This window comes from Myotis myotis, unplaced genomic scaffold (assembly GCF_014108235.1).
Source record: "Myotis myotis isolate mMyoMyo1 unplaced genomic scaffold, mMyoMyo1.p scaffold_m19_p_7, whole genome shotgun sequence".
Taxonomy (NCBI): Eukaryota; Metazoa; Chordata; class Mammalia; order Chiroptera; family Vespertilionidae; genus Myotis; species Myotis myotis.
This window is the reverse complement of record NW_023416379.1, coordinates 68,772,252-68,844,340: the sequence shown is the minus strand read 5'-3', so window position 1 is coordinate 68,844,340 and position 72,089 is coordinate 68,772,252. Positions and strand designations below refer to the sequence as shown.

Genomic DNA, 72,089 nt, shown 5'->3' with positions numbered 1-72,089 from the left:
CACTTATTTTGACATGACATAATTTGGCAGTGCTTTTGTGAAATTGCAACACTTATTAATTCTCTTAACTTGTGCATCAATCCCACTTGAATGACATAATGACAAGGGAAAATGCTCTGAGGGCATGTGAATAATAACAGAGAAATATCTCTGAAAGAGACAAAATGCCTCACTTTGGCACCTGTAACTTTAGGGTAATCCACAAGATTTCTGCTTCTTGGTGTACAGACCTGTATAATCCTCACCCCTTGAATGTTAGTGGGTCATGTGAATACCAGGGGATATTTCTAAGGTCAGGTTATGCTATACGGTGAAGTTTAAGTGATTTTTTGCGGATCTAATTTTATTTCCTAAGCAGTTGACTTTAAGTGGCATGAAACGGCAGGTTAAGCCTCAGTCATACAGATGCAAGAAACTAAGCTCTGGCAACCAGTGAGGTTAAAGAGGCCCCTGAGTCTCCAAATAGGTCAATAGACCCATCCAACACCTTGATTTTAGCCTAAGGAGTCTCTGACCAGAGGACCCCCCAATCTGTAGAATTATAGAGTTTTATTGTGTTGCTATAGTTTTCTCTTATTTTTACTGTTGTCAGTCATGGGAGAAAGTGCTGGTAAAGAGGTCTAAGATTTGCTTGTTTCCACAAAGCATCTCTATTAAAATCCTCTGGGATGCATTGCTTCCAAATTTATGTCATAACTATTAAAGAACCTGGTTAGAATGTGAATTCAAATTGCCTTGTAAATCTACAGCCAGCATATCAAATTCGGGGTCTAATTTTTAAATGTATTAACTTGAAACTAAAAGAGAACATACTTTTGTTGTTGTTTCATGTTTATATAAATTTTTTAAAAATTTATCTTTATTATTGAACAGACCGTCTTACTTTGAAAATAATATAACTCATTTTCAAAGCATACCTCTTGGCATAGTTAGAAAAATTCATAACACCTCCTATGTAGAAATATGATCATATTATAGTTACTCTCAACTTTCAAAACATTGTAGCTATTAGCTCTGAAGAATATGTGAAATATCTTTTCAATTGGGAATCACCTGTTTTTCTCTTTAAGTTAAGGCAATCTTTTCAAATTAAAATATCTGATAAAGAATATTAGATTAGATTCATTATTTTAATTATTTTGCTTAGAGTTCGGTGAAGGTATACATTAGTACTTATTTAAAATATGTTAAAATTTCTATATCTACTTGTCCCACATTTTATCAATATCAAATATTTTATTATTTTATTTTATTTTTATTTTATTTTTTTAAAATATATTTTATTGATTTTTTTTACAGAGAGAAAGGGAGAGAGATAGAGAGTTAGAAACATCGATGAGAGAGAGACATCGATCAGCTGCCTCCTGCACACCTTCTGCTGGGGATGTGCCCGCAACCCAGGTACATGCCCTTGACCGGAATCGAACCTGGGACCTTTCAGTCCGCAGGCCGACGCTCTATCCACTGAGCCAAACCGGTTTTGGCAAATATTTTAAACATATAGTGATTGAGCTGATATTCCCAAATAACTCAAAAATAACCCTCTTAACACACACTCCACAACCAGTATTCCCCTGCGTATCTGGAAAAAGTAGATGCAATAGAGATGGTCCCCCAAAATCTGGAGTATTTTCCTTGGGAAATGAAATGTTAACATTGTATCAAAGTCACTTTTATATAACTGAACCAAATAATTTCTATGGACATGCGAATCTTTTTTTGTTGTTGTTATTGTTAATCCTCACCTGAGGATATTTTCCCACTGATTTTTAGAGAGAATGGAAGCAAGGGGGAGAGACAGAAAGAGAGAAATATTGACGTGAGAGACACACATCTATTGGTTGCCTCTTTCATGTACCCTGACCTGAGCCAGGGAGCAAGCCTGCAACCCAGGTACGTGCACATGACTGGAATCTAACTCGAGACCCTTCAGTACAAGGGCCGATGTTCTAACCACTGAGAAAACCAGCAAGGGCATGAAAATTTTTACCACTTATGTTCAATGGCCTATTAGTCATTAAATTGTTCATTCATGCAACAATAATATCAAATACCTACAGGGAAAACATATTCAAGAAATGTAGGCATTGATAATAACTAAAAGCATAATTTTTCATTTATATTTTAATAAAATTTATATCTTCAAATTGATCAGACAATTAACCTCAGGAAAACAATGCCTGATGTTCTAAAGAATCTGAGAATGCTGAGTGTTTTTCCTTCATGCGTGTTTCACCACTGGATATGAAAGAGGATGAGCTGCTTGGTTAGATGTCAAAGGGGTGCTTATATTAGAATGTACTTTCACTTTCAGATAGAACCAACACATGTGTCATTATATAAAAAGAAGCACAAATATTGAGTGCAAAACAGTTATTTTTCAGTGAACTGAGAATTTAAAACTCTAGAAGAAATGTGTTGCAAAATAATAACAAAAACTTAATAACTTGAAATACAACATAGTCTAGTATCATAACTGTATTAAGACATATACTAAAGTTAATTTATTGGCTGCATAAAAGAGCTACTAATAATAAAAATGGTAAGATCTGAATAAATCAGTGAAGGTATTGCATACAAATTTTAATCTGGTTTTCTATTTCTCATATTGTATTGCATATGCATCCCCCACTAGGAAACTGAAACAATAAGAGTGTCAATATGGTATGAAAATGTAGAAGACAGTATTAAATGTAGAAGACAGTAATAACCCATTAATGTAAGTGGTGGGATGTAGAAACTGTACTGGGCATCAAGAGCATTTTGGGAATAATGCTCCATGGAGAAGCATTTATTTTATTTTCTTTATTTTTATTGCTGGCACTATTCAAAATGTCCTCCTTTTCTCCAACCCAATTGGGGGTGGGTCTGGCCGGACAACCTCCCATGGCCCCACCCCACCCTCCTTCCCTCTGGCCATCACCACACTGTTGTCTGTGTCTATGGGTTATGCAAATATGTTCTTTATTTTAAAAGTTAATATGTGAGTTGAAACATACAAATATGTAATATTTATATACTCTGAGACTGGGTATGTTTTTGTTAGTAGTTGACTTATGGGAAAATATTGGATTATTCATGAAATTCTAAAACATTTGATATGGAAAGCATGTTATGGAGTTAGGTGAAGAAGGTGACATTTCCACAATGTTTTGAGGTAACTTTAATTGATTTTATGAGCATATTCTCTGATACCTTGAGTTTTTAAAATATTGACAAAAAAATTTTTAAATCATTGTATGAGCTTAGAACATAATGCCGATTCACATGTGGGTTTATAATTTATAAAGTGCACATAAATATTTCTGTTATTAGTATTTGACATTTCTTTCACGTATTTTCTGACTGTAAAATATCTAGAATGTGACACTTGCTTTTAAGATTTGGGATCTGGTACTGGCTGCATTTTCCTAATAAATATAAATTTTCCCCCAAACTTAGACATTTGACATTTAATTAAATAAAATCTAAATGTCAAAAATGATGTAAACTTTTATTGCCATAGCTGCTATTAAATTTAGAACAAAAAGCAAGTTTACCTAGCCTGGACGGTGTTGCTCAGTGGTTGAGTATCAACCTATGTACCAGGAGGTCACGGTTCAACTCCTGGTCAGCGCACATGCCTGGGTTGCGAGCTCCGCTCCCTACACAGCAGCCAATCAATGATTATCTCTTATCATTGATGTTTCTCCCTTCCTCTCTGAAATCAATAAAAAGAAATATACATTTTAAAAGTTTACCTAATATTCTAAATAAGTATTTGCCTATATTATCTTAGAATTTAATTCTATCTCCTAATAAAATATTGCAATCTTATACATAAAAAAATAAAAGGCCAACAGCAGACAAAAAAAAAAAAAGGCCTGATGGTATGCTTGTCTCTGTGTGTGTTCATGTTTTCCAATTATACTACATGATAATACTATAACATGAGATAATATCATAGCGTAGCACAAATAGCCCAAAGCAGAAATTCAATATATTGCACTTTGTATTTATAAACTATTATTAATTCATCTTTCAAATATACCTTTTATATTTCATTCAAAATTGTATATTTCACATTGAGATGCTCACAAATAATTTTATACTTTACCTTTGATCTTTATTTTACTGATTGCCCCTTTTTACTAAAGCCTAATATCTAATCTAATAAAAGACAAACATGGTAATTAACCATGCCTCCGACACGCTTCCCATTGGCTAATCAGACGATATGGCAAATTAACTGCCAACCCAGAAGGCGGCCAGCAGCCACGCAGCTGAAGCGAACAGGAGGCTTGGTTGCCTCGGCGATGGAGGAAGCCAAGATTCCCCGCCTACTGCCCCGGGCTCTGAGCTGCACTCTAAGCAACTATGTTGCAATTATAGAAGCTAAACAAACTCCAGATACCTGCTTTCAGCCAGCTGGGCCTCAGAGCTGGAGCTGCAACAGTGTTTCAATTATAGAAGCTAAACAAACCTCAGATACCTGCTTTCAGCAGCTGAGGCCTCAAGCTAGAGCTGGCTCTCAGCTCCAGTGACAGCCATAGAAGGTAAATAAATCCCAGAATTAAAAAATAATAAAAAAAGGAGAGGTTGGGAGCTTCAGTCACCCACCAGCCTGAAAACGGCCCTCAGCCCCTCACCCAGACTGGCCAGGCATCCCAGTGGGAACCCCGCCCTGAAGGGGGTGCAATCAGCTGCAAACAGCCATCATCCCCTCATCCAGGCTGGACAGGCACCCAAACAGGACCCCCACCCTGATCCAGGACACCCTTCAGGGCAAACCAGCTGGCCCCCACCTGTACACCAGGCCTCTATCCTATATAGTAAAAGGGTAATATGCAAACTGACCCTAACAGCAGAAAGACTGGGAATGACTGGTCACTATGACACACACTGACCACCAGGGGGCAGACTCTCAATGCAGGAGCTGCCCTCTGGTGGTCAGGGCGCTCTCACATGGGGAGCTCTGCTCAGCCACAAGCCAGGCTGATGGCTGCCAGTACAGCGGTGGTGGTGGGAGCCTCTCCTGCCTCCTCAGCAGCACTAAGGATGTCTGACTGCAGTTTAGGCCTGCTCCCCACTGGCAAGTGGACATCTCCTAAGGGCTGCCGGGCTGCCAGAGGGATGTCTGATTGCCATCTTAGGCCCAATCCCCCGGCGAGCGGGCCTCAGCCAGCAAGTGGTCATCCCCTGAGGCGTCCCAGACTGCGAGAGGGCACAGGCTGGGCTGAGGGACTCCCCCAGCCGCCTGAGAGCACAAATTTTTGTGCACTGGGTCTCTAGTTATTAGATAAAGTTCAAGCACTGGTAAATTAGATACTTCTAGAAAAAGTAGAAAAATTTTAATAGTTTATGTTCACTTCAAAATACCAATATTAAAAAATAAGACCAAAGCCCTAGTTGGGTAGCTCAGCTGGTAGGAGTGTCATCCCAATATACCAAATTTACAGTTCTGTCCCAGACAGAGCATATACAGGAAGCAACCAATGAACACAGAAATGGTGGAACAACAAATCAAAGTTTCTCTCTCTCTCTTTCCTTTTCTACCTCTCTACAATCAATAAATTTAAAAAAATAAAAGTAAATATAAATAAGACCAAGGATCATGTGATACTTATAATTCTCTTATATTGTGAGCCCTATTTATGGCACTATTTTTGATTAATGTCTTTATTCATTTGGAAAGAGATCAATATAGTTGCCTAAAATGGTTTCCAACACTTGAAACTTGTATTATAATTTTACTCTTTGAGATAACAAGTCAATTAGCTTTCTACCAGACTTCTAAATCTATGTCTTACTGAGTTCTATTCATTCCTTGATTCCAAGCTTAAATATTACTTTTCCAAGCCCTAGCCAGTTTGACTCAGTGGATAGAGTGTCGGCCTGAGGACTGAAGAGTCCCAAGTTCTAGTCCAGTCTCGGTTGCAGGTTCCTCTCCAGCCCAGGCCCTGGTCAGGGCGCCTGCAGGAGGCAACCAATCATGTGTTTCTCTCACATAAATATTTCTCTGTCTTTCCCTCTCTCTTCCACTCTCTCTAAAAATCAATAGAAACATATCCTCAAGTGAGGATTAAAAAAAAAAGTCTCTAAAGTGGCCTTTCTTGAGTTCCAAATTGTATTGATTCTAAATTCATGTATAAACACTAGTACATACCTAAGTGTATTTATATATGTGTTGCATATTTTGTTTAATATGCCTGTCTCTTTCTCTATGTGTGTACATATATATGTGTGTGTCCACAGGACTCTAAGATTTTGTCTTTTTTTCTATAATTTCAAGCCCAACACTTAACATAGATTTTTTGAGTTATAGTAGGCCCTCAATCAATAATTGTTTAGCATACAAAGTTATAATTAAATAAATGAGGATTTCTTGAATACAAATGTGATAAGATATCTCAATTTAATATTGTTTAATAATCTTTATTAAAATCACTAGAAATCCTACAATTATTTTAGTGATTCTCGTTAAATCTTTACTCTAAGGGTAACTTTATGATTAACAAAATAGATCTTTTACTACATTGTCTTATGTTCAGAAAGTGATATAATTTTGTTGATATAATAAAATTGAATTCAAAGAAAGGAAAAAAAAAAGGACCAATCTGATGGTTGCCAGATGAGAGGGGCATTGATAGGGAGGGTGAAAGGATGAAGGGATTGAGGACTACAAATTGGTACTTAAAAATAGTCATGGGAATGTAAAGTAAAGCAAAGGAAATATAGTCAATAATATTCTAACAACTATGTACAGTGTCATATGGGTACTAGACTTATCAAGGGGATCACTTTGTAAATTATGTTAATGTTAACCACTATGCTGTACACTGGAACTAATATAATATTGAATGTCTACCGAAAAATAAAAAATAAAGAAGGGAAGAAAACAGATAAAATAAGACTTAAAACATAAAAAATAAAACGCATAGCAAATGAGATGACTGTATAGAAACCATGGAAATATATATATTATATTTTATCTCTGCTATTACTAAACTTTATCTCTCAGCTAGGAAAATCAGTTGAACCAACAGTACTTGAGGTCCTAATTTGACTATTTTCATATTAAATAAGCCAATTAGATAAGTCTGTATGTATGCTTTAAAATGTTGAGGAATTGAACTGGTAAGGATTTCAACCCTGTGCCAATGGTAGGAGGACAGGTGGATGGAGCACTACAATACCTTAGCCCTACTTAGTGAGTGGGTCTATGGCACACATAGTTACTTAGAAAGATAACCCTTTGGAAGAAATTCACATTGTTGTGTCATTGAGAAAATAAGCCCCAAACACCACCAAATGGTGAACCAGCAGCAGAAAATGTGCTAACCAAAAAGAATTGACAATTAAGATACATTTATTGGAAAAATATTACATGGAAACATAGCATATTCATATCTTAATTTAGAAAAAAGAAGACCTTGCATCTTCAAGACAATAAAGTACAATGAATTAGCTATATTGCTCAAAATAAAATTTAATTAAACTTCTCAGAGTTATCATCCTTTATTTTATTATTTTCTTGTTCAATGAGAAATACTACTTCCCTTTACTGCTCATCTATATATATATAAAAAGCCAGCAACCAGAATGCCATAATGACCTGAACAACTGGTCACTGTGATGCCCAGTGCAGCCAGCTAACTGGTCCAATAGGGGGGTGGGGCCAGCTGGCCAACCTCCCATGGCCCATCCCCCTAGCTGACCCTGCCCTTGATCAGACTCTCCCACACCAATCGAGGGCAGGGCGGCTGGCCCTGCCCCTGATCACCCCCCTTACCCCAATATGGGGCAGGGCCGGCTGGCCAACCTCCTGCAGCCCCTCTCCCACCATCCTAATCGGCCCACAGCCCCTCCCTCAAGTCAGCTCCACCCCTGATTGTCCCCCCCTCACAAATCAGATGTGGGGCTGACCGGCCAACCTCCCATGGCCCCTCCCCCAGTCGCTGACCTCCAATCAGCCCTCCCACCCCATTAGGGGGCAGGGTCTGCTGGTCAATCACCTGCAGCCCCTCTCCCCAGCTGGCCCAGCATCCAACCATGACCTCTTGATTCATAGGTTGATGCTCAACCACTGAACTAAACTGCCAGGAACACTAGCATAAGTTTTGATTTTATGCTCTGCTCAAAACTTACATTACTCTTGAAAACTTGTCTTCTCTTCAATTAATAAACAATGATATTGAAAATGTATGTCTATTAATTTTTTCCTCCTTTTTACCTAAGAACAAATGCAGAGTACAAATATGATCTGATAAACACATATAGGGAAGACAGAGATTTAAAATTTTAAACACTGGTTTAAAAAGTAATGTGCATTTTAAATTGTATTCTAAAATATTTTTTCTTAAAACAATTGACAAATTTGAAACATTTACTCTGCTAATCTGTCATTAATCATAATGGATTATTATAAAAGGCTCTTGGCAAAATATCACAAAATTTAAGTACATTGCATTTAAAATTTCAGGGAAAGTCCAAATCAATTTGAAACAATTATTTTGTACTGACATTTCTAATAGTTAGTGGTTAATCTGAAGCTCATGACATATTAGATGAAACTAAAATTGCACATGAATAGCCCTTTCAAATTGTGCTAACTCATTAAAACCTGTACTTGTGCAGCAAAAAAAATATTGTGCTAAGAGCGTGTAGACGGGATAAAGTGTACGGTCTTTAAAAGAAGCAAGTGAATTTTAATTAGAATAAATGCAAAAATTACTCATCAAATATTTTCTATCATTTTGCTATACAGAAACTGCTGAGGTGATAAAAAAATGAAGATTCGGTTAATCAAATCAAGGCCCTAACATATTTTGGGACTGTTAGCAAGGATAAAGAAAAAAGTAATATGAAATGACCTGTTTTATTAGTAAAAAGGCCCTTGTAGTAAAATGTGTACAGGTAAGTGATACTTACCTATTCTAAAAGTAAATTGTTCTAAAGGTACAGTATTCAGATCACAAGATTTTAAAAATCTCTATTTTAAACTTAGTGAGGTGTTCTAGAGTTACCTCTAATTACTTTAATTCTTATTATTCTTCATACAACTTAAGGGTTTCTGCCTATTGAAACAATGAGGAAAACATTAAATATAAAACTACAAGTGCCTATTTCATTTGAAAAATTATGGATATGTGTCAGTTAGGTTTTATATTTGTGTGCATTTATTTCTCAATAATTTAGCAATTAAAACTTTAGTTTAATAACTACTCAAGTATTATGTATAATTTGTCTTAACTCTTGTCCACTTTTTTATTTTACTACTAATTTTGTTTTATTCCAAAATATTATACGTGTGTTCATTATAAAATATTAGTAAATGTAAATGAGTGAAAATAAAAATGGCAGTTTTAGGATAAAATAAAATAATTTAAATAATTCTAATATCTAAACATAAGTACCATTAATATTTGGTATGTAATCTCCATATATTAATTTTGTAATACATATATTTCTAAATATAAATGTAAATATAAGTTGACACAGTTAATTAATTATAATGTATAGATATATGTATAGAAAATTATTTATAAACAATTATATTTTATGAAATAATTTAAGGCATACTTTTTTTTCAGTGATAGATGATACAAATCCTTGTCAATACATTTTTTTAATCATAAAGAATTATGTACTTGTATTGGTTCTGCCCTTAGCTATGTAAAATAGGATATATTTATTAGCTGTATAAAGTAGGATATATTTATGTTCTGTGAAATGAGAATAATAATAATAACATTTTCTCATATGAATGTTGTAAGAATCAACCACAACTTACCCTTTGATAGCTTGTAACCTAAAGATTAAATTGTAAAGTGAGCTGCCCAAGCCGGTTTGGCTCAGTAGATAGAGCATTGGCCTGTGGACTGAAGGGTCCTGAGTTTGATTCTGGTCAAGGGCACATGCCTGGGTTGCGGGCTCAATCCCCAATAGGGGGCATGCAGGAAGCAGCCAGTCAATGATTCTGTCTCATCACTGGTGTTTTTATCTCTCTCTCCCTCTCCCTTCCTCTCTGAAAGAAATAAAAATATAAATTAAAAAAAATAAAATTAAAATACATATTTAAAATATTGTAAAGTTAACTACCACCATCACAAATTTTTTTAAATAATAGAAAATGAGCAAGAAGAAAACATGTATTATTGGTATTAAACATCTATTTGTAATAAAAAATTAAACAGAGGGTAATAGAATTATAGCTATTACAATTCTCATCTTATTTCATTACCCACTCAAGATCACTTTATTATGAATTAATATCTCAGCATATTTGTCACCTAGAAATGATGATTCACCTGTTGATCTAAGCATTCATTTCTGAAGGTTCAGAGTTTTTATTAATCTTGCCAAAATTGTGTTGTATTTGTTTTCCATTCACTTTTACCACAGGTCATATTAAGAATAACCCTCCCCACACACAGCATTAATTAGTTTCTTAATATGTACCTCCCTACTATTTAGCATCAACCCAACTTAACAATTGATAATAGAATTACTTTGTTGTATTAATGGGAGAGGATCCAAATTTAGGCAGTAGAAGTCATCACTTCTAGTTTAATAGAAACATGGGTGTCTGCTTTGGAGAAAGCATTCTTCTTTTTAGAATTAAGGCTTCCATAGTGCAAGCTTTTAGTAATAGAAAGATATATATATATATATATATATATATATATATATATATATATATATATATATATATATATATATAAAATTTCTTAAAAATAATAGATGAGCCACTTCCTATTTAATCTCTGGTTTCCTTGATTCATGTGTGCTGGCTAATGGAGAAATTGCATAATAGATCAATTGTATTAGAGTATATTTCACAACTTGCTAAATAGCACACAAAATTCCCCCTAGCCAGGGCTACAACTGAATCTTAGTCCACTTCACCAATCAATCTGGCCAATTCCTTCTTGATGGCAATATATATAGATGAATCAGTGAATCTCATGGTTGTACGTTTTTCTTTCCACATTTTGTTGTAAAATTTGTTATGTGGGCACAAATAATGCTGTTTGAGATATATGGAAGGTAAATATGGCATTTAGTAATTCAATAGATGGTTGTGCAGGCAGAATAATTCCTGGCAGAAAAGCAAATCACATGTAAATTAACTGTATTTTCCAGGGAGGACAAAGCATTAACTATGCCTCTCTAATGTAGTCACTCTGCTTCTAAATGGCTGGTTAGTCCCTCTGGGAATGGTTTCTCATTGGGTCCTTCACTCTGATCTCTGCTATTGGCAGCTAGCATGCTTATCAATGGTATAAGTTTTGATGAGGTGAAGCCCATATGTTCAAGCTCAGGCATAAACTTCATCTTTCTGGAGCTCATTGAACGATCACTAGGATTGCTGAGAAAAGTCTGGCAGACATTGTTAACCAAAAAGTTTATCTTGTCCATCTGGTTAATAAAAATCTCTTCTGCTACTTGGGTGAGCATTGTCAAGGAACCCAAGTAGGTGCATACTCACCGGCGCATTCATGAAAGTCTATTCACATAATTATTGTCCACTCATTCTTATTAGTAATCTTTCCATCTGTCCTTTCCAACTGCTTCATCATGAAGCCAAACCACTAGCAACTGGTTATGAATAAATTATCCTACTATCTCCCTTTCTAGGCAAATTTGACAGGCTAAAATTTCTCTTTATGGGGGCATTGTAGTTCCTTGCTGTTCTCAGGACCATCGTGATGTGAGAATCAGTGTTGCCACCAGTGGTTCACAACCTTCCTAATGCCGCGACCCTTTAATACAGTTCCTCATGTTGTGGTGACCCCCAACCATAAAATTATTTTTGTTGCTACTTCATAACTGTAATTTTGCTACTGTTATGAATCGTAATGTAAATATCTGATATGCTATATGTGTTTTCCAATGATCGCGACCCACAGGTTGAGAACCGCTGGCAGCCACATTCAAGTTTTCCCATGTGTCAAAGAGTGGAAAGAATCATTTATAAGTCAAACCAGCCTCTTTTCTTTTATTTTCCATGTCTTGTCACTTCTTCATAGGAACATTCTACATGTGTGCACACATGCTTGCAAATGTACATACTAGTACATGAGTAATGTGTTTTTTCTCTGAGGTTTTAGATTTTAGGACTTTGGTCTAGAGTAAAACAGATTAGGTTGTTTTTTAAAGCATAAAAACAGTGCCCAAAACTTTACCTGTGGTTACAAGTGGTGGGCAGAAAGACAGATACAAATTCCCCTTCCAGAGGATTAGGGAAAAGGATAATATCTGTCAGATGTTGGAAACATACATCTTGTTCCCCTTCTTTACCTCATTATCAAAAAAACAAAAGAAAGAAAAGCAATTGCTTTCTTCTATTTAATCCCATTTATATTTGTCAGAATAAAACCTGTAAAATTAAAGAAGTCCAATTTAGCAGTTTCAATGACCTCACAGTTGACAGTAGTAGATTGTGGAATGTAAAATTCCTATATAAGTAATATTGTGGTAAGTTATTTCTTTCCAAGTGAAGATGATTGAGCTAGTTAATTAAAAACTGTTGACAACTATATATATCAGCAGTTCTCAACCTGTGGGTCGCCAACCTGTGGGTCGCAATCCCTCTGGGGGTCGAACGGCCCTTTCACAGGGGCCTCTTAAGACCATTGGAAAACACATATATAATTACATATTGTTTTTGTGATTAATCACTATGCTTTAATTATGTTCAAATTGTAACAATGAAAATACATCCTGCATATCAGATATTTACATTACGATTCATAACAGTAGCAAAATTACAGTTATGAAGTAGCAACAAAAATAATTTTATGGTTGGGGGTCACCACAACATGAGGAACTGTATTAAAGGGTCGCAGCATTAGGAAGGTTGAGAACCACTGGGATAGAGTGTCGGCCTGTGGACTGAAAAGTCCAGGGTTAGATTCCGGCCAATGGCACAGCCTGGGTTGTGGGCTCGATCCCCAGTAGGGAGCATGCAGAGAATCAATGATTCTCTGTCATCATTGATGTTTCTATCTCTCTCCCTCTCCCTTCCTCTCTGAAATCACTAAAGAAATATATTTTTTAAAGTTGTTTTGATTATTAAAGAATTTAATATATATATTCAGAAATTAAAACGTTCTGGTATATATCAAAACAATAAATATTAAGTCAATATTATTATGAAAACTTTTGTTAGATTGAATGTAATTGTTAATATATATAAAGTCCTAGTTAAAAATAATAAATGCATTAAGATGCCATTTTTTTGTCCACTATCATGTCAGTCAAAATAAATTATATATCATTCAAATTGAGATATAAAGAAACACATACACCTTTTTTAGAACTGCACTTATATGCAAAATCTGTGCCCTTAGTGATTTTTGTGCAGCAGTTCAAGACAAGTAGGGTTTAAACTAGAAAAATGACATTTCACAAAATCACAAAATGTGCCTTTAAACAGCATAATGGCTTTAATGCATTTTAATTAGCTATCTGGCAAATCAACAGATGTACATGACCAAGCTTGCATAATTTATCTACTAACAATAGTGTTGGTGTTTTTAAGAGCTTGTAACAGTGCCTGCATTAAAGGTCTTAATAGACAATTGATTTCTAGCCTAGCAATTTGCAAGAGTTTTTCAAACAGTACCTTTTTGAAAATGTCAATAAGATATATGTTTTCCTTTCCTAAATTAATGTAATGTATAGTATGGTTGGTACAAGTACTTTCTCACCACTGATGCTAGGGGTATATCAACTCTATATTACAGGTTGAAGTTTTCATAAACATGAGTTATAATACATACCAGAGTCTAAATGTCCCAATTTATTTGATCTTTTCTCAAGGAAGTACTTCTATTCATGAGTTCGGGCAGCATATTGGTTTAAGGGTCACACTCTGGAGGCAGATAACAAACAATCAATTCCAGGCTGTGTGACTTGTCTACCTTAAGCTCATTAAGGCTCTGTTTTTCCCCTGCATTGTTAGTTAAATAAAAATATTTTTGTTTGATTGTTGTAATAAAAAGAGTATATAGGCATGTGGGAGTTCTTTCTTTATTTTATTGTTTGTTAATCCTCACCTGAGGATATTTTTCCATTGATTTTTTTTTTTAAATGAGTAGAAGAGAGGGGAGAGAGAGAGAGAGAAAGAGAGAGAGAGAGAGAGAGAGAGAGAGTGAGAGAGAGAGAAACATCAATTGATTGCCTCCCAGACTTGCCGCAACCCAGGCTGGTTATCAAACCTGCAACCCAAGTATGTGCCCGTTACAGGGAATCAAACCTGAGACCCTTCACTGAACAGGCTGATGCTCTAACAGTGAGCCATATTGGCCAGGGCATGTGTGAGTTCTTTAGTTAATACTTTACTTGCTTTCAAATTTGTTTATTCAATGAATTGTGAAATCAGGCACTTTAATCTTAATTTTTGCAAATATAAAAAAAAGAGCATTCAAGGAGTAGGTTAATTAGTTTCTGGAGATATATATGTATATATATACTAGAGACCCGGTGCACAAAAATTTGTGCACTCGGGAGGAGGGGGGGAGCACTCAGCCCAGCCTGTGCCCTCTCGCAGTCTGGGACCCCTCGGGAGATAACGACCTGCTGGCTTAGGCCTGCTCCCGGGTGGCAGAGGGCAGGCCCAATCCCTAGGTGCAGCCCCTGGTCGGGCTCAGAGCAGGACTGATTGGGGAATTGGGGCGCCGCCCCCTGTCATGCACAGAGCAGGGTGGATAGGGAGGTTGCGATGCCACCCTCAGTCACGCTCAGGGTAGGGCCGGTAGGGGTGTTGGGACACCGCCCCCTGTCACACACAGAGCAGAGTGGATCAGGGGGTTGGGGAGCTCCCCCTGTCACTCACAGAGCAGGGCCCATCGGGGGGGTTGGAGCTCCGTACCCTTTCACACACAGAGCAGGGTCAATCAGGGGGTTGAGGAGCTCCCCGCTGTCACTCACAGAGTAGAGCTGATAGGGGAGTTGGGGCACTGCCCATGTCACACACAGAGCAGGGCGGATCAGGGGGTTGGGGCGCCACCACTGTCACACTCAGGGCAGGGCCAATGGGGAGGTTATGGCTCTACCCCGTCACACACAGAGCAGGGCCCGTGGAGGGTGGGGGTTGGGGCGCTGCACCCTGTCACACACAGAGCTTCAGGGCGATCAGGGGGTTTGGGTGCTGCCCCCTGTCACGCTGACCCCAGTGCCGGGAGGCCTCATGGCTCTGCTGATCCTGGTGCTGGGAGGCATACTACCCTTTTACTATATAGGATAGGGGCCTGGTGCACAGGTTGGGGCCGGCTGGTTTGCCCTGAAGAGTGTCCTGGATCAGGGTGGGGGACCCCACTGGGGTGCCTGGCCAGCCTGGATGAGGGAATGATGGCTGTTTGCAGCTGGTCACACACCCTTCAGGGTGGGGGTCCCCACTGGGGTGCCTGGCCAGTCTGGGTGAGGGGCTGAGGGCTGTTTTCAGGCTGGCGGGTGACTGATGCTCCCAATTGCTCCTTTTTTTCTTTTATTTTTATTCTGGGCCAGCTTTAGCTCTGGCTCCAGCTCTGAGGCCTCTGCTTCTGAAAGCAGGTATCTGGTTTGTTTGGGTTCTATAATTGAAACACTGTTTCAACTCCAGCTCTGAGATCCCGGCTGGCTGAAAGCAGGTTTCTGGGTTTTTGTTTAGCTTCTATATTTGTAACAGTGTTTCAAACTGCAAGCTCAGAGGCCGGCAAGGCAGGCGGGGAACGTTGGTTTCCTTCGTCACTGAAGCAAGCAAGCCTCTTTTTAGCTTCAAGCTGCCTGGCTGCCGGCCGCCATCTTGGCTGGCAGTTAATTTGCATATTGCCCTGATTAGCCAATGGGAAGGGTAGCTGATGTATGGCTAATTACCATGTTTCTCTTTTATTAGATAGGATATGAATAGATATAGATATAGATATAGATATAGATATAGATATAGATATAGATATAGATATAGATATAGATACAGATATAGATATAGATATGGATGATAGATAGATATAGATAATAGATATAGATATAGATATAGATATAGATATAGATATAGATATAGATATAGATAATAGATAGATGATAGACATAGATATAGATATAGATATAGATATAGATATAGATATAGAGGGAGAGAGAGATAGAGATAATAGAGATAGAGATAGAGATAGAGATAGAGATAGAGATAGAGATATAGAGATAAATTTTTTTTTCTTCCTAAAATGTTCTAAAGTAGCAAAGTGACGAATAAACCCTTATGGGATATAAATGACCTCACTGAGCACAATTTATAGGACCTGTCTCCCTTGCTGGCCTTGTCACCCCACTCAGCCTGCTGTTCTGTCGTTACTGTTACTGTGATGGCGTCCCAGACAATTTGCATATTCCTCTATTATTAGTATAGATGAGAAATATGCAAATTATATTGTGTTTATTTTATTTATTTATTTTTAATAGTTCTTTAGTTTATTTTAATTTTTGGTAATAATTTAAATAATTTAAAGTATTACATATAGTATTACTTATGTCTCCTTTTCCCCCATTGACCTCTCCCCAGCCACCCCCACCCCCCATCATATGCCCTCACCCACCCTAGTGTCTGTGTCCATTGGTTATGCTTATATGCATGCATACAAGTCCTTTGGTTGATCTCTTACTCCCCACCTCCACTCTCCCCTGCCTTCCCTCTGAAGTTGACAGTCTAATCCAGCCGTGGGCAAAACTACGGCCCACGGGCCGGACCCTGCCCATTTGAAATGAATAAAACTAAAAAAAAAAAAAAAAGACCGTACCCTTTTATGTAATGATGTTTACTTTGAATTTATATTAGTTCACACAAACACTCCATCCATGCTTTTGTTCCGGCCTACCGGTCCAGTTTAAGAACCCATTGTGGCCCTCAAGTCAAAAAGTTTGCCCACCCCGGTCTAATCAATGCTTCTCTGTCTCTGGATCTATTTTTGTTCATCAGTTTATGTTGTTCATTAAACTCCACAAATGAGTGAGATCATGTGATATTTATCTTTCTCCGATTGGCTTATTTCACTTAGACAGCGGTTCTCCACCTGTGGGCCATGACCCTTTGGCAGTCGAATGACCCTTTCACAGGGGTCGCCTAAGACCATCCTGCATATCAGATATTTACATATGATTCATAACAGTAGCAACATTACAGTTATGAAGTAGCAACGAAAATAATTTTATGGTTGGGTCACAACATGAGGAACTGTATTTAAAGGGCCAGAAGGTTGAGAACCACTGGCTTAGCATAATGCTCTCCAGGTCCATCCATGCTGTTGCAAACAGTAAGAGTCTCTTTCTTCTTCTTTCTTCCTTCTTCTTTCTTCCTTTCTTCCTTTCTCCTTTCTCCTTTCTCCTTCTCCTTTCTCTTTCTTCTTTCTTCTTCTTCTTTCTCTTTCTTTCTTCTTTCTTTCTTTCTTTCTTTCTTTCTTTCTTTCTTTCTTTCTTTCTTCTTTCTCTTTCTTCTTACAGCAGTGTAGTATTCCATTGTGTAGATGTACCACTGTTTTTTAATCCACTCACCTGCTGATGGGCACTTAGGCTGTTTCCAAATCTTAGCTATTGTAAATTGTGCTGATATGAACATAGAGGTGCATATGTCCTTTCTGATTGGTGTTTAATAAAATAAAATACCACATGTGGGTGCGCACGTACAGTGTGATTGAAACTTCGTGGCCCATGCGCAGAAGTTGGTATTTTGTGGAAGAGCCACACTCAAGAGGCCAAAGAGCCGCATGTGGCTCATGAGCCGCAGTTTGCTGACCACTGCTGGAGCTGTATCAGTAAAGATATTGCTACAACATGTGTCTGATAATTTGCTACCTATGGATTCTTCCAAGATTTTTATGGCTATTTATCTACTAGAGGCCTGTTGCACAAAGAGATTCATGCAATAGGCCTTCCCTTCTCCTGGCTGCTGGCACAGGTTTCCTCTGGCACTCAGGACCCAGGCCTTCGCTCTGGCCGGAGCCGCCTTCAGTCTTAACCTCTGCTGCTTGGAGCCTATGTATGCAAATTAACCACCATCTTTGTTGATGCTTAATTTGCATATCATGCTGATTAGCCAATGGGGGGCATAGCGAAGGTAAGGTCAATTACCATGTTTGCCTATTATTAGATAGGATGTTTAAGTACTTTATCCATTTTGAGTTTGTTTTTGTGTATTGTGTAAGTTGGTGGTCTAGTTTCTATATTGTGCTTTATACATATGTGAAAATTATAGTGTGTTTCACATCAACATGTGTTTTTCATTGCTATAATTCATACTTCCCCATGAGATCCACTGTTTTAGGATAAGATTGTGCTGTTACAATTTTTGAAAATAACAGTGTCATATTATTGATATTTGTGCTTCAAACATCAAGATCCTGGTATACTTAGTAATACCTTTAAGAAAACTTGTATAAAAGTTTATAGTGCTCCTGATTCAAATTCCCTAGGCCATGGAAGAAATACTATCAGAGGGTATGAAAATGGAGCGCCACTCAGAAGGGGTATATACCTTGCTTTTCTAAAAGTGAGATCCAAGAAGTCTGATGAACTCCAGAGACTTGGGTTTCCAACAGGTGAGGAATATGCTATGCCCTATTTCACATCCAGAGTTCTGGGACAAAACATAATATGAGGACACTAATGTGATTGTGAACTTAATCATAGGGATAGCAGAGCACAATAACTAGCCAAAGAAGCCCATAATATCTGTCGAACATCTTAAAGGAATGTTTATTTTATTTAATTGAATTAATTAATATGATCACATCATTAACTTTAATGAGAATCATTTTTTTACCCTTCTATAGTAATCAAGTAGAAAGTTTTACTATTATATCAAGGCATGCTGAGAAAAGAGGAAATATAAGTTAAAACATGTGATATGGGAAATAGTAAAAGCCTAACAACACTTGAAAGAGCTGGTAAAGGAGCTTTTTTAGGGGATTGGATTCAGGTGAAGTCATTACAAATCATGGAGTAGGGTCACCGTGAGAGAAATTGTTTGCGAGAGCGTACCACGAAACATATGGCAGTCCATCTCCCTGTAAAGTCTACTGTGGTGTGAGGATAATGGTGCAGCATTGGTGAAAGGCTATGTCTAGATAAATGTCTAGATAAATGAAATTGGAATATAGGCTGGCATAGGACATATGGCAGGTCCCGACATTTCTACATGCCTGCATTTGAAACAGAAATGCCAAGATGGACCCGGGCTTGTCTAGAATGTTCAGCTGATCACATGCAACCATTCTGCCTTCAGCTGATCCTATATGACTATATATGATCCTACCTAATCGATACATTGATACATGATTACAACTTGGAATAAATAAATGATATGGGCATTTCAGTGCAAGTCAGAGAATACGTCAAAAACATTGATTGGACTAGATGATACACCGAAAAAGTCATTTTCTTACTATGGGAACCCAGAAGATACTTTAATTATAATTTTTCCAGAAATGATAATGTTCAGATTTTCCTTTAATTTTGTGAATTTCTCAGTAAACTTTTAATATATACTTATCATTACTATTATCATAATTTTATATACAACTTGTTTATATTGCTTGCAAGTGAAACAGACACTAATTTAAAAGAAATGATCATGGAATATAGGCAGCAGGAAATAAAAAACAAAGTAAGATACTTGAAATTGGTTATTGTACTAAGATGTAATAAAAGCCATTCACACTCTGGAGTAAAAAATAAAATAAAATAAAATAAAATAAATAAAATAAAATAAAATAAAATAAACACATGGTTTCTAGAGAGAGAGAGAGAAAAATAAAACTAAACAACATCCTCTAATCCAGTGGTTGGCAAACTCATTAGTCAACAGAGCCAAATATCAACAGTACAACGATTGAAATTTCTTTTGAGAGCCAAATTTTTTAAACTTAAACTATATAGGTAGGTACATTGTTATTAACTTAATTAGGGTACTCCTAAGGCTTAGGAAGAACCACACTCAAGGGGCCAAAGAGCCGCATGTGGCTCTCGAGCCACAGTTTGCTGACCACGGCTCTAAGAATCTGAGGTCTTGTACTTACTGACATTAATGCTCTGGTGAATATATCTGCCACCATGCACCAATTAATAAAGTAGTTGATGATTCGACGTTAAGCAAATGGAATTCTGAATTACATCTGCACACACCTTCAGACCCAAAGCACCCCTTTCCTCATGACACAAAGTGTAGATTGGCAGAGAAATGTCAGAACCTTAAAAAAATAAAATTATCTTTGCATAGCTTTCTTTTCAAGTTGAGAAATATAGGAGAGAAGGCTTCTTTTCATGGAGTTTGATATCAGCAGAAACAGAAAGAGGCTGAGACAATTGAGTCCACTTGCTTTATTTAACTAATGCAAATGTGCATAATGTTTACTTAAGTGGGATAAACGTGCTAATCAGAATTCAGCAAGTGATATACATTCTGTGAACTTTGAATATGGCAATTAATCATGGAGCTCATAGGAAATAAATCAGCAGGCATCCCATTCACAGAGCTATCACAAAACTTAGATAAACTGAGAAAAATACAATTTTCATGCCTTAGGAAAAAAATAGAATTTAACTACCACCATAAATAGCTGTGGCTGCCTGGCCGGTGTGGCTCAGTGGTTGAACATCAACCTATCAACCAGGAGGTCATGGTTCGATTCGCAGTCAGGGCACATGCCCGGGTTGTGGACTCCATCCCCAGTGTGGGGCAAGCAGCAGGCAGCTGATCAATGATTCTCTTTCATCATTGATATTTCTCTCTCTCTCTCCTCTCCCTTCCTCTTTGAAATAAAAAATAAAATAAAATTAAAAAAAGATGACAGGACTCCACCCTGAGAGATTAGAAGTCATCAATATGTCCAGAAATCTGCATTGTATCAAGCATATGAGGAGAATGTATTGGAGATTATCTGACTTCAAATTGATAAAAATGCTCAACAGTATTTTTACTGCTAGTCTCTTTCAAAAGATGCAGAATGAAGCCAATTATCTTCTATCATTTAATTTTAATAAAAGACTATATAGATACTGAAGAAGAAAAAACATTATCAAGCTTAATTAGTCTTGTACACATTAACTCAAAGCATATTTTTCCAATATGTGAAGAAAAGATAAATTGAACTCAAAAGTCACCTGGAGTCTTCTCTGTCCTTGAAATTAAGATAATGTTGTTGCCCTATAGATGTCCAATTCCCATTCAAAAGCTCTAAATTCCAATTAGTCACCTTTGAATTATGGCTACAGCTGCTCTGTGTTTAGTCACTGTCCTACTTGACACTTTAATGTGTAGAATATTGCCATTCTTAGGATTTACCTCAAAATTTATCATCTCTTAATTTATTAAACTTGATTGAACATTTTATGGGAAGAAAGTATATTTCAGTACTGGAAGTAATTTTGAATAGGTCAGCTTCTCTATCCTTAAAATTGATACTTAAAATTATTTTGAATAATTATTAAATTCACTCAGAGAAGATTCCACCTTGATAAAATTAGTTAAAATATGTCCAAAATACCAGTCTCTCAGATGTGGTAAAATATAATTCAAAGTGTTTGAAATAGGCTACCTTTATCTTTATTGAACTGTGAATCTAGTCTTCAGATATTTGGCACAATTGGATCTTTTCAGAAGTAACATCTCTTCATGACATCTATAACTGCTTTTTCAGATATTTCCAAAGGTGAAAAATAATTACAATGATAACATAAATTCTCACTTGTCTTCTTGCTCCCACTATGTTGGCTCAATAATAGTTGAAACAGAAAATTAAGTTAAAAGGCCTCCAGGACGTTTTGCTTTCTGTGTGGTGAAGAGAATGTCTAAGTTATTTGGAGTTAATTTTCAGGAGTAAAATTAGATAAGGGCATAATTGTAAGCCCCCTTAAAAAATATAAGCTGAGAATGCAAAGGTTGATAGAAGAAAATAAAATATTTGTTGGAGAAATGTAAAATAAACACTCTTCTTAAGTCATATCATGCTAGGAAAAGAGTTGAAGTGATTTGTCAATCGGAAAGCTTCCTAATAATACCCCAAGATCTGAACTCTTTGCAGACAGGATAGCATAATGAGGCAAAACCCAGACTTGGGATCCAGATTCTTCTATTTAAGTTCCAGTTTGAACATTTAATGGCTGTGTTCTTTGAGCAGTTACTTAGTTTCTTCCAGCCTCAGTTTCCTAGTCTATAGAAATCTACACTAATAAAAGACAAACATGCAAATTGACCATACCTTTGCTATGCCTTAAGCCATGCCCACCAGCCAATCAGAGCAACTATATGCAAATTAACCCAACCAAGATGACAGCCGGCAGCCACGAAGCTGGAGCAAGCAGGAGGTTTGGTTGCCCCAATGATGGAGAAAGCCAAGCTTCCTGCCTGCTGCAGCGGCTCTGAGCTCCACTTAAAGCAACAAAGTTTCAATTATAGAAGGTAAATAAACCCCAGATACCTGCTTTCAGCCAGCCGTGGCCATGGAGCTGAAGCGAGCAGGAGGCTTCCCTCCCGCCTGCCCTGGCTGGCTCCAAGCTCCTCTCAAGGCTACAAAGTTTCAATTATAGAAGGTAAATAAATCCCAGAATAAAAAAAAAAAAGAAAAAAAGGAGAGGGTGGGAGCTTCCATCTCCGGGGACCACTGAAAATGGCCCTCAGCCTCTCACCCAGACTGACCCGGCACCCCAGTGGGGACCCCCCCACCCTAAAAGGGGTGTGGCCAGTCTGAAAACAGTCATCAGCCCCTCACCCAGGCTGGCCAGGCACCCCAGCAGGACCCCTACCCTGATCCGGGACACCCTTCAGGGCAAACCAACTGGCCCCCACTTGTGCACCAGGCCTCTATCCTATATAATAAAAGGGTAATATGCAAACTGACCCTAATAGCAGAAAGACTGGGAATGACTGGTTACTATGACACACAGTTGACCACCAGGGGGCAGACGCTCAATGCAGGAGCTGGCCCCTGGTGGTCAGTGTGCTCCCACAGGGGGAGCTCTGCTCAGCCACAAGCCAGGCTGATGGCTGCCAGTACAGCGGTGGTGGTGGGAGCCTCTCCCGCCTCCTCAGCAGCACTAAGGATGTCTGACTGTAGCTTAGGTCTGCTCCCTGCTGGCAAGTGGACATCCCCCGAAGGCTGCCAGGCTCCTAGAGGGATGTCTGGCTGCCAGCTTGGACCCAATCCCCCAGGGAGCAGGCCTAAGCCAGCAGGGGGACATCCTCCGAGGGGTCCCAGGCTGCAAGAGGGCATAGGCCGGGCTGAGGAACCTCCCCGAGTGCACAAATTTTTGTGCACTAGGCCTCTAGTGAGATTATAATAGACTATCTCACAGTGGTTGTTTACAGATCATGTGCCAGTGTATGTAAGACACATAAAGCAGAATCTAGTGTGTGATAACACTCAGTAAATGTTAATGATAGACTTGTCATGTAATACAAATTCAGTTCTCATTTTAGACTATTCAAAAATATATTATAGAGTCAAGTGCTTGCATATTTTGATAAATGTTGACTCTAGATCATCATTTATATCAGTTCTACTTGATCCTCTTTGAAATAAATATGCTTTAATCTTGTTATGATATCTTTTTTTTCATTAAAGAAACACAACAGTCATTAATTAATAATCATAAAGAATGTGTCAATAAAGTTGCTTTAAAAAGATATGGAATATTTTAATGCAGTAATTTTAGACTAAACTAGCTTATGGGTATTCTCCAGTCTTATATTATGTTTGCTAAATGTATTTACTGATTTTTTTCTTCAAATCAATACAATACAATGGAATTTTAAAATATTATAATTTAGCTTTTATTTATATGGAATATGACCTATGATGGTTTAAATACTTCTATTTCTTAATTCAAAATTCGCATTGATTTCTTGTATAAAAAATATTTTCAAAGAGAAAATTTATAAGCATGCAAACATTTACATTCATTAAATATTAAAGCTTAAAATATCAAATTGTCAGTAATAAATTAGAACCCATGCTGATAAAAGGCTTTCATGCATTGATATCTTTTAAAAACATTGTTTTGTGTCTCATTAAGTACCATATTTTTCCAAGATAGATTAATTTCCACTCAAGTACAAAATTTTTCACCTTTTAAATAGAGAAAATGAGTGCTTTTAAATTGTACTGATTGCTCTTCTAGCACTCCTCACATCAATGAAACCTATTTTTTTGAAAAATGATGTTACAAAAAAGGTTGCTATATTGGGTTACAGAGAGCAATATAATTTGCACACTGACTTTGCCCCCTTAAACTGGATACAGAACTTCTTCAAACAGATTACATAAATCATAAATATGTTTCAGTAATATAACAGATACACATTGCTTTTTGAAGGTATATCATCAATACTTAGAATTCTAGAAATAGCTGTAAGATAATTTTTTTAAATTTATCTTTATTGTTTGAAGTATTACGGATGTTCCCTTCCTCCTCCCCCTCATTGACCCTATCTACTCTGCTCCTATTGAAAAAAGAGATAGAAAAAGATATAAACAAGTGGAAAAACATACTGTATTCATGGATTGGTAGAATTAAAATCATTAAAATGTCCATACTGGCCAAAACAATCTATAGATTCAATGCATTCCCTGTTAAACTACCAACAACGTATTTCACAGATCTAGAACAAATAGTCCAACATTTATATGGAAGAAAAATACCCTGAAGAGCTACAGAAATCTTGAGAAAAAAGAACAAAGTTGGAGGGATCACAATGCTGGATATCAATCAAGCTATACTACAAAGCCACTGTAATCAAAACAGCCTGGTACTGGCACAAAAACAGGCATATAGAACAATGGAACAGAACAGAGAACCCAGAAACCAACCCATTTCATTACAGTCAATTAATATTTTACAAAGGAGGCAAGAACATACAATGGAGTAAAGATAATCTCTTCAACAAATGGTGTTGGGAAAACTGGACAGACACATACAAAAAAAAAGTGAAGCTAGACCACCAACTTACACCATACACAAGAATAACTCAAAAATAGATATAAAGACTTTAATGTAAGTTGTGAAACCATAAAAATCTCAGAAGAAACCACAGGCAGCAAAATATCAGATATCTCACAGAGCAGAATTTTCACTGATACATTACCTAGAGCAAGAAAAAAAATTGAAAAGAAAAAACAAATGGGATTACATAAAAATTAAAAGGTTCTGCACAGAAAAAGAAACTGCATTGCCCTAGCCAGTTTTGCTCAGTGGATAGAGCATTGGCCTGCAAACAAAAGGGTCCTGGGTTCGACTATTGTCAAGGCATGTACCTTGGTTGCAGGCTCCTCCTGCCCCGGGCCCTGGTCAGGGCTCATGCAGGAGGCAACCAATCGATGTTGATGTTGCTCTCTGTCTTTCCCTCTCTCTTCCACTCTCCCTAAAAATTAATGGAAAAATATCCTTGGGTGAAAATTAACAACAACAACAAAAAGAAACCAGCATCAAATTGAAAAGGGAACCCACTGTGTGGGAGAACATATTTGCCAATGATATTCCAATAAAGGGTTAATTTCCAAAATATACAAAGTCCACATACAACTCAACAAAAGGAGGACAAACAATCCAATTTTTTTAAAAAATGGGCTAAAGACCTGAAGCAACGACTTTTTAATGGAACTATCCATTGTGTTATTCATTGTAATAGTTTTGCCGTTGTAATAGTTTCCCTCAATTTAATGACAGGCTGAAATGAAATGCCTATATAAATTACATGTTGCTATAATTAGAATCTTTTGTCTTCTCAAAATTCATAAGATAAAATCTTAAAAAATAAAATATTAACTCTTTTTAATTTATTTTTTTTTGCAGAACATTATCAGTAACAATCTTTGTTCTACTGATGTGATGCTATTAAGAGATGGAATCTATGGGAAGTACTTATGTCATGAGGATGGAGCCCTCATGGACGGGATTAGATTTCGTAGAAGAGGCCTCATAGAGATCCCTTGCTCCTTCCACCATGTGTGGCAACAGCAAGAAGCACTGGCTATGAACCAGGAAGAGAGTCCTCACAGGAGTATGGCCCCACCTAGCCGGTTTAGCTCAGTGGATAGAGTGTAGGCCATGGACTGAAAGATCCCGGGTTTGATACCAGTCAAGGGCACATACTCAGTTACAGACTCCATCTGATCCCTGCCCTGGTCACAGCTCATGTGGGAGGCAACCAATCGACGTGTCGCTCTCACATCGGTGCTTCTCTCTTTCTGTATCTCCTCCTCCCTTCCAATCGGTCTACATAGCCATGGAAAATTATCCTTGGTTGAGGGTAACAAAGAGTATGCCTTTGGAACTACACAGAGACTGTTTTTTTATAGAAAATGTAACTGCTTTTGGACTGCTGTTACCTGTTAAAATATTGAGAATATTTCCGAAATTGCCATATACTTGCAGTGAATACATGTAGGATTCTGTTAAATTTTAAGAAAAATTTTCCATGAGTAATCCCAGTCCCAAACCTGATTTATCATTCAGCTATTACTTTGTATTCTACATAATAATAATGAAATTGATATATTCAGAGAGCCACAGGTATGTTAGGACCTAATTAAAGGGCAAAGATATTTATTTTCCCTTTGAGGCACAAAGAGAACAAAGGTTACGTCCTGCCATGAACTTGAATTGGGATAATCAAGCCTCTCATGCTTGAACAAGCATGCTTTGATAAGAATATAAATATGGTCAATATAGGAATTATAAATATTATTAATTTAGGAAACAAAATAGATAATTTTATTCCTAAACATGATAGAGATTCCCTACATGGAAAACTCTCAGAAGAGTGGGACGCCTAACTATGTTCACTAGTATAGTCCTAATTCTAAATATTCATAATAAAAGTTATATTAAGGAAACATTATTTTAAAACATTAGCTCTTTTTGCCCAGCTGATGTGGCTCAGCTGATGAACCAGGAGGTCAAGGTTCAATTCCTAGTCAGGACACATGCCTGAGTTGCTGGTTTGATCCCCAGTAGGGGGCATGCAGGAGGTAGCTGATCGATGATTCTCTCTCATCATTGATGTTTCTATCTCTCTCTACCTTTCCCTTCCTCTTTAAAATCAGTAAAAATATATTTTAGAACATAAAATATTAACTGTTTTAAATTTATTTTTTATGCAGAACATTATCAGTAACAATGTTTGTTCTACAGCACACTATAGAAAAGAGAAATTATAAATTAACTATTCTTAAGGCTAGAATCATCATTCAATAAACCTTGGACCTAGGCTTAACAGCCCTGTGGCTTTAAATGTATCTATCAAAAGGCTTCTGTGAGAGCATTTTTCACTGCCATGATCAGAACATAACATTAGGATCACACCAAGGTGATTTCATATGTAATTTTTTTTGAATCTGTAGTTTTGGATCTATCTTCTAAGACTGTAAACACAAGATTGAAAACATAGATGAATTAATTCACTCTATATACATGAGTACAATCATCATAACTGCTAACTTATTGATATTACAGTTTAAGAGAAAATTATTTTGTGAATTTGAGTATGATAATTACTAGAATTGCAGTTGACAACCAAAAGAAACTTCAGAAAATTACAGGATTAGAACCAGTGCCCTTCAGGAAAAGCATGATTTAGATTTAAGTATCTAGACAAGAGTTAAGTATGTGCAAAGCAAAAGAGGGTTACTATATTAAAGATATTCCATGTGAACTTGAAGGCTGAAAATCTCTGTAGACATATATATTATTTTATTTTATTTACTTGCTAAGGCCTTTTTTTAAAGTGACCATCTATACAGCTTGGAGACTAAGCTTTTGCTATGATAAACAAATAACACATTTGGAGCAAGAGCCACAAAACCAAAATATAGAGAAAGATGTGTGAAAATTCATTTTAGACATGGAATAAAGTGATTTTGAATAATAGCTAGCATTAAGGTCTTGCATGCAAAGAATCAATGGAATGAAGTAACTGTCAAAATTGTAAACCATAGAAGCCTTCATCACTGGTCCTGTAGTAGAATGTCTAATTACATCTGAAAGCATGATCAACATGATAGGCATTCTTGGCATTTGTATTTCGAATTCATTACTCTAAGTTAAAAGGTAAAAGAGGATTATGCTGCCTCTGAGTTGAAGCTTCAGCTGTTTTACAGAGTCATAGTGCTAACACGGGCTTTAGATTCAAGAACAACTGAAGCAGATGCTCTGGTGATCAAATCATGATCAAGACTGGTGGAGAGAGTTCAGGTTTCAGAATAATTGGTGGTGAAAAAGTACCTAAATTCTCACTTATTTACATTTAAAAAATATTTTATTACATTTATTGGGGTTAAGTTGGTTAATTAAATAGGTTGCAAGTGTATAATTCTATAATACATCATGTATAGATTGTATTGTGTGTTCGCCACCCATAGTCTAGTCTCCATCTATCACCATTTATCCCTCCTTTACCTTCTTCTACCTCTCCCCATCTCTATTCCCTCTGATAATCACCATGCTGATGTCTGGGTGTATGAGGTTTTCTGTTTGTTTTTGCTTAGTCCCTATTTAGATATTAATTCAGTACAATAAATTGGAGGAGATCATTGCTTCCCTCTGGGGGAAAAACATTAGATATTTGAGTACAGATTCAAGTTGAAAGTACTACATACTTGAAGAATCAGAGAAAATGTATATATGACTCAGAATCCTGAATCCAATTTCCCAGCAAATATATCCTAAATTGTGGAGATAACTAGGTTTTCCTCAGAGCAGCCATTTGTTTTAGGCCAATAATCCTCTTTTCATTGGTAAATCCAGATGTTTTTCTGTTTTCATGTCAGTTGTGTTTGACATCATTGACCTCTCTGTCCTCTACTTTTTTTAAAAATTTACCCTTTTTCTTATTGCAGACTCATTCCCCTTTATTTGTTCACCCATACTGAAGGTTCTCAAGACAAGATTTTGAGGATGATGTCTAAAATATAATAATAATAATAAAGAAGAAGAAAATAATTTCCCTGTAGGTAATCCCATTTATATCATGACTTTCCTTATTACCAATTTGTAGATATTTTTTAAACTGCCTATTTAAAGAATCAGATTTGTGTACCCAACAGTTTCTTAATAATATATTCTCTATATTGCCTCAAAATATAAACCACTGCATTTATTTTTCCAGATATGTATCTCTTTTATAACCCACTTTTAAATTAATGAAGCTATAGTCTAATTTCAAATGCAGTGATCTGGGAATCACTCTTGACATCTCCTGCATTCTTCAAACACATGCTTACATTTTTAAAACAATATCAAATCTTATCTTAACTTTCCTCAACCTCTATCAATATGTTCATCAGAACTGCTTTTGTTTTGTAACTGGACAATCATGAGAGTTTCCCAAACTGGACTTTTTTCAGAGCTATGTTATGTCTATATTCTCCAACCTTCTACAAAAAGAGACATGATCTGCTGTGCATAAGAAACACTAATAATATAGACATTTGTAATGTCATGTAAAAATCTGATTAGTTGTCTTAAGCTAATTATGAATTATACTTGTCGTTTATTAATACCTATCATTTCTATCCCAATCTCTTGCATTGACAATCTGCTTCTGGTCTCACCCTCAGATATGAACTACTACTGAAATAAGAAATTTTAGGGGTGAAATAGGCAGGTTTAGGGAATTTTTAAAATTAAGAGGGTCCATGGAAAAAGCACAGGCTGCAAAGAGGCAAGTTACATTTCCATAAGACAAGGGAGTTGGGAGAGGCAGTCGTTACATTTCCATAAGATAAGGGAACTGGGAGTAGCAAAAGGTCTATATTTACAAAATAAAGAAGGAGGAAGAAAGCCCAGAGGGAATAGGAGAACAATGAGGGAGGAGAGCCTCACACATCCCATGTAGCCTTTATAAACCTTAAGTAAAAGGGACTCAGTGTGGGACTCATTCTCCCTTCCCACCTGGGAGTCTGTGCTGTGAAATTCTTTCCCCCTCCCCAAGTGGGAGTCTCTATTTGTTCTTCAATAAATGTCCACCTTCGCTATACCATCTTCTGTCTGTGGTTTCATTCTTCCACTCTGATGGACAAAGAGTCCAGGAGACCATCCTGCTCAGGGGAACACCATGTGTTTCAAGTCCAAAAAATTCCCCCTGTCACTACATTACAACATAAACAGAATTAAGGGAAGGTCACATGACTTGTCTGAACCTGGTGATCTTGTTTTCTAAGTAAGATGCTGCTGTGATGCCATTCATAGATGTGCAACATATTTTGGAGAACACTATTTAGCATGTAAGAACTCTATGGATAATTCTGCTTTCTTTGCCTCTTACAAGTAGATCTACATTTCAGTTATAAGTGTTTGGGGCAAAAATAGAATATTTGGGACTAGCTATGGTTATGGGAAATATTAATCATGCTCTGTTAACCATGATTGCCTTGTGTTGGTTAAAGAAAGGACATTCTAACCTGGCTGAGAGTTGTATGTGCCCAGGACCTGGGAGTCAACCTTGGAATTTGGTCTATTCTCATTCAATAACTATCTATTCTCATGGAAAGATTAACAACCTTGTTGCCCAAATAATGCAGTCCCACCCCCCTAGTTCCAGCCCCTAGCTCCCCATGCCTGTAAACCCTACTTCCCCATGTAATCTTCTTCCTACCCGATATAAGCAGCTAGTTTATGGAGGGTGAGAGAGCAGATTTTTGTGGATGACCTGCTGCTCTCCCATACTGCCATACTGCTGGCAGTATTGAAATAAATGGTCGTATATGATTCAACCCTGTATCTGCTTAATTGGCTCAAGTAGTGGCAGGCAGCATGGACCCTTAATTATCCAGTTACATAAGGAGTTATTAAATAAATTTGGGGTCTATAAAATTATCCCAAAATTCCCTACAAACTTAAAACGAATATAAGGTAATTATAATAAAATGTAAGTATTATATATAAAAGTTTCTCTGTGGCAAATGAGAGAAGATATCTCCTTTTTGAAAGTTTTAGATTGACCCAGGATGTTTTTTGGGTTTTTTTTTTAATTCAAAAACAGAAAACCTAGCTATAATTTGACAGATGGAAATCATAAAAGGACTTTCTAAACCAGTGGTTCTCAACCTTGGCTGCACATTAGAATCACTTGGGAATCTTTTTAAAATCCTGATTTCTGGGCCTCATCCTCCAGAAATTCTGTTTCTTTGTTACTAATGCTGTGGCCCCACCCCATAACAAAGAAACAGAATTTCCGGAGGATGAGGTCCAGAAATCAGGATTTTAAAAAGACTCCCAGGTGATTCTAATGTGCAGCCAAGGTTGAGAACCACTGTTCTAAACAAAGGAAAGGAGAAGTATAAAAACACAAATATATGAGGCTATAATGTATGCTTGGAGATAAATAACCTACATATATTAAAAGGCCTTTAGGCTATTTCAGGTCCACTCTTTCTTCGGGAGCTTCCCGGGCATAATTTGAATTGACCCTGTACTCACATGGAGCCATGGGAGACCAAAGAAAGGGAAACCACTCCAGATTGGTAGGTGGCAATTATAATGAGCAATAGGAGTTATTTATGAGATGTGTCTTGGGCAACCATAAGACATGTAGTTTTTCTTATCCAACCACTGGAAGTTTATATAAAGGCCCTGTCTGTGTGGCTCAGTTGGTTGGATCATATTCCCGTACAACAACAAGATCAGGGTTCAATTCCAGGTCAGGGCATATACCTAGGCTGCAGGTTCGATCTTAGAGAAGGTAATGAAATAGGAATTTTAGGGGTGAAATAGGACAGGTTTAGGAAATATTAGAAATTTTGGAAATTAGGGGGACCATGAAGGAAGCACAGGGCTGTAGAGCAGCAGAAGGTATACTTTCATAGAATGGGGGAGCTGGAAAGCTGCAAGAGGTACATTTCCATAGAATGAGGAAGGTGGGAGCAGCAAAAGGTCTATATTTACAGAATAAAGAGAAGTAAGTCCTTCATTCAGAAGGAGAGGAAGAAAGCCCAAAGGGAGTAGGAAAACAATAAGGAAGGAAGGAGGGGGGTTGGGGGGGGAGAACCTCACATGTCCCAAATGAGTTTCAACCTTTGATGCTAGGAGTTACTACAGTAACCAGTCAAAGGGAATAGTGACCAATCAGAGGGGATGTTAAGGCACCAGGATTTGCAGTCTTTATAAGCCATAGGGAAAAGGAACTCAGTGGGATCCTTTCCCCCTCCCTACTTGGGAGTCCATTCTGTGAGACTCTTTCCCTCTCCCCATGGAAGTCTATACTTATCCTTCAATAAATCTCCACCTTTGCTATACCACTTTCTGCCCGTGGATTCATTTTTCGATTCTGGCAGACAAAGAATCCGGGTTCCAGTCCAAAAATTCCGTATCAGTAATATACACAAAAACATAGGACAGTACTAAAATACTGTTTTCATTTCCTTTATAAAGTGGGTCCATTTCCACATCATATATTTTAGTCTTCTAGATTTTACTCCAGAGTGAAAAAAGATCAAAAGCAAAAATATTTTTGTTTGTTTGACCCTATGTTTTTAATAACTAACATAAAACTAGCATACAGACGAGAAGAGGTTTCTGTGAGAAATGGTACTAATCAAACTAAATGATTCATTGGCTTAAACTACCATTTTTATTTTTTGTGGATGATTCTTCTGTTAGTTTTGTTTAGTGTAGTAAATCCCCACACTTTATTGGGCTACAAAAAGTAACTGTCTTTGATAGTGTGAAATACGGATCTGATGAACATGGAGCTTTCTTGGTTGAAATGGGAGCAGGAGCATACCAGTACCTCTATTTGTTCCTTTCATTAAACACCTGCCAGTAAAAGCCACTGAAGTGCCTCGTTGTCTCCCTTAATGCACCTGGCACAAAATACATTGTGTTTGATCAATCTGTGGTAATTCATGTGTATGTATGTGTCTGTTTTGTACACAACAAAATCTATTTGGCTAGAAGAAAAATTTGTTGCTAGAATAAATATGTTTGAAACCAGGTTATCATTCTGGAGTATATTAAACACTCTCAATATTTCTTAATTCTGCCCAAATCAGTAATAGATATAGAATCCTAGCCTTACATTGGCTATACAAACTATTTCTTTGTTCACACAGAAATTATTTCAAAATATATTTTATTTATAAAGGTATCTTTTTTCTTTAAATGTGAAGAGTCATTAGTAGCTATTTGTAGATGTCATAGCTATGTGTAATTAATTGAATATATGGCAAAAGTGTGACCATGCATTATAGTTATACATTTTTATGGAAACTTTTAATCCAAAATGATGTCCTTTCTACCTAATATTTTAACAAATATCTATAATAATAAAAGCATAATATGCTAATTAGACCAGATGACCTTCTGGGGACGAAGCTGGGCTGCAAGGGAAGCCCAGGTCTCAGGTGCCTGTCAGGAAGCCTGGGTCCTGGGTGGCAGAGGGAAACCGGTGCCGGCAGCCAGGGAAAGGAAGGACTAATCTTGCACGAATTTCGTGCATTGGGTCTCCAGTTCATCTATAAAAACTTACTAATGCATTACCCAAAATAAAGAAATACAGTTAAAACTTTATTAATCTCATATATACAGTACACACTAATCCTATTATCCTGAGTTTCAATTTGTCATTGATCCAATAGTATTAACACACAAAAAGGTCCAATTATTATATTTAGTAAAAAAAATCCATAATCTTTAAACAAATAGCTCATGCATATGAATCTCTGTCCCTGAAACTTAAACAAATTAATCTGTATAAAGAAGATAAACTTAACCACTTAATGTTGTCTTTTGAGTACTTCACACTTAAAAATTATTATTTCTAATCAAACTAAATGATCAATAAGGATATAAAAATGAGAATTTTAACATTTTTATGGGACTAATTATATTGCATATGCAGCATGCTGTGAAGTATCTATCTGGCTGATTAAAATATATATTTATATATTTGTGGCATAAAAATAAAACATGATTCTATAACAACTTGTAAAAGGTCAGCTTAGAGAATTGTCAAATCCCACTCTGTGAAATTAAACTGATTGGTTATGAACACTAGAGAAAATTGTGAGCCTGTTTTCTTGACACTGGGTGATCATTAAAAATATAATCAGGAATTTTTAAAAATATAATTACATTATTGCAAAAAAGTCATCCAGCCAAAAATTGTTTTAAATAATAGACTTTATTATTTTATTTTATTTTTTAAATATATTTTATTGATTTTTTTTTCTTTCAGAGAGGAACGGAGAGGGAGAAGGAGAGAGCTAGAGAGTTAGAAACATCAATGAGAGAGAAACATTGATCAGCTGCCTCCTGCACACTCCCCACTGGGGATGTGCCTACAACCAAGGTACATGCCCTTGACTGGAATCAAACCTGGGACCCTTCAGTCCGCAGCCCCATGCTCTATCCACTGAGCCAAACCGGTCAGGGCTAGACTTTATTTTTTATAGAGGTTTTATATTTAGAAAAAAAAAAAAGGAATAAAGCAGTACAGGCATTTCCCACATACCCTTCATGGTACCCAATTTTCACTATTTTTATTATTTTTATTTATTTTTTGTTTGTTTGTTAATCCACACCTGAGGATATTTTTTTCCATTGATTTTTAGAGAGAGTGGAAGATATAGGGAGAAACAGAGAGAAAGAAACAAGATGTGAGAGAGAGACATCAATTGTTTGCCTCCTGCAGGGCTCTGGGTATAAAATCTGCAACCAAGGTACGTGCTCTGGACTGGAATCATACCTGTAATCCTTCAGTCTGTGGACCAATGCTCTAACCATTGAACAGAACTGGCCATGGCTCCCCTATTTTTAATATCTTGAATTAATTAGTGTGGTATAGTTTTTTATGATGTATGAGATAATATACATGCATTATTATTAACTAAAGTCTATAGTTTACATTAGGGTTCACTCTGTGTTGTTCATTCTATGGATTTAGATAAGTACATAATGACATGTATCTACTGTTACTTATCATCCTATATAATAGAAGGCTAATATGCAAATCAACGAAATGGCAGAATGACCGGTCGCTATGACGTGCACTGACCCCCAGGGGGCAGACACTCAATGCAGGAATTGCCCCCTGGTGGTCAGTGTGCTTCCACAGGGGGAGCACTGCTCATTCAGAAGCCGGGCTCAAGACTGGCAAGGGCAACAGCAGTGGTGGGAGCCTCTCTCCCCTCTGTGGCAGCGCTAAGGACCCCTCAGGGGACGTTCACGGGGACTGGGCATAAGCTGTCAGGCATACGTCCCCCAAGGGGTCCCAGACTGTGAGAGGGTGCAGGCCGGGGTGAGGGACACCCTTCCTCCCAGTGCACGAATGTCAAACACCGGTCTTCTAGTAGTAAATAATAGTGTCACTTTCCTAAACATTCCCTGTTCTTCTTGTATTTATTCTTCCTTTCTCTTTCCAAATCCTTGTAAATCACTGATCTTTTTACTGTCTACATGACAGATAATTGGAATTATACATATGTCACCTTTTCAGATTGACTTCTTTCACTTAGCAATATACATTTAAGGTTCTTTCATGTATTTCCATGGCTTGATAGCAAATTTCTTCTTATGCTCAATAATACTCCATTGTGTGGATTACCACAGTTCATTTATCTATTCACCTACAGAAGGACATCTTGTTTTTTTCCACATTTTGGCAATTACAAGTATTAGTTAAACTGCCATAAACATTTGTGTAAAGGGTTTTATGTAGATATAAATGTTCAAAACATTTAAAAATACCAAGGGATGTGATTGCTTAATCATACGTTACAAGTATGTTTAGTTTTATAAGAAACCACCAAATGTTTTCCAAAGTGGCTGTACCAGCCTAAGTGCCCATCAGTAGATGAATGGATTAGAAAACTGTGGTACATCTACATGATGGAATACTATGCTGCTGTAAAAAAGAAGGAACTCTTTCCATTTGCAATGGCATGGATGGAACTGGAGAGCATTATGCTAAGTAAAATAAGCGAGTCAATGAAGGAAAAATACCACATGATCTCACTCATTCATGGATAATAGAGACCATTATAAACTTATGAACAATAATAGATACAGAGGCAGAGCTGCCTCAAACAGATTGTCAAGCTGCAGCGGGAAGGCCGGGGAGGGTTTGGGGGCAGGAGGGAGGGGGGTAAGAGATCAACCCAAGGACTTGTATGCATGCATAGAAGCATAACCAATGGACATAAGACACTAGGGGGTAGGGGAGGCCAAGAGATTGTCAAGGGTGGGAAAAAAAAAGGACACATATGTAATACCCTTTATAATACTTTAAGCAATAAAACAATAAAAAACAAACAAACAAACAAAACAAAGTGGCTGTACCATTGTGCATTCCCACCAGCAATGAATGTGTGTTCCTGCTGCTCCATCTCTTTGCCAGCATTGGTGTAAGGCAGTGGTGGGCAAACTCATTAGTCAACAGAGGCAAATATCAACAGTACAACGATTGAAATTTCTTTTGAGAGCCAAATTTTTTAAACTTAAACTATATAGGTAGGTACATTGTTATTAACTTAATTAGGGTACTCCTAAGGCTTAGGAAGAGCAACACTCAAGGGGCCAAAGAGCCTCATGTGGCTCTCGAGCTGCAGTTTGCCGACCACGGTTGTAGGGAATAAATTTTAATCGGATTTGTATAGAAATATTATATGTAATGAAACACCAGTTGATATAAAAAACTAAAAAATGAAAATTTTGAAATGGGTCTACCTACCTCTCATTATCTTCTTTCATTTTAAAAAAATTGATGCATTACTCTTTAATTTCTTTTTATTTATTTGAGAGAGAAAGAGGAGAGAGAGAGAGAGAGAGGAGAGAGAGAGATGGGAGAGAAACATCTATCCGTTGCCTCCCGCACGTGCCCCCACCTGGGATCAAATCCACAACCTAGGTATGTGCTCTGACTAGGGAGAAGTTCTAGATTTGGTGAAAAGTTTATAGATTTTTGGAGATAAAGATGCCATGTATATTTTTATTGATAGGTTATGGGTATAGGAGGGAGACTGACTCCAAGGTTTTCATCTTGAGATAAAGACCTTCTACAGAACTGTGCTTTGATGAAGAGAGGAACCAACCACAAGGGAAGTCACTGATTTGCAGTGAAAATAGGAATTTGGGCTGATTAAGCAGCGATGCCTTTTAAAGATACCTGTTGAAATGTCTAGCAAATAATTGGATGTACACATATTATTAAGAAATTCAGGGAATATAATTCAGAAACCATATTTGGACTGGATAAGATTACCTAGAGATAGACTGTCACATATGCTAGCCTCATGTTGCTATAACATTTAAAATTAAATTAATCAAACTTCACTAAAAATTTAAAACTCAATTCAAAGTCACATTAATCACATTTCAAATGTTTAATAGCAACTGGCTCCAATACTGGACAGTGCACAACATTTTCATCATCACATTGTGAATTCTGTATATTAGGACACCATATCATTTGATAAAAACTAGTTTTTTGTTTTTGTTTTTTTTCTCTTTCAAATCATTTTAATAACGTGGCAGTCAAAACACGAAAAGCAGACTCAAACTTGTTTTCTTAAAGGGAGGGTGCTACCATGATTGCTTCCCACAAGCATGATCTAAGGTAATGATGACACCGATTCCAAAGAGCAAGGGTGGTAAGAAGACCTCAAGGCTCACAGACCGAAAAGCTCGGTTTCGGAAAAGTCTCAGAGGGGTCGCCGGTGGCAGGAGAGACATGAAATTTAAGGGATCTTCACAGGACAGGGCGCGGCTGCTGGGTCATCAGCACCTTGAAACGTTTCTTGATGGTGACTCGGTGTCGAGAGTATTTGTCGTCTGGGGAGAACCGAGCAGGATGGGCCGAGCAGGTCTGTTGTCCAATAGGATCAAACTTCTTCAGGGTATAGACCCGGTCTCCCTGTTCATTGAGGTAATACTGGAGAAACATGATCTCGCTGAAGCGGGAGGTTCCAATTCCGTCTGCACTTCTCCGTCTACTGAGGGCCTCCTGATAAAAACTAGTTTTGATTTTTTTTTTCTCTGTGCTTCCAATGATCAACCAATTTAAATAGGAACACATATGTTGATCTGCATCTTACTTCCCACTCCCCTAAGACATAAATACAGCTCAGTTCACTAAACCAACTTATTAATTGTGAGGTTGCTGTTTTTCAAAGGAAATTTTTGTGCAAGGAAAAGAAATGTGTTTGTGTTTGCATTTCTGTGTGTGTGCATGTGTGAATTGTGAAATGTGTTTGTGTTTGCATTTCTGTGTGTGTGCATGTGTGAATTGTGAAATGTGTTTGTGTTTGCATTTCTGTGTGTGTGCATGTGTGAATTGTGTATTAGAACTAAGTTGCAGTTCCCAAAATACATCAGCCCCCTTTCCCAGCTGTGTATACTTAAGCAAATTATTTAAGCTCAGTAAGTCTTGTTTTCCTCCTGGGTAAAATGGGAATAATAATGCCTATCTCAAAGTGTTATTATAAGAAATCACAGAATTGATGGTGGCTATAAAGTGCTTTGCACAGTAGCTGGCACATAGTAAGTACAATATAAATATTAGCTTTAAAAGTATCAAGAGTAATAATAACGCTATATAACTATATAAAAATAAATTGTTATTACACATATGTTGGAAATTGTATTACATTTTAAGAGAGAGCAGATACTAGAAATACATCTACCTCAGCTTGTTTTTGGCTTTTGTCTGTAACATTAATAATGCTCAATTTTAGAGGTAATAGATGAGCAAAGATGCAATTAATAAAACAATTTTAAGAGCTCCTAGAATAATGCATTTAAAATCTGTATTTTGTATGTTCAAATTCATATGAGAATATTTACTGTAAAAATTTTAATACCAGATTTCATGATGAGTATATGTTTCAGTATATTTTGTCTTCCCCTTCAAGTCAGAAGAACATTAGCAGTAGAAGTTCTAGCCAACAAAATAAGAGTGGACTATTGAGATTTTAAAAAAGCAGTGTTTTAATTACTGGAATCCTTGATGATTTTTGAATTAAGTTCTATGCCTGTATTCTCTAATTTCATAAGTAAATAAATAGTTTACTGAAAGTTGGACTTCCCTCACTAGCGATTAGTAGAAACCTCATTAATGCAGGAGTTAACCTTGTTTTGAGAGTTTATGTTTTGTGTGTGTCTGTGTGTGTGTGTGTGTGTTTTGTTATCTTTTTTTGGTAAGCCTTTATCTGACTAGTGATTTTTTGTTCTGGGTTTTACTTCTTTGTCTTGATTACTGCTAGAAATTTAGGTGCTAGATTGATGAATTTTAGAAAAAGGTAGTAGATAAAATAATTTTTCAGTTAATGTGTTCAAGAATCTAAAATGAGAAGAAGAAAATGTTTAAGAAAAGGAATCTGTAGGATCCCTTTCCATGTTACAGAAACTGATCTAAATTTTTCTACACAATACTTATCTAAAATGAATATACTTCCATTCAGTTCATAGCCATACAACCCTAGTTATTCTTTTTTTTTTTTAACCCTCACCTGAGGATATTGTTCCATTGATTCTTAGCAAGTGGAAGAGAGAGGGAAAGACAGAGAGAAATATTGATGTGAGAGAAACACATCAATTGGTTGCCTCCTGCACATGCCCTGATCAGGTGCTGGCAGGGTAGGAGCCTGCAACCAAAGTACATGCTCTTGACTGGAATGGAACCTGGGAACCTTCGGTCCACAAGCTGATGCCCTATCCACTGAGCAAAACCAAATAAGGCTTTATAACCCTACTAGGGGCCCAGAGCATGAATTTATGCACTTTGAAAGGAACTGTGGGTCACGAGGCAGCTGTAGGCACCCGAGGCGGATCTTGGCCCATCCTGCGCGCTCCTGCCTGACCCCTGTCTGTTGGCAGCCGCTCTCCAGCTGCCACGGCTCCCATGTACTGATAGTGCCGGTTCTGCTGGCTCCCACTGATGGAGCAGAGCAATTGCTGCTGGCACCAGCAATGGGTGTGAGTGGGGCTGGCGCTGTCAGTGGGTGAGAGTGGCAGCTGCTGCCCTGACCATGCCTCAGGAGCAGGGGGAGGTAGAAAAGTCCTCAGGGGCAACCGGGGTCAGCAGCTGCCACTCGTACCCCCTGATGGTGCTGAGTGATTGGGACCGGTGTCAGGCACTGGCAGCAGGTGCGAGCACCATGCAGAACTGCGGCTTGCAGGGGCAAAGAATTTTCAGTAACCACTAAAGGCTTGCCCCAATGACAGCGATTGGCACCCCACCTTGGTCTGGTGCCCCCGCTCACCTGCTTCACCATTCCACCGTGGTCAACACCCGCCATGTTCTTCACACTCACCCTGGTGGTCAGAGCACGTCATAGCAACCGGTTGTTCAGTTTGGTTGTTCCAGTTGTTTCACCACTCGGTCTATTTGCATATTAGCCTTTTATTATATAGGATTTCTATCACCAGCTATTTCTCCATTTATCCTATAATTCCACCATCATTTTGATCATTTAAATATTTATGACATTATAGACATAAAATAAATTATTATCATTTATAATGCTTTCAATACATGAAACCCATTTCATCCATAGACCTAGGTATTCAATGATAATGTACCTACTTTTATATTCTTATTAGTGGAGGATGAAGGTACAAATGACCCTTGAACAACATGGGTTTAAACTTCTTGGGTCCACAGATGTTTTTCAATAAATATCTGTACTGTTTTTCATTTGGGTTTGGCCATCCCAGGATATGAAGGCCAACTGTATGCATTATTTATGCAAAATTATATAGGGGACTTAAGCATCCATGGAGAGAGTTTCTTGATAATGAGGAACAACTTTAAGTTTTTAGAGGGGGTTGGTGCCCCTACCCCCTTTCTTGTTCAAGAGTCAATTGTATATATAATTTAAAATGAGACATTTTGAATAACAATGGTAAAAGTAAAATATTGGAAATCTATTGTAGTATAACAAACTTGGTTACATATACAAATTTTCAGTAGCCTACCCCAACAGAATGTATTGTTTCTTTTAATTAAAAAATATATATATATTTTATTTCAGAGAGGAATGGAGGAGAGAGAGATAGAAACATCAATGATACGAGAGAGTCATTGATTGACTGCCTCCTCCATGCCCTCTTCAGGGAACTGAGCCCAAAACCCAGGCATGTGTCCTGACTGGGAATTGAACCATTACCTCCCTGTTCACACTCAACCCACTGAGCCACACCAGCCGGACAGAATTTGTTGTTTGACCGTGGTACATACTGGTAATCATTGCAGTTTAGTGGAGCTCACGACACACAATCATATGGAAACCTAGAAATTATTATTTTTTTCCAACTAGACTATGACTTGCTAAGGTAAGAAACTTTAACATATTATTCTTTTCTCAAAGCATGCTTGGAATCTGCTACTTGGTACATTCAATGGTTGTTTTTGGGGAAAAATGAGTTATTGATTTAAGATGGAGTAATATAATATAATAAATATAATATAATATAATATAATATAATATAATATAATATAATATAATATATAATATAATATAAAATAGCTGAAATATGAAATTCTTATTGACATGGGAGGCACCAAGGGGGACTGCATATTCTATTAGGGATTAAAACCACAAATATACTTAAAATTTAAACATTTACATGTAAAAAAATTCTTTGACAGGTCATAAATATTTGAAATCACAAGGGAGATGCTAACTAAAGAATTTTATTCTAAAAGAAATGAAAATATATGATACTCTTATATCAATAATGATACATATATTTATAGGAGCTCAAAGAAAAATAAAATACAAAGATATTCAGAATGTATGAAATTACATCACTGAAGAAAAATTTTGTATGTTGAGCTCTAGTAGAAGTCATTTTGAAATCTATAATGTGGATATTTAATTGTCAACCCTAAAATATGCATCAGTAGAAAAAGTATCCATTCAAGTAATATCTATGTGCTTTCATGTGCTCAGCAACAATCGCTTTCCCTCAGGAGGCTTTACTTTCTAAAGAACTCTGAAAAATTAATTGTATTATAAAAATAAATGTGTTTTAAAAAATGCATATTTATGATGTGATTATAATTGAATATTGCATCTGTTTCTCTTTAAGAACATTATAATGAATATCAAATCCTTTGATTATAAATTAACATTGTATATACTATGTTTTTAGATAAAAGGCAATGTAATATTTACCTCAATGGTTGCAGACTAAATTAAAATGTAATTCAGTTGATTTAAATCAAATGCCATACTCCAATGTTTCTGTTTCAGTTAAAAAGCCATCAATCAGCTTTCTCAATCTGATATAAAGGAAAATGCCAAGGATGTGGAAAATTATCCCTGGACATGTAATTTGTGAATAGTGGCTAGAAATCTAGTATCTTCACCAATGAGCTCCTTTTATTTTTCCATTCCATGCGTAGAGAATATATAGTCTTTTTCACTTTACTATGCCTACTTGTCATTAGCTGATTGAAAATGACAATGGGTCCTATTCCAACCCACAAATATTGCTTAAACTCTAAAATTATACCATAATTTTATTATTATACAATAATAATAGTTTACCTTAGATTTCTAAATGGTTAAAATGCATCTTCACAAATTGCTGGGGTCCAACCCCAGCAGGTCCAGGGGTCCCCAAAGGTGTGGACGGAGTTGGTGAAGAAGGAATGACACAGAGGCAGCGTTCAGGTGATCATCATAGCCGGGTTCTCTTGTCAGGGTCTCCAGCTAGGTTCTGTAGCCAGTTCTCTAGCCAAGTTCTTTCTAGGATCTCCAGCCAGGTTCTGTAGCCATGTTCCCTCGCTAGGTTCTCCAGCCAGGTTCGGTTACCAGGTTCTGTAGCCGGGTTCTCCAGCTAGGTTCTGTCTAGGTTCTCCAACCAAGTTCTGTAGCCAGGTTCTGTCCAGGATCTTTTGCCATGTTCTCTCCAGTGAAGTTCTGGTTAGGATCTCCAGCCAGGTTCTGTGTCCATGTTCTCTTGCTAGGTTGTCCAGGTTCGGTTGCCAGGTTCTGTCTCTAGGTTCTGTGTAGGTTCTGTGTCTAGGTTCTGTGTCCTGTTGTCTTGTTACATCTGTGTTTATACCAGTGGATTCCAATCCTATCAATCTCTATTCCAAAGGTTAGGGCGTTTCTTTTCTCCATTCCAGGGAGTAAAGATTATGTAGCTTAAGCATGATTGTTCATAGTTAAAGTGATTAATTATCCGCCTGGCACTTAGTTAAGGGGTTTTATTCCCTCCCTAACTTCAGGGGAAAATCCCTACCTGGGGAAACAACCTTTCTCAGAGAGGTGACCTTGGTTAAAACACATAGTGCCAAGAAGGTGAGCAAACATATTAAGAACAGTATGCCATATATGCCAGGTCCCTTGAAACAGCAAGGATGGACCGGCTCCTGGCAACAAATCTCTTTAAGATCATCATTCACTGAACAGTCATGAGTAGGCAACCAGCCTTGTACAGGGGTACAAGCCTACCTCTGTACAATTATTTCTTCAAAATTGAGGTTTCATTACACAAAATAAATGTAGCATGACTTATTACTAAGGGAAGAGTATCTGCATTATAAGGCATGTTATTGGTTATAGTGAGCACCATATAACTAAAGCTGTAGCTTGTAAAGGATGGCAATTCAGTACAGTAGTCCTTCCCTTATCTGTGGGGTTACATTCCAAAATCCCCATTGGAGGCTTGAAGCTGTGGAAAAAATTCAACCTGATATATGCTATATTGTTTCCTACACATACATACCTATGATAAAGTTTTACTTATAAATTAGGTACAGTAAGAGAATGACAATAATAAATAATAATAACAGAGAGTAATTATAATAATACTAGAGGCCCGATGTATGAAAATTTGTGCACTCGGGGGAGGTGGGGGTGTCTCTCAGCCTGGCCTGTGCCCTCTTGCAGTCCAGGAGCCCTTGGGGGATGTCTACCTACCAGCTTAGGCAAGCTCCCCAGGGGCCTCAGCTGTCAGTCAGACATCCTTAGCACTGCTGAGGAGGCTGGAGAGGCTCCTGCCACCGCTGTTGCGCTTGAAGCCATCAGCCTGCTTGTGGCTGAACGAAGCTCCCCCTGTGGGAGCGCACTGACTACCAGGGGGCAGCTCCTGTGTTGAGCATCTGCCCCCTGGTGGTCAGTGTGCATCATAGCGACTGGTCATTCCTGGTTGTTCCACCATTAGGGTCAATTTGCATAGTACCCATTTTTTAATATAGGATACTGTAATGAAAGATATGTGTATATGGTCTCTCTCTCAAATTATCTAATTGTGTTATATTTTTTACTTAAAGGAAGCACTTTACAGCTTTACTTTGGCATATCTGAATTTCTAGCATCACTACTCTTGTACTTTGGGGCCATTGTTAAGTAAAGTAAGAATTACTTGAATTCAAGCACTCAATATTATGACAGTTGATCTGATAACAGAAATGCCTACTAAGCCACTGATGGATGAGTAGGGCATAAAACATGGAGATTCTGAAAAAAGAGAGAATTCCGGTCCCAGGCAGAATGGACAGGATGGCTCAAAGTGGAACAGTATGATATTTCATCACACTACTAATGGTGTGCAATTTAAAATGTTTATTTTTAGAATTTTTCATTTAATATTTTAAGACCATGATTACTAAAACCATGGAAAGTGAAACCTTGAATAAGAGGGAAGACTACCCAGGAGCCCTCTGTTTTATTTTTGAAATTATATCTAAGTTTAAATTTATTTCAAAGAGATAAGAAAAAATATGTGTATCTATTTCTCTGATTTTTTAGTTTAAATTTTGCCCCAGGAGCAGCATAGGTAGAGGACCCCTGGGCCTTCTTAGAGCTATCGAGTAACTCAAGACCAGAATTCCCTCCATCACACTTATCCCCCACCTGATTATATGCAGTGGCTTATACCATCTTGTTTAGGGAATCCATCAAATCTCTTTCCATTGAGTATATTAATTCAATATATTTCCCTCATTAGTAGGTATAGTGAATCTCAAAGATCTCCAAACCCTCACAAGTGCCATTGTGAAGAGTAGAGAATTCATAAGGATATACATATTGGGTAAGTTACATTAAAGAAAAATAAAATAATAGAATTGGATCAAGCTCTCAATGCTTAAAAATATGTTTATGCTATTTCAGATACTCATAATTTATTTACACGGCCTACATTAGCAAAATGCACAAAATGAGTGAGAGTAGGATATGCTATTTTTAGAAATGTTTTATGCAAAATAAATGCATGAGAGCAGGATATATTTTACAAGTGATATCACCTTTCAAATAAACTCCAAGTCAAAGACAGCTATTCAGTCATATTGCGGTAAGTTGGTAAAGATATCATCTCTCGTCCATTCATTCAAAATATATTCCTTTGGTGTCCCTATGTTTTAAAATAGAAATACAAAGGAAATACCAAAGAATATGACTTAAATACTATCCACAGCAGTTCACATTCTAATTGGTAAGACAGACAAATAATTGTATATTTATGAAGTTAAGGGCAATGGAAGAAAAATATGTTTGGCAATAGAGAGATGCTCACTAAGCCTGAAAGATTATAAATTGATTCTTGGGAAAGTAATTACCAGTATAGAGACCTGTATGATAAGGAGGGTTTCCCTTGGTAGTTATGGAGGAGTCGTGAGAGGAGGGTAGAGAAAACTGTAAGCAGAGGGAAAAGCAAAATTAGATGTATGCAATGCATGCAAAAATTGCATCTTATTATGTGTGAGAAACTGTAAAACTAATTTTGCTTTCTTGTAGTTTGAAAGGAGTGGAATAATATTAGGTCTGAAGATTTATTCCAGCATCAGGCGTGGTTGATGTTGCATACATTGTTAAGTAGCTCTATCCAGTAAATGTTGTGGTCCATTAGAGAGTTTTGGACAGGGAAGTGATTTGCAAAGTATTTTCCATAGATCACCTCCGTGGCTATTAAAGAATTGTATGCTATCCAAGAACAGAGGCAGGGAGCGATGATGTTTACAACTAGAGTACAGGCACTTGGAATGAAGAAGAGTATGCTTATTTAAAATGTAATTAGAGGGAAAAATAAACAGTGCTTGGTTTAATGTGGTGACATGGGTGAAGAGTAGGGAAGATATTCATTCTCATAAGGTTGCTAGCAAGAAGGTTTTAGCACCAACATACAATAAAGAAAAAAGAATAGATTGGGATAAAGTCAGAAAAATGCTTATATTTTGGACATCGTAAAATGTGAATTCTTCTGAGAGAGAGCATATAGAAAGAATTGATAGCCAAGTCCAAACTTCAGAGAATGGCGGGGTATTACTTGATAAAGAATGAGCTCATGAAGAAAGTGCTTGAATTCAAGTAATTCTTACTTCACTTAACAATGGCCCCAAAGTACAAGAGTAGTGATGCTAGAAATTCAGATATGCCAAAGTAAAGCTGTAAAGTGCTTCCTTTAAGTAAAAAATATAACACAATTAGATAATTTGAGAGAGAGAGACCATATACACATATCTTTCATTACAGTATCCTATATTAAAAAAGGGTACTATGCAAATTGACCCTAATGGTGGAACAACCAGGAATGACCAGTCGCTATGATGCACACTGACCACCAGGGGGCAGATGCTCAATACAGGAGCTGCCCCCTGGTGGTCAGTGCGCTCCCATGCTGGGAGCCGGTCCATGCTTGCTGTTTCAAGGGACCTGGCATATATGGCATACTGTTCTTAATATGTTTGCTCACCTTCTTGGCACTATGTGTTTTAACCAAGGTCTCCTCTCTGAGAAAGGTTGCTTTTGTATTCCAGAGGACGTAGGACTAAGGAGTCTACCTTCTGGAATACAAAAGTATTTTGTTCAGAGGATACTGAACCAAAAAAGGTAAATCAGCTTTTTTATCTCATGTCTTTTTAAGAGCATTAAACAACAAGAAACTTAGCATAAAATTATTTCTAGGAATAAGAATTATATAATACCTTAATGTCTGTCCCTATTTTATAGTTGCTTGATATGTGCCTAAAATCATATTTTTTATTCTTATACTCTTTTAATATTATGTTGCAAAGTAATCTCTATAAATATTTGTAAAATGTCTTGTGAAGTAACTTATGGATGGATTAAAGTAAATTACTGAATAGTTAAATGAAAAAAATGATTAATAAAGAATCATGTATTGTTGTACTTAGAGGCAATGAGAGTTGACACAGGCCTATTGCATTAGTGTCCCTGCTAAGCTTTACTGAAACTGCAAAATAAAATGGTATCAGTATATGTTTATTTTAATATAAATCTAGTTGTGTTATTATTCATCTGTGACAAGGAGCAACTCATACAGCAGTAAATCTATAGTATTTGGTCAAGGAAAATCAATATCTGTGAAATTAATGTCCTAACAAAAGCCCAAATATACATCTCTTTCTTCTTTTTCCAACAGTAAGATGACCATCTTAAACCTCTTCTGCTGTCCTGAGTATCTGGGTAATTAGAGAAGACAGAATGTCAAGCTTTCAGACACTTGACAATGGCTTTTGATCCCATTATGGCCACCTGCTTCGGGCAGCTGTGCTCCATCTGGGCCTTCACTTTTCTTCATTATAATGTAACGGAGGGCCTAGTCAGCCCCAGGGAAGAGGAAACTAACTTACTGCTTTTAAACATCCTTATTTTCTAGTGAAGAAATATATTCCTGTGTGTGTGTGTGTGTGTGTGTGTGTGTGTGTGTGTGTGTGTGTGTGTGTGTGTTTCTTCTACTCAGCGTTAAGGTTCAGGAAAATTATTTTTCCTTGTGTTTCCTGGTTGATTGAAGGTGAAGATGTTTATATTTGGTTCATCCTTAACACTTTCATCTTGAGATGATGAGGCTCTTCTATTACCCTGTACTTTTTGAAAACGCTCTGATTTTTCTATACTGTTCTTACGTGCTGTGAGGTTCATGAAAACCAAAAGTTCAAAGTCACCAAAGCAAATAAAAGCCATCAGCCTGGATACTGTCTTCATTACCCTTTCACACCTTTCTGGCTTCTTTTCTTTCCTTAGTTTTTGGTAAGAGAGCTACTTTATTTCCTCCAGCTCACTGGTAAATTAAGAAGAGTTATTCCCCATCCCCATCACCACCAAACCAAGATCTTTTGCCGTTTTTTGGTTTTTTTTTGCAAAGAAAGGTAATCCACTTGCTTTAATAGCACTGTTATAAGAAACAAAAATTCTAGCTAATTGCATGTAGTCATTCAAGCTCCAGTTTAAACATAAACTTGTTTGTGAATGATTCACTACTAGTAATTTTCAAATAAGAATTAATAACCCACCCTCTGACAGTCCTCCTTTTTTCATACATTATGACCCTTTATTCTTAAACAGTTCAGTGCTAAGAATATAAATATTCTCTTACATGTCAACTTCAGTAATTTAACATTAATATGATATTTTATCTAATCTACCATCCATATTCCAATTTTATTAATTGACTAAATAATGTTCTTTATAGCATTTATTTTTCTTACTCTAGTACAGGAACACATATAGGTTCAAGTATTCTATTTAGTTGTCACATCTCTTTAGTGTCCTTTCATCTGGAATATATTGCAGTCTTTCTTTGTCATTTATGACACTTTTGAAGGTACAATCCTGTTTTTGTGTTTAATAGAAAGTTCCTCATTTAGGGGGTTTTTCTGATGTTTCTTCATGGTTAGATTATGCATCCCAGCTTGAATACTATATAAGCAATACTGTGTCCCTCTCACGGTATCACATTGGAGGCACCTGATATCTATCTGCCCCTCATGGATGATATGACTACCCAGTCAACAGATTGTCTGATCTCATATGGGAGAGAATCATTGATTGGGTGCCTCCTGCAAGCCTACTACTGGGGTGGAGGGGGAATCCAGCCTGGAACCTGGGCATGTGCCCTGATTGGAAATCGAACTGTGACCTTCTGATCCAACTAAACCAAGCTGATCAGATTAAATTTAGATAATCCACTTAAGTCAATTTTATCATTTTATCAGATTAGATCACTGAACCAAACTGGATGGGCAATTCTTTTTTTTTCAAAGTGTGATTTCATTTAAAACACCTATATGTAGATAAAAATATCTGAGCTGAGATACACACTAAGATGTAAAAAACTAGATGATGGATTTAATGATGATTCTGTTATTCCCTTTTGATTAGAATAGTAGTACTTCGCTCCTATTTCTTAGTTATTTAAATTCTCTGTGCTTCAATTTTCTCAATTATAAAATGTAGGGTTTAAATGTTTTACTTAGTCTAAAATATTTGTATTAATATTTTTATACTTAGAAAGTATAACGTATTAGCATAAATAATTTATTTTTCTACTCTTGATTTTTTTTATTGTTTGAAGTATTACATATGTCTCCTTTTTCCCCAATTGACCCCACCCCCCCAGGACAAGCTGCCACTGCCCCAGTGTTCCTCATTCTTTTAAAAAAACTCTCCTTTAATATGTTGCTTATTATATTGCACATTTTCTGTTCAAATACATGAGCTCCCATGAGCTGTCTACAATTCCTTATTCAGCTTTGTATCCCAGAGTCCTGTGCTTCCTGTTCTACTATAACTTGACCATTATGTTACTAAGAGACCTTGTATTATCAAAACTTTTGAAATTATGTAATTGTTTCCATGAAAGATACTAATGTTCATAATAACATAAAGAAGCTCTTGCTATATATGCTTTTAGATTTATAACAACAAAGTTATGTTTTCTCTAGAAATGTGGATTTTATAGCAATACTTAATTAATTTATTAAATTAAAAATGATACAGCATTGGATGGAATCTAGAAAAAGTCTGATTCTTTATTACATTTTCTTTTTATACTTCCAGTGGTACTTCAGTCTCCTCCATCACATTTGACCTTAATCTTGAATTTCCTTTGGGAGTTTATAATTATAATATGTCAACAAAAGTACAGAAAGAAAATAAACGATTTTTTTTTCAGCAGAGTAGTCAGTGGTCCAAATGTAATACAGTAAGTAGTGTACTGTGTGCTCTTCCCCCAGTTTCCTCTAATTTTAATATCTTATCCACATAAAAATTAGCATTGTTACAGTATTATTAACTAAGCTTCAGGCTGTATTCAAGGTTCAAGGTTCATGAATTTTTCTCACTCATTTCATTTTTCTGTTCCAGGATCCAATCTAGAAGCTCAGATTAGATATAGTTGTCATGTCTTCTTCCTTGTCTTTAATCTGTGACAGACAGTTCCTCAGTCTTTCCTTGTCTTTTATGACTTTGACAGTTTTAAAACCCACAGGTCAGTTATCTTGTAAAATGTCTCTCAGGTTGGATTTGTCTGATGTTTTCTCATGATCAGATTGAGGTTGTGTATGTTTGGCCAAAATACCAAAGTGAGCTTTCTTAGTCATCCTGTCATGGGATATGTGTTAAGGATGTGTCTTATTACTCCCGATGTGACCTTGATCACTTGCTAAGATAGCGTTTACTTCTCTACCATAAGGTTATGGTATTTACTCTGAGTAATTAAACCACTATCTTGTGCGATATTTTTTGAATCTATAAAACATTTTATTCTCCTCAAATTTATGGTCACTAATTTTATCACCATCACTGGACCTAGCTTACAACAATGATTACTGTGGTGTTCTAATGATGATTTTCTATTTTTTCCCACCCTTCTTTTTACTATTTGGAATTCTTGTAAGGGAGAGATGACCTTTCTTCCCAGCTTGTTTGTTTGTTTGTTTGTTTGTTTATTTTAGCATTCTTGCCAGTGGAAATTGTGTGTGTTTTTTTATGGTTCACATAAAAAGCATTCCAGGCACAAAGGTATGGGAGATTGTGCCTTGGTAAGATTTATTTTGGGTGCAAATATAAAGTTTTTCCTAAGTTCCCAAAATGGCATCTCCATCCATCCCACTGTGGGAAAATCTCAGCCTTGTCTTTACCAAGCTCAGTACAAAGATCAAGGTCCAAAAGTTCTGTGTCATTACTTCAATCCAGTTCAGCCTGTCCCCATCTGTCTAGCTTAGTCTGTTCCCAGCCAGTAGTGTGCCAGGCCCATGTTGGGCCCTGTGGCTGCTGGGCTGGGAGGGCCACACTGTTGCTAAGGAGAGAGAATGGGAACAAAGAGGGCACGCTCACACCAGGCAAGAGAGGGAGCTTCTTTGTTAGGATGCTTACATTATCTCAGGCTTGGAACTGGAGCAGGCCCTACTGCAAACTAACCAATCAACTTTCCAAGCTTTCCTGGCCTTCTGATAGGTCCATCCTCTAAGGATGTATTTCCTAGATCTTTGTGGGGGAAGAGGGAGGTGTTCCATGTCCCTTATCCAATCCAATCCTTTTTCTAGGCTAAACTGACAGGCCACTATTGTCACAGTTTTGACTCCTAGTGCCATGTGCTGACCTTCTCCTGTATTGTTCTCTCATTTCTCCCAGTAATCCATGGAGTGGGTAATCATTAAAGCTTTTGGGGTTGGAGAGAAGTCCAGATAGATCTTAAATCATCTTTCCACCAATCCTCCTCATTTTAATCTCATTCAATGACACACATTCAAAGGTATGATTGTCTAAATTTATTAATATATCCCAACATTTTGTGACACAAACAAATTTACATATTGTTGACTTTCTTTGCTATAGGTTCTAATTTGAAAAACAAAAAACAAAAAAACTTTAATCCTAAATCATCACTCATCCATCTGCAGATCATCCTAAACAAAAAGTTTGACATCTCTCATCTGTTGTAGTCACCTCTAAATTCTCATTGTCTTTGTCTTTATCTTTCTACTGTTATTTTCTATTATAATCCTAAAAGTAGGATTTGAGACTAGAGATAAACACACGTTGCTTTATCCATCAACTTTAGCTGCAATTATAAATAGATGCGATTTTCTCTCTTTTTAATTTTTTCTTCTATTAGTCTCATATCAAGCATCAGTGAAGACAATCAGGGTTTACTGCCACAGAAGGATGAGAAAAATGGTGAAAAGAAAGAACATCAATTATGTATTTATAAGCTTCCTGCTGTATTTTTAATGGTTTTAATAATTATTTCTGGGAAAGTGTGTTGCACTTCCAAATCCTAGCTATTTTATATTAATAGGTCAAATTAATATATTTCAGAACTTTGATTTATGAAAATGCATGTTGATATTATTAACATTTATCTGAGGATTAATACTATTTCTAACATTATGAAGGAGAAGGAAGAAAATCAGAAACAGAATAATAGCAGGTGCTATTAGAATGTTTGAGAAAGAGTGTCTGTGTAGTCTCATTGAAACCTTGTAATGGGGGCAAGAATATGACACGACCTCTAGGGAAGATTGGTGAAATGAAAAGTGGAGAGGATTTTGTTTCTGACTCCCTTTTAGTGCTTTTAACCAATCAACTTTAACCAACCATCATCTCAGAGGGTGTATTTGGATGAGATTAACACTGAAGTGGGTGAACGTTGAGTAATTCAGATTGCCCTTCATAATGTGGTTGGCCCTCAACCAAGATGAGAACTTCGCAGAATTTCTCAGCACCATTCAGTGTGACATGAGTGAAATAATATGGTTGTGTGTAGAACAGGATAAAAAGAAAAAATGACCAGAGCCCGGCCGGTGTGGCTCAGTGGTTGAGCATCCTATGAACCATGAGGTCAGGGTTCGATTCAGAGTCAGGGCACATGCCTGGGTTGAGGGCTTGATCTCCAGTGTGGGGCGTGCAGGAGGCAGCCATTCAATGATTATCTCTCATCATTGATGTTTCTATCTCTCTCTCCCTTTCCCTTCCTCTCTGAAATCAATTAAAATATATTTTAAAAAATAACAAAAAAATGACCAAAGCCAGACTTACTAAACCTCTTGTTGCCCTAGAGTTGAATGAGGGAGGATCTAAATATTCCTGTGCCACTCCGACACCTGGATGATTCAGGAAAAGGGGAAGCTTGCAAACCTTGAGGGAGCCTTAGCTGCATGGACTCTATCCCTGGAGACCAGTTGGGACCATAGTCATCTTAGTAGATGCTGGTACAGATGAAAGAAAGCCACTCAGAGCCAAACACGTGGCTGGACCTAAGCCAGATCCAAAACGGGCAGGCATTATGGATCACTACATGTGTTCTTTGACGTCACAATGGTACACAAACTTCCAGAAACTATAAACACTGTCCTGGGAAGGAAGTAACTGAATGGAAGCTAATACAGGGCAATAAATAATAAGGCAAGTGTGCATATGTACAATTGACTACATTAACTTTTTGACATTTTATAGAAATTAGGGGAAAGTTGAGATTAAGTTCCCTAAAAATAAAAGCCTGTTTTCTTTCTTACCTATTTTTACTATTATTTAAAAGTAATTATACCTGCTACCTGTCACACTCAGAGAAATTAACTGTTGGGAAGCTTATAAGATGAGCATTCGATAGAAACTGTGGTGTAAACATAAGAGTGTGCAAAAACTGCTAAGTTCAAGGCAAAAATATGGTTAACAGTGTGATGGTTAATTTTATGCATCATCTCAGAGGATGTATTTGGATGAGATTAACACTGAAGTGGGTGAACTTTGAGTAATTCAGATTGCCCTTCATAATGTGGTTGGCCCTCATCCAATCAACTGAAGGCCTAAATAGAACAAAAATATTAGCCTTCCTGTGCAATAGGAAATTATCCAGCCAACGCCAGATTCTGACTGAAACTGAAGCATGAGTCTCTGCCTGCTGACCCACACTGCAGATTTTAAACTTGCCTCTATACCTCATAATAAATCTATCTATCTATTATCTATCTATCTATCTATATATATATCTATCTGTCTATCTATCTATCATCTATCATCATGTATCTATCACCTGCACACATACATACACACACGCATACCTTATTTGCTCTGTTTTCCTGGAGAGCCCAGGGATCAATTCAACTTTATTTAACTACCAAATGACACCATCATTATTTGATATTTGCTATATTATGCTAAGATATGCAACAAATTAAGATATAAGCCAATTTGAAATGATAAGGTAAATTTATATGAAGTTTTTTATAGCAACTTGCTAATGAAAAATTGAAATGTGGTTAATGTACCTTAAATTGATACTACATGATATATGCAGTACAACCATATCTTCCCATAAAACCATCCTAGAAGTCGCTGTCGAGAATGAATTTAGCATTAGAAGGATCAGTTGTGTAATCCACTATGGCATTTCCTGTGCTCTCAGAGGGATGATTTCATTTGGCTAAAGGATTTATGCTGCTTCTAAGGACACCAGGCAGATGACAGGTGCTGCTAATAACTGGTCTGGCCACTGTGCAGATAGCAAGGCTGGACTCAGAAAAGAGAGTTTCCATTCACCCGGTGTCCACCTCACTGAGCAACAGACAATAGATCAATTCAATTTTGTCCTACATCTAAATGATTTGTGGAGAAATTAAACCATTTTCAGTCTTATATTATATTAAAATATTAGCAGGATCTCCGTTTTAAATTTCACTGTATTAATGTTAACATATAATATAATTTCATTACACTCTGAAGCAAGACAAAAGTTAAAAAGTCATTCTTCTGGTTAACAAAACTTTTTTAAAAATAATAATCATTTGAATGTATTAGCAAGTTGATGCAAACAGAAGAATACAATTTCTCATAAGTATGCAGAAAATTCCAAGAACATATAAAAAGAAAGGAAAAAAGATAGCTTTGTGAAAGACACTACAAATGTTTATACCAGAAGTCAGAAGCTTTGAACATGGGTTGAATGATCCATTTTTTTAAAGTATGTTTTCCATCAATGTTATTCTTCTCTCTGTTCATATGCAATGAAAGATATATAAAATGATATTTAATAGATGTTTGTAAAACAAAAAGTAAATTTATTTTTGTTAGAATTTTTCTCTTGGATCTTACATAGTGACATATAATTTCAAACAAAGCAGAAAATAAAACACTTTAAGATAAGATTCCCTGTCAGAATTGCTCATAACCTCATCAACTGGATCAATAAGCTTGCATTGTAAACTCATATTATCCAGCTCCTCAGCCATCCCCGCACGTATTGTATTATGCATCTGCATTTTTGCCTGTTGTCTGACCCACTTTTATTTTTCTTAGCCACCTTTTATTTAAGATGATACTTAGATGTGGTTAATTTTTTCTAATGTAATTAATAGGCAGCACCTGTTTAAGGATGTTTCCTTCTTGATTTTTAAAAAAATCTCTTAGAAGGTAAGTCAATTAAATTGACTTCTATGAAAACCCAATAAAACTACTTAAAATGATTTCTTGGAGAAAACACATTGTACGTTGGTTTTGTTCACTACACTCTAAATCTATTACACACTCTTTTATTTTTAAGTACCATTTCAAAAGTCACATTTCTCTACGTTTCCATCTCCTTATTTTTGTTTATATTTCATTGGTGTTTTGGACACACACACACACACACACACACACAAATGACACTTTTATTTTTTCTGCCCAAGTTCTGAATCAATAGAGAAACAGTCTTAAGGAATAAGACACATACAGATTTATGTATCACTTTCATTATAGAGGTAGTTGATAAAGCACAATGAGGCTTGGGCATGCTGCAACACTAACATTCCTAGCATTCAATGAAAAATTGAAAGATTTCTAACCCACTCACATGTCAGGCTAGGCAACCTCTGGTCTCTCAGTCTGAGGGCCAGCACTTGGATTTTTTATGACATGTAAGAACAGTCCACATGGGACCCTTTGGACCATGAAGACAAATTCAAAAAAAAAAAGGGGGAGGGGGAGAAAGAAGAAGCTAAGATATGCATTTCCATTTTCTCTTTGAAATTTACCAGTAAAAGAAATCACCTTCTACTCAGCATGGGAGAGAATGACAGGACAGATGGGGCTAGGAGTATTATGCTAATGGTAAGCCTCCACATAAAAGGAAACATAAGTGAGAGTAAAGGTTTTCCTGAACACTTATAAGTCTCTTCCTCTGTCATTCATTCCTCATGGCACTAGGATTTTTGGTTGCTTTTGTTTGATTATTTGCTTGCTTGATTTTATTTCAGAAAGAAACATAGTGTAAATATAAGGTTATTAATTTTGATGTTAGAAAAATATGGATTCAAGGTTTGGCTCAACGATTCTTTATTCAATAATTTAGAATGGTATGCTTTAAATGAAACAAAATTGGAGAACATTTCAACTTTATTTCCTTCAATATATTTAGTTTGTGTCCATTCTTAGAAGCATTCAGCTAATTTAAATATATGATCATATTTAATGTACATAAGTGAGGGGTAATCAATAGTCTCTTCGGGAAAAATTAAAAATTGGGTCAAGATGGTTGTTATGAAAACATATGCCATCAACTCTTTTTATCACATTTTCTCTTACCCACATATGCACCTTATCCTATATAATAAAACCCTAATATGCAAATTGACCAAACGGTGGAACGACCGGTCACTATGAAGCTCACTGACCACCAGGGGGCAGATGCTCAATGCAGGAGCTGCTCTCTGGTGGTTAGTGTGATCCCGCAGGGGGAGCACTGCTCAGACAGAAGCCAGGCTCACAGCTGGTAAGTGCAGTGGTGGTGGCAGGCAGTAAGGAGCGAGGGGTCCCAGACTGTGAGAGCCCCGGACTGAGTAAGGGATGTCTGACTGCTGGCATGCGGACATCCCCCAAGGGGTCCTGGACTCCAAGAGGGCTCAGGCAGGGCTGAGGGACCTCCACAGTGCACTAATTTTGAGCACCTGGCCTCTAGTATTACATAAAAGACCTATAACTGTGGTATATTTGGTAAAAGAGTTCATCCTTAATGTTTCAACCATATAGTTGAAAATACTTCCCTGTTTACCATTTGAAACTAGATGTGATTTGTTTCAGCTAATGAAATATAAGCAAATATAACACAAAAAATTATTTGTAGAAATCCCAACAGTTAATGCAGGATTCCTGCTACCCTTGGTCATGGGGGAGAATTGATGGACACATTGACTGAGAGAAGCCACCATTAACCTGGGCTCTGGATTAAAACAGTATGCAGAGCTGTGGATATCCACATTGTATTCAGAGCATGAACATCAATAAATGTGTCGCTTTAGCCACTGAGTGCTTGCATCATTTGTTGTTGTGACAAAACCCAGCTTAATCTAACATAGCATGCAGAGTCCTTCATGATCACCCCCTGCTTACATTTGGCTCCATCTTCTTTCCTCATGGTAGTTCTCCATATGTTATCTCATACTTCTTTCATTTATTCATTCTCTCAACAAAAATGTTGTGCAGATAGCTGCTGGCGTATACAAAGTTTAAAGAATGCATATGAAGCCCTTCTCATTTCTAAGAGAGACAGAGAATCAACAGAGCAGTAAAGTAGAAAGTGAGTAAAAAAGGTAGACAATGTTTTCTGTTTTCAGCATCTTGCTGTTATTCCTGGTTCTCAATCAAATTGCTGCCCTCCACCCCCCCCCCCCCCCCCCATTAGGGATACTACATGCTTTTGAGGTTTTAGAGCTTCTTCATCTCCAAGCTCCAGCATGAACTCTCATTAAATTAAGCTCCTCACCTGCTCCATTTCCTCTGAAACAGCAATAGTTTCAGAGTGAGAAATAATAGAAAGTCTTCTGAGGGTTTGGGGAAAAATTATTTCTATAGATTTTCACCAAACCTAATTGCATTGTAGGGCTTTTTCCAACTGGATATATATTAAAACATAAAGGCCTCAAGGTGGCTGAAAACCACCAGGTGACGTGCATAGAGACTGACTTAGGATAAATATGTTACCAGTGAAATGATGAGACCTCAGTTCTTGTCTTCTTGATGGAAATATTTCAGTCAAGAGACACAGTGCAGCAAAGCAAGAGAGACTTTATTTGCCACAGCAAAATCACCCTTAGGACCAGGAAACAAGGAAGAGCATTAAAGTAGTAGCAAGGAGAGCCAAGGCTGGGTTGCTTTGGCTCCCTAGGAAGTTAGAGAAATGGGGGCCTTGGAGACAGGTTCAGGGGTTAGCCCAGGATGAGTTGTTCCCCTGGTTGCAAATCTCATGGGGTCCCTTAGAGTTTAGGAGATGAATGCCCGTGGGGGAAGGAGAGGGCAGAGGAGAGGATGAAGGGACTGGCAGCAGTGTGCTCCCAGAAGGAGAACAAATGCTGGGCCTTTTGCATTGAGGGTCACAATAGAATAGTCATCCGCTTTCTAGGTGGGCTCTCTCAGGGTCCTGGTCTCCACTAATTGGTTGGCACCAAAGGGTCATTAGTCAATGCTGCTAGTCCTGAGGCAGCCACAGCATCACTTGTTTGGTTTTGCTGTTTTTATGGGCCTTGGAGCTGAAATACAACTGAGGCCTAGATGTTATCTTCAGGGAGAAAAGTCAGGCGATCCAAACTGCATAACCAGCAATATGCTTGGGGAGGAAAGCTTATCCTGGGGGTGAGGTCCTTGTTTTCCAAGTTTTGTCGCTTGCTATGCACCTGGGGCTTTCTGTCCTGATGAATTTCTGTACTGGCCTGTTGTCCTTGCTCTGCTCATGTCTGTCTAACTGCCTACTGCAGATTACACCAAACAAAAGTTGGTGAAGAGAAAGAACCACCCATGGATTTTGTGTTGTGAATGAACAAGTAGTTCAAACATGACTCTTCCTTTTGAGTATTAGATTGTGAGAATCAACTAATGTGTGTGTGTGTGTGTGCATGATCACTTAATTGGATTTAATTTTTAGATTAAAAAGTGAAAGGACCCTCTGAAGATGTGACATGTGAGCAGAATGGTTTTAATAAGTCAAGTATATGAATAGAGAACTGATATAAAAACTCTTGGAGGCTACAAAAGGCTTTATTAAGGAACTATAAAAGAATGTCAATGGGACAGGATGACACTGAGTCAGAATGGCAATAGTAAGGAGTGATGCCTGAAAATTAGCAGAATGAGGTTAACCAGTCTTCTTTATCATGGGAAAAAAAATGTAGATTTTATTTTAAGAGCAATGAAAATCCATTGAAGGGTTTAAACAGGAAAATAAAAGGATCTAATTTACATTTTTTTAAAGAGTGCTTCTCTGTACAAGGCTGAATGATAATAGAAGGTCAAAGTGGAAGGAGGAATTTTATATTAGTCTAGGGGAAGTAGATTTTGGCTTGAACTAGTAAAGAATTTTCAATAAAGTCTAAGATAGTAACCTTTGAATATTTTATAGCACCTTCCCTATAAGGATAAATTCTACAAATCTTTAAAGTCTCAACACTAAAATGCTTCTAAGAGAAGAAATTAAATTATCAAAAGAATAATTTGATAATTTGAGGAGAGTGTCAATTACCATTGAGACTTTAGTCTCTGCAAAGACATTTTTTGGACTAATGTGAGAATCCTTTATAATGAAAACTATAGAGGCTGCCAGTGAATCTATATTTTGAATCATTATTTTCACTGAAAAGGGACCTATCTGATAATGTTAAGTTAATAAAAATAATGTTCATTGTTATACCCAGATTTCAAGATTCCCAAGAGACCACACGAGGGAGCCATCCGTGTCCAGTGCAAAAGCAAAGAGTCCTGTATTTCGAACTAGTTCAGCTCCCCGACCACACTCACCGATGCAATGGTAAGCCCAGTGGCAGAGAGAGGCCTAGCCCGATGGAACGAGGAGTTTTATAGGGGGGTGGAGTAAGGGCAGGAGAAGGGACTGTGGGCCCCACCGATTGGCCAGGCGCAAGTCGGTGTCTCATCACACAGGATGTGGTCATATTGATGGCGTGCACTTCCCTTGATTATCATTGGTTAGTCCAGAGAAATCCTGGGTGTGGCTAGCAGAGGCTTGGGCTTCCGGGAAGAAGCCTTGCTGAGCACATGGCTCTGCCCAAAAATGGAGGATCCAGGGTAAAATGGAGGGAATAGTCCTCGCCCTTTCATTCATTTTTTGGTGCTATTCGTAAGATTTGTAATAGTTTTTTTTAAAAAATATATATTTTTATTGATTATTAGAAAGGAAGGGAGAGGGAGAGAAAGCTAGAAACATCAGTGATGAGAGAAAATCATTAATCAGCTGCCTCCTGCACACCCCATGCTGGGGATTGAGCCCATAGCCTGGGTATGTGCCCAATGTTCAACCACTGAGCCATGTTGGTCTGGCAAGATTTTTAATTCTTATGGCTGTGATATACTTGAGTTAAGTTGATTTTGCAGAAAAATTAGTGAAATTTTGTAAGGAAATTTGCATTCATATGTATCCATATTGTATATTTTTCCACGAGGTCACCATGAGAATTCACATGCATAAATAATTGTTAAATAATTTAACAAAAATATCTTCAAAATAGGTAAGCAAAAAAATTTTAAAATTTAATCATGAGAATTATTGCTTCCACCCAGAAAATATTATGAGGGAGAACTTGTTTGTATGTTTGTTTATTTATTTAATAGAGGCCTGGTGTACAAAATTCATGAACTTGGGGGGAGGGTCCCTCAGCCCAGCCTGCACCCTCTTCCATCTGGGACCCCTCAGGGGATGTGGGATCAGGCCTAAACCAGCAGTCAAACATCCCTTTATGGGATCGGGCCTAAACCGGCAGTCGGACATCCCTCTCACAATCCGGGACTGCTGGCTCTCAACCACTTGCCTGCCTGCCTGCCTGCCTGATTGCCCCTAACTACTCCTGTCTGCCAGCTTGATCACTTCCTAACTGCTCCCCCGCCAGCCTGATTGATGCCTAACTGCTCCCCTGCCGGCCCAATCGACCCCAACTACCCTCCCCTGCTGGCCCAGTCTCCCCCAACTGCCCTCCCCAGCTGGCCCAGTTGCCCTCAACTGCCCTCCCCTGCCAGCCCAGTTGCCCCCAACTGCCTTCCTCTGACAGCCCGGTCTCCCCCAACTGCCCTCCCCAGCTGGCACAGTTGCCCTCAACTGCCCTCCCCTGCCAGCCCAGTTGCCCTCGACTGCCTTCCTCTGGAGCCCGGTCTCCCCCAACAGCCCTCCCCTGCTGGCCTGGTCCCCCTCAACTGCCCTTCCCTGCTGGCCTGATCCCCCTCAACTGCCCTCCCCTACAGGCCTGGTCTCCCCCCAACTGCCCTCCCCTGCTGTCCTGGTCACCCCTGACTGTCCTCCTCTGCTGGCCTGATCGCCCTCAACTGCCCTCCCCTGCTGGCCATATTGTGGCTGTGGGCGCCACTATCTTTGAGGGCAGAGCAGTCAATTAGCATATTCCCTCCTTATTGGCTATATGCTCTGCCATCTTTGTGATGGTGTGAGGGTCAATTAGCATATTCCCTCTTTATTAGGTAGGATAAGTGACAGTGATATTTAAGATTTTGAATATGATTTTCTTTAGAGTGAAAATGATGAGTTTAACTTTCAGCATATTTCTTTAATTTTTTGTGGCCTGCAGGTAGTTAGAGATATAGATTTTTATTTCTAGTAAAGATTCATTTGATATAAGAGACAATGGGGCAGAAGGATTCATTGTAATCTTGTGGCAAGTCAAGCTCACTATGGAAAGCAAGCAGTTATAGAAGAGCAGTTGGTAAAAAAAAAATCAATGTAGTTTCTTTTAATTAGGAACTTTTTACAACTCCATTGACAGATTGTATATTTTCAAATGCCAGATATTATTTGCTTAAGGAATTTAATACCTATGTGTGGCATTTTCTTTCTAAATAAAGCGTAAGGATATGAATATATAACCACATATAATTTTTAATAATTATACACTCAAAATATTTTTATTTATGTTATAGTTCCAAAATTTTGATTTGAATAATCCTATCTCTATAACACAAATTTAACTTCTTTAATGTCAGCATAAATTGATGATAGATTAATTAAATCATTTATTTAAAAAAGATGAGTCTGGTTCTAGCTGGTTTGGCTCAGTGGATTGAGCGTTGGTCTGCAGACTGAAGATTCCGGATTCAATTCTGGTCAAGGACACATGCCAGAGTTGTGGGTTCAATACCTAGTAGGGGGCATGCAGGAGGCAGCTGGTCAATGATTCTTTCTCACCACTTATGTTCCTATCTCTCTCTACCTCTCCCTACCTCTCTGAAATCAATAAAAATATATTAAAAAATAATGAAGTAGATAAGGAGTTCTAATAGAGATACTAGTTAGAAACTAAAAAACAAAAAGTAAATAACTGAATATATAAAGGGAGATGAATATTTGTAAGAATGATAGAGCAAAGTGGACTTGAGTATGAAAGCTATAAAACTCAAAGAGAATTACAAATGAAAATAGCTGTAGGATTTTTCAAGAAAGAGGTAAACAGAGATTGATATTCTAAGGTAGAATATCAATTCAATTAAATTATGGGGTATAAGAGGATGTAAAAGGTAAGGAAGGTAGGGAATGACATATAGGAATTTTATTAGAAGTGAATTTAATAATATCTGTGTGAAGCAACCAGGGTTAAGAATATGCATATGTATATCTGATATGCTACCCAAGCCTTAAACCCAGAATACTGACAAATTTTTTAAAAATGTACTTAACATTGTCTTTTCATTTTTCTTTCACATTCAAATGCAATTCCTCATCTTCAGTTAGATTGTAAAATTACAAACATATGACACATGTGTCATTCATGGAAATGATGAAGAAATTAAATGTCAGGGAAATCTCTCATTAAAAATTACTGACAAAGCACGAATTGAATATGATTGAGACAATTCAAATATATCATTGTCAAAGAGGATCTTAATTTAGCAAGAGAACTTTTTCTTCTAGCTCCTAAAATATATTTTACTGAAACATATCCCTAATTTTCATACTGCAAAACTTTTATGAACTACCATTCAAAGAAAAATATAGTACTGTAGATTATTGCTTGTATCAAATCCAACTTTGCAAAGAAGATTCCCACATTTTACTCTTACTAAGGTATTTTATGATTACTATTCAAAAGAGGTGAAAAATCAGGCAAAATAGATTTTATTACACTATGTTTGTTAAATTAAATAATTTACATAACCCAAAATAGTAGATTTTAAAAAAGAGAGCCCGTCAGATAAATAAGTACAGTTACAGAGGTTTAGAATGTAGAACATATTTAGATGTAGAATACATTTAGAATGTAGAATACATAAGAAAATTGAAAAAAATTCTTGTTTATAAACAAGAAAATAATTTTAATTTTACACTAACTGCAAAAAACAAAGTGTATTAATTTTCATTAACAAAGTTGCTATTACTTTTTTAAACTTTATTAAGTGGCTTTAATCTGTGTTACTTAGAAATATATAGTTTTTCATTTTTATTCTTATTTTATACCAGCTATATTTTTTACAAGTTTCATTTAGATGATTATTGATTCTAGGTGTAAAGATTATATTTCTTGTATATCAAATGTAAATCAATATATAAGTAGATTTTATTACAAAGAACTGATAATAAAATGAAACATATAAGTATTTTAATATGAATAAGAGTGTTGATTAATTCTTGTAAAAAATGAATCTATACTAATAAAGAGCTAATATGTGTTGTGCCCAGAATTCAAAGTTCCCAAGACCCCCAGGGAGCCAGTCAGTCCGATGCAAAAGCAAAGAGTCATTTATTTCAAACCTAGGTTTGGCTCCCCTGCCACACTCACCGATGCAATGGTAAGCTCCAGTGGCCGAGAGAGAGAGACGCCTGATGGGACCGGGGGTTTTAAAGGGGGGTGGAGTGAGGGCAGGAGAGGGGACTGTGGGCCCCGCTGATTGGCCAGGCGCAAGTAGGTCATAGTGATGGCGTGCACTTCCCTTGATTATTATTGGTTAGTCCAGAGAAATCCTGGGTGTGGCTAGTAGCGGCTTCTTCCCGTGAGGAAGCACATGGTACCGTCCCAAGATGGAGGCCCCAAGGCAAGATGGAGGGCGCAGTCCTTGTCCGGCTCCTGCTGCTGCCGCTCGAACTCACCACAAGGCAGGATGGCCCTCCCGCACAGCCCCCGCAGCTGGCCTGCGGGCAGACTGGGACTCCAGCGCGTCTGGGCAGCACAGGCCCAGCAAACGGGGTGCGGCCGGTGGAGTGGCCCAGCTCTGGAGGAGCGGCATCCGCTCGGAGCAGGCCCGCCCATGGGGCCGGTGCACTGCAGCATGGCGGCCTCCCCGAGCTAGGGCACGCGCCCCACTCCGCTGCCGCCGCTGCTGCACTGGGCCCGGTCCGGGGGGGCAGCGGGCGAGTGGCAGCCCACGCCGGGCTCCCGCCGTGGGCTGGGGAGCCAATGCCCCCCCCATGGGGCCCAGCGGCTGGCCCACGCAGGCCCCGGCCCCCCCGACCGGGCCCCAAGGGCCGCATGGACCCCCGGCCCCAGCACGGGCAAGCGGGGAGCCGACCACGGGGGAAGGGAGGGAAGAGCCAGGCGGTGAGGCCTTCCGCTCCCATGACCTCCCCCGCGGTCGGTCGCCGCCCGGCCCCACCCCTCGGCCCGCCGCCGGCCACCATGCAGCCGGTCCGGACACTCGGACCCGCTCCGGGGAGGCCGGCGGCCGCGGAGGGATCCCAGAGCCCAGCGGCCAGACTCCTCCTCCTGCACCTCCCGGAGAGGCGGGCGGCGCACCTTTCAATATGCTAATGGTCAATAGCCTTAACGATAATGACCAGGTCATTACCATATTAGCTGGGGCGTTGCTCCAGAGACGGAGATGGGGTGGAAGCGGGGAGGTGCCCAGAGGAGGCAGGACCATCCCGAGCGGCGAGGGCAGGGGTGAGAGCGCATAGCGTCCCCCTCACCAGTCCTTCGCCACCCTCCACTCACACTCTGAGGGCCCCGTGGCCCACCTGCCAGGGAAGGAGCACAGTGCAGCAGGCAGGAGGCTTCCATGCTCTCCTCCAGCGCCATGATGGGGTGGAGCTGCCGGTTGCTCTGGAGATGGGATGCTTGCGGGGAGGTGCCCAGAGAAGGTGGGACCAGCCCGAGGCCACTGGAGGGACTGAGGGCGAGGCTTGATGCGGCCAGAGAAGGCCAGAGGGTTTGGGGGCTGGGCCAGGCGCGCTGGAGCTCTGCGTGGAGAGGTTCGCGTGTCAAGGCAGGATGGCGCCGCGCAATTTCAAATCGCGTACTGGATTCCTAGTATATATATATTAGAAGAAAATACATGAAAAACTAATATTTTAATTTATTTTCCTTATTTTTTTTTTTTTGTATCCTCATCCAAGGATATATCTACTGATTTGAGAGAGAGAGGAAGTGAGAGAGAGAGAGAGAAAAGAGAGAGGTGAGAGAGAAACATTGATCAGTTCCCTTCCATTATAGGGCTCTGATGTGGATCAAACCTGTAATTAAGTATATGCCCTGACCTGGAATTGAACACACAACTTTTTGGTGTACAGGACAAAGCTCCAACCAACTGAGCAACCTAGTCTGGGCTCTTATAATTTATTTTCTTATAGTCAATCACTTTAATATTATATTGTAATAAATGAAAAAATTATAGTTTCAAAATTATGAAATGAAAATTAATTGCTTTGTCTTTTATTTTGTTTTTTGTTTTTAAGTTTTTTGCTTAATTTGAATTTACTCTCCATGAATTTATTTGGAGAAATTGGGATTCCAAGTCAATTATAATATGGAAGAGAGCTTTTTGGGAAAAATTATATTAAGTTTAAAAAGAATAGGAAACAGACAAAACAATACAAAAGAAAAACATATTTTTATGAGTGTGCATAAGGACAAAAGTTACTGTTAGACTGATACAACTCCCACATGTGCCAACCTAAAGAAAAAGGCCAAAGGGAGAGGCAACAAGATCCAAAAGATAGCTATCCTGGAAGCACTGATTTAGACAGAAACCCAAATAATGTTCCAATTAGGAGATAGAGGTAAGCAATGTTAATGGAAAGGAAAGGCGCACAATGACATCAGCAGAAGAAAGGAGCTTCTATAGATGCAGATGAGCTAACAGTGACACTAATTCTAATGAATTTTAATTTTCAGTCTAGGAGTCATCAGGCTGATAGATAATATCTGCTTTCTTGTTGTCTTTCTAAAGTGTCCTTTGGGACACAATGGTGCTTTAGGCCCAGTCCAAAGGTTATTTTCTGCCCTGTTTTAACTTTTCAAAGGTTTGAGGAATCAGACCTGCAAAGCAGTTCCTTGGGGATGGCGGCTCTGACTCCCTGTTAAAGCGGCTCTGTTTATCTTTATTTTTTACACGTTTTCTTTTTCTGTTCACTCAAGCCATTTTTGTACCTGTTGGGAGACTGTCCTTTTCACAAAAGCCTGATGAAGTGAATAATAGAACATCTGATGTGCTCTTGGTGCATATATGGTGATATCAATCTGAACATCCAAAACAAATGTTGGTGTGGGTTACCAGTTCCACATCTGTGAGGTGACATCAATAGTTCATAACTGGTTATACAAATATGATTTTAGTAATACTTGGCTACTCACTCAGTTTTAAAATTATAATGAGTAATTCACAAGAGGAGGGGAGCAGTGTCACAGACCTCTGGATTCAATTCAATTTAGTTTATTCTTATAGTCCCATGATCATGGTGAGTGGCTCATGATTTTTTAAGTTGATGAAATATTTTACTGCAACTATCCATGATAAACACATATTTAAAAGTCACCTGTCTGAAGTATCAAGTTTCTTAGTGTCTATTCTATAACTTTAGAAATACTACACTTGGTACTATATTCTGGCAATTCCTGCTCTAGTGCAAATGTGGGAAGCTTACAAAAATACATTAAAGAATAAATTAATATTTGAAAAAGGAGTTGAATTTCAACTTGCATGAAAGACATTTTTGCAATAAATAGAATCCTTAATAAGAATATAAAGCGTCAAACACTTGGGACACTTAAAATTAAAACAACACCAGCCAACGGGTTTAATACTTACTATATCGCAAGACACAGGAGAAAACATTATTTTAAGATTCTCGGAGAGAAAAAGTTTAGTTCGCTTGAGAAGTTGCCTTTATAGCCTGACTTTCACTTTGGTAGAATGAATGCTCCTTTATCTCTCCCTCCATCTAGATACAAGTCCTTTGTCAGGCTCAAACAGTATTTCAGAATAAAACCTAAACCAATAGGAAGCCAGTGCAGGCCAGGTAAAGCACAGTAATTACCCTTTGAGCTGTTTTCATTGTTTAGATGAAAACAAACAATTTACCACTGGGAATAATCAGACAGTCAGCAAGGGCTGTCACTCTGGACAAGTCACATAAGACAGCTCTGACTTGCAGTGTGTGGTTTGGGGCTGTCTGACTCTGGGAGGGAGGCCTAGCTCAGTAAGGAGCCAACTCCCATAACTCAACTCAGCCTGTGGGAATGTGCTCATAAAGCTAGAAATTTGAACCCCATAAAATTGCCATTTTGCAGGTCAAAAAGAGAAAAATTCAGCAATTTTTAAAATACATCAATAACATCTTTCCTTTTGATGTAAAGAAAGTAATTGACACCTCTTTCAGGTGTCATTCAGTCCAATAGCTTCATTACTATTTTACTTCTGCAGTGCAAGGCCTGTGCCATAAGAATCGTTTTTTGCATATTAATAAAATATTTTGTAAGGTATAGAGTTTTATTAATAATCAAACCAATCAATAACATTGTGTCAAGTTAGGTGTCAAAATTCTCTTATTCACTAAAATTTTATAATATTCAGAAAGGGAAGTTTAGAGGAGAATTGATCTTTTTATAAGCATTTTTTTTATTATTTGAAATCTAGATACTCTTAAGCAGCCAATGAATGCTAAGTATAATTATCACAATGGTGTTATTGAATATTTTCTGGTTGTATCTGATAATTATTACTTAGATTAAATTTAAATAAAAATCACTTATGGAACGATAGTAAATATAATATGGCATCTCAAGAAATATAAGTGGCCCTAACTGGTTTGGCTTAGTGGACAGAAGGGTCCCAGGTTCGATTCCGGTCAAGGGCATGTACCTTGGTTGCAGGCACATCCCCAGTAGGGGGTGTGCAGGAGGCAGCTGATCGATGTTTCTCTGTCATCGATGTTTCTAACTCTCTATCCCTCTCCCTTCCTCTCTGTAAAAAATCAATAAAGTATATTTTTTTTAAAAAAGAAAGAAATATAAGTGGATTGGTATTTGGAAATCTCAATATTTTGTGACAAAGTATAAAAAAAAACGAGACTTCCCAAAATGCTGTCAAAGTAAATTTAAAATTAGAGAATAGTCATGAAGTATGGGGCTTGGAAAAAGCACATACATTTGAAAAATAATGTATCTTTACAGGTAGTCATAAAATATTAGATGGCACAATAAATAATTTATTATGATTGTAAACCTTTCAAAAATGTTTCTGATAGGGCATGCTTTTAGTGATGATTGGAACACCTAAAAGATTGCCATATTTCAAATGCTGTGTATGTAATATCAGCCATCCATTCTAATCACATAGAAATGACATCCAATGTGTTACATATTAAACACAGCAACACTGATCTTTATTTAGCTCTTGATATTTAATGGCAAAAGAGAGCCAGTAACAAAACAATTTTTTAAATTCCATCCTTGACTTATCTTTACTGACTTGTTTTATATTGTGGTGGGTATTTTTATCAAATTGACTTTGCCAATAAATAATCCACTCTTTGTTTTAAAAATCCACTTAAGCTATAACCAACTCTCTCAATATATTTCTTCTTGGCTGGCATTTTGGTTTTAATACTTCTGTCATGCATTTCTTTTTATTTTATTTATTTTATTTTTTTTTTTGGAAAGTATGGCTTACCTTTGGCTGCTTATCTGCTGTGGTTAGCCAAACAGTGAGGCACAAATAGAGAAAGCATTATATAGAGGCTACTGCTTACAGGCAAGACAGATGAAAAACACAAGTTTAGGTCCTTCCTGTAGGAAGGTGACTTCAGATTAAGTGTAGTCACTTAAAGAAAAAGGAAGCAATGATAATGTAGAGTATGGAAGATCTATTCCCAAAGGTATATGTTCGGGGGAGCAGGCCCTGTGAAGACAATAGATAACTAAAAGGGTAGTGCTTATAGCTACAAGTGCCTCATCATTGGAAAGATAAAAATCACTGACCAGTTTAAACAAGCTTTAGCTTTTCAGTTTAGAGTTAGTTGGATACAGTGCAGCTCTGTGCAGCCTGGTTGCTTACTTCTTAGTACATTTTGATTTTTAGAAACTGTGCTGGCCTATCAACTCTGGTCACTTGAGTATAGACTTGACTCCTCACAATAGTCAAACTACTGTTTCTCTTTTTTTTTTTAATTAAATCTTTATTGTTCAGATTATTACATTTGTTCCTCTTTTTCCCCCCCATAACTCCCCTCCTCCCAGTTCCTGCCCCGCCCTCCGCCCTCACTCCCCACCCACTGTCCTCATCCATAGGTGCACGATATTTGTCCAGTCTCTTCCCGCATCTCCCACACCCCTTTTCCCCCCCCAAGAATAGCCAGTCCATTCCCTTTCTATGTCCCTGATTCTATTATGATCACCAGATTATTTGTTCACTTGATTCTTAGATTCACTTGTTGATAGATGCATGTTTGTTGTTCATAATTTGTATCTTTACCTTTTTCTTCTTCTTCCTCTTCTTAAAGAATACCTTTCAGCATTTCATATAATACTGGTTTGGTGGTGATGAACTCCTTTAGCTTTTCCTTATCTGTGAAGCTCTTTATCTGACCTTCAGTTCTGAATGATAGCTTTGCTGGATAAAGTAATCTTGGTTGTAGGTTCTTGGTATTCATCACTTTGAATATTTCTTGCCATTCCCTTCTGGCCTGCAAAGTTTCTGTTGAGAAATCAGCTGACAGTCATATGGGTATTCCCTTGTAGGTAACTGAGTTTCTTTCTCTTGCTGCTTTTAGGATTTTCCCTTTGTCTTTTGCTCTTGGCATTTTAATTATGATGTGTCTTGGTGTGGTCCTCTTTGGATTCCTTTTGTTTGGGGTTCTCTGCGCTTCCTGGACCTGTAAGTCTATTTCTTTAACCAGGTGGGGGAAGTTTTCTGTCATTATTTCTTCAAATAGGTTTTCAATATCTTGCTCTCTCTCATCTTCTGGCACCCCTATAATTCTGATGTTGGTACGCTTGAAGCTGTCCCAGAGGCTCCTTACACTATCTTCGTATTTTCGTATTCTTTTTTCATTTTGCTTTTCCGGTTGGGTGTTCTTTGCTTCTTCGCATTTCGAATCTTTGACTTGATTCTTGCGCTCCTCTGCTCTGCTGTTGGGTGTCTGTACAATATTCTTTATTTCAGTCAGTGTATGCTTAATTTCTAGTTGGTTCTTTATCACAATATCGAGGGTCTCATTAGATTTCTTGAGGATCTCACTACATTTATCGGCAGTCTCACCAGTCTTTTCGAGGGCCTTACTAAGTTTATCGGCAGCTTCTAGACAGTTCTTGAGAGACCTTAAAAGCGTGGTTTTGAGCTCTATATCTTCCATTTCTGACATTTATGTCCTGTTTCTTTGTTTCTGCATTTTTTTATCTTTTCTTGGTGCACCCCTAGTGGTCTTTGTGAGCAGTCTTGTTGTAGTTAAGCCTTGATAGTTGTCGGCAATACTGGGGGTGATTTGACCTCCAGGCTAACTGGCTATGAGAGTCCGCTGTGTCTGCAGTGGGAGAGCTTCTGTGCTGGATCTCTAGGGCGGTACTAATCTAGTGTTTGCCTGAGGCTATTCGGCAAATGGCTCTGGGCAGGGTTTGGGCAGGGCGGGTCCCCGGGGATCTACAGGGCGGCCGGAGCGAGCAGTTATGGCTGCTCTCAGTCCCGTCCCTAGGGGCTCTGCCTCACAGAGTCCCAGCAACCGCTGCAAACCTCAGAGAGAAAGCTGCCTTCAAGTTCGGACCGAAGCCAGACAGTCCCGCTTCTCCCGTTTGAGTCTGGGTCCCTAGAGACTCGCCTGGATCTGGAGCTCAGAGTCTGAAACTCCCTCCCGACTGAAAACAACAACTGCGCCCTCCGCCGCCAGCCCGCTCCTCTCGCACTCCGCACCTGAGTATTTCACTTCTGCACTGCGCCTCCTCTGAGTCTGGGTATGATATTCTCTTTCCTCCTAGTTGTAGAATTTCCACTCAGCCAGCCTTCCTGTGGTTCTGGATGATGTCTGTTCCATCTTTTAGGTGTACCCTTGAATTGGTTGTTCGTGGCAACAATCTCCCTATTGTTTCTAATGATTCAAATTTTTAAAATAATAGTTGCTTACATCACTATTTTTGAAACCATCCCAAATTTCTATCTTTAATTTTTCATATCCTACAAGCATACTGTTCTGAAAATTATAAACTGTAAGAAGCTCAGGTTTACTAACTAAAGGAATTTATTTGCCCTTTTGAGCTGATTAACAGAAAATTTAAAGCAGGGACACAAAGAGATTATTAATCCTAACTTCTTATTAGATGGGTATTTATTAAGTTTACTATCTATTTAAATAAGAGAAAGAGTGCTTTGAAATGATAAAAGTTGGCATCAACAATGAAAATCTAACCGTTATAATTCTTTGTGCACAGAGTAGCATAGTTATCAGAATTCATAACGCAAGAAATAGAGCTATTTCAGAGAAAAATTAAATAAACCCATTTAGCCTAGCCAGAGTGGCCCAGTGGTTGAGCACCGACCTATGAACCAGGAGGTCATAGTTCAATTCCTGGTCAGGACACATGCCCAGGTTGCAGGCTCGATACTCAGTGTGGAACGTGTAGGAGGCAGCCATCAATTAATGATTCTCTCTCATCATTGATGTTTCTATCTGGCTTTCCCTCTTTCTTCCTCTCTGAAATCAATAAAAATGTATTTTTAAAAATATCATAAAATATGATATTATTACTTAGGAATAAATTTTACTAAAGATGTCCAAGACCAATATACTACAAACTCCAAGGCATTGCAGAGAGAAATTAAAGACTATGGATGACAATACTGAATATGTTTAAATGTCAATTCTCCACAAATTGATATGTAGATCCAAAGGATTGTTACCAAAGTCCAGCAAACATTTTGGATAACTTTATAAATTGATTGTAGACATTAATTGGACATACAAAGGACCTAAACAAAACAACTTTGAAAAAGAAGGACAAAGTAGAAGGAAATACATTGGCTTTGTGATGTTATAAAACAACTAGAGGCCTGGTGCACTGGGGGGGGGGGGGGGGCAGGGGTCCCTCAGCCCAGCCTGCACCCTCTCACAGTCCAGGACCCCTCGGGGGGGGGGGGGTGTAGTCGTGCTCCAAGCAACAGGCGGGCAGGTTGGAGCCCAAATCGGGGCCAGGCACTGTGCCGCTTGCACTTACCCCAGCC

At 37.9% G+C, this 72,089-nt stretch overlaps 1 protein-coding gene across 1 annotated transcript; it reads right to left on the bottom strand.

Moving 5' to 3' along the window:
• Window positions 1-37,435: 37,435 nt before the first annotated feature.
• Window positions 37,436-37,918, bottom strand: LOC118660153 (H/ACA ribonucleoprotein complex subunit 3). The gene has a single exon (XM_036317274.1). The coding sequence runs from the start codon at window positions 37,880-37,882 to the stop codon at window positions 37,688-37,690; it is 195 nt and encodes a 64-aa protein (XP_036173167.1). The 5' UTR covers window positions 37,883-37,918; the 3' UTR covers window positions 37,436-37,687.
• Between the last annotated feature and the right edge of the window lie 34,171 nt (window positions 37,919-72,089).

Coding starts and splice junctions, on each gene's coding strand:
- LOC118660153 (XM_036317274.1), bottom strand. CDS start 37,882: ATGTTTCTCCAGTATTACCTCAATGAACAGGGAGACCGGGTCTATACC.